The sequence below is a fragment of the Hordeum vulgare genome, chromosome 3H (genome assembly GCF_904849725.1).
Source record: "Hordeum vulgare subsp. vulgare chromosome 3H, MorexV3_pseudomolecules_assembly, whole genome shotgun sequence".
Lineage (NCBI taxonomy): Eukaryota > Viridiplantae > Streptophyta > Magnoliopsida > Poales > Poaceae > Hordeum > Hordeum vulgare.
The window spans coordinates 261,921,206-261,993,294 of NC_058520.1; the positions used below are offsets into that span (position 1 = coordinate 261,921,206).

The window sequence follows — 72,089 nt, forward strand, 5'->3', positions numbered from 1 at the left end:
CTTCTAGCCATTTGTTCGAATCCGGGCCCACCATTGCTTTCTCCATAACTCGTAGGTTCACTGTTGCTCAACAACATGACCTCCAAGACAGGGTTACCGTACCACTCTGCAGTAGTACGCGACCTTGTCAACCTACGAGGCTTGTAGTAACTTGATCCGATGCTCGATGATCACCATCATCACCTTTCACTTCAATTGGTGTAGGCGCCATAGGAACAACTTCCTGCGCCCTGCTACACACTGGTTGAAGTGATGGTTCAATAACCTCATCAAGTTCTACCATCCTCCCACTCAATTCTTTCGAGAGAAATCTTTCCTCGAGAAAGGATCCGTTTCTAGAAACAAACACTTTGCTTTCGGATCTGAGATAGGAGATGTACCCAACTGTTTTGGATATCCTATGAAGATGCATTTATCCGCTTTGGGTTCGAGCTTATCAGACTGAAACTTTTTCACATAAGTGTCGAAGCCCCAAACTTTCAAGAAACGACAGTTTAGATTTCTCTAAACCTAAGTCTATACTGTGTCATCTCAACGGAAATACGCGATGCCCTATTTTAAAGTGAATGCGGTTGTCTCTAATGCATAACTCATAAACGATAGTGGTAATTCGATAAGAGATATCATAGCATGCACCATACCAAATAGTGCGTGGCTGTGACGTTCAGACACATCATCACACTATGATGTTCCAGGTGGCATGAACTGCGAAACAATTTCCACATTGTCTTAACTGCGTACCAAAACTCGTAACTCAGATATTCATTTCTATGATCATATCGTAGACAGTTTATCCTCTTGTTACGACGAACTTCACTCCGAAACGGAATTGAACTTTTCAATATTTTAGACTTGTGATTCATTAAGTAAATACTCTTGTATCTACTCAAATCGTCATTGAAGTAAGAACGTAATGATATCCACTGCGTGCCTCAGCACCCATTGGACTGCATACATGAAAATGTATCACTTCCAACAAGTTACTATCTTGTTTCATCTCAATGAAAACAAGGCCTTGCTCATGTGGTATGATTTGTATGTCACTAGTGATTCAAAATCAAGTGAGTATAAAGATCCATCAGCATGGAGCATCTTCATGCAATTTATACCAACATGACTCAAGCGGCAGTGCCACAAGTAAGTGGTACTATCATCACTACCTCGTATCTTTTGGCACCAATATCATGAACATGTGTAACACTACGATCGAGATTCAATAAACCATTGAAGGTGATTATTCAAGCAAATAGAGTAACCATTATTCTCTTTAAATGAATAATCTTATTGCAATAAACACGATCCAATCATGTTCATGCTTAACGCAAGCACCAAATAACAATTATTTAGGTTTAACACCAATCCCGATGGTAGAGGGAGTGTGCGATGTTTGATGATATCAACCTTGGAAACACTTCCAACACGTATCGTCACCTTCCCTTTAGCTAGTCTCCGTTTATGCCGTAGCTTTCATTTCGTGTCACTAATCACTCAGCAACCGAACCGGTATCCAATACCCTCGTGCTACTAGGAGTACTAGTAAAGTACACATCAACATCATGTATATCAAATATACTTCTTTCGAGTTTTGCCAGCCTTCTTATCTACCAACTATCTAGAGTTGCTCCGCCTCAGTGACTGTTCCCCTCATAACAGAAGCACTTAGTCCCGGGCTTGAGTTTAATCTAGGGTGTCTTCATTAGTGCAGCAACTGCTTTGCCGTTTCACGAAGTATTCCTTCTAGCCCTTGCTTTTCTCGAAACTTAGTGGTTTTACTAACAATCAACTATTGATGATCCTTCTTGATTTCTACTTTCGCACTGTCAAACATCTCGAATCGCTCAAGGATCATTGTATCTATCCTTGATATGTTATAGTTCATCACGAAGCTCTCACAGCTTGGTGGCAGTGACTTTGGAGAACCATCACTATCTTATCTGGAAGATCAACTCCCACTTGATTCAAGCGATTGTCGTACTCAGATAATCTGAGCACACGCTCAACGATTGAGCTTTTCTCCTTTACTTCGTGGAGAAAGAATCTTGTCAGAGGTCTCATACCTCTTAACAAGGGCACAAGCATGAAATCACAATTTCATCTCTTTAGAACATCTCTTATGTTCCGTGACGTTTCAAAACGTCTTCGGCGCCTTGCTTCTAAGACATTAAGTATTTTGTACTGAACTATTGTGTAGTCATCAAAAACGTGTATGTCGGATGTTCACAACATCTACAAACAACGCTCGAGGTGCAGCACACCGAGTGGTGCATTCAGGACATAAGCCTTCTGCGCAGCAATGAGGACAATCCTCGGTTTTACAAACTCAGTTTGCAAAGTTTGCTACTATCAACTTTCAACTAAATTTTCTCTAGGAACATATAAAAATAGTAGAGCTATAGCGCAAGCTACATCGTAATTCGCAAAGACCATTAGACTATGTTCATGACAATTAGTTCAATTAATCATATTACTTAAGAACTCCCACTCAAAAAGTACATCTCTCTAGTCATTTGAGTGGTACATGATCCAAATCCACTACCTCAAGTCCGATCATCACGTGAGTCGAGAATAGTTTCAGTGGTAAGCATCTCTATGCTAATCATATCAACTACACGATTCATGCTCGACCTTTTGGTCTCATGTGTTCCGAGGCCATGTCTGCACATGCTAGGCTCGTCAAGCTTAACCCGAGTGTTCCGCGTGTGCAACTGTTTTGCACCCGTTGTATGTGAACGTTGAGTCTATCACACCCGATCATCACGTGGTGTCTCGAAACGAAGAACTGTCGCAACGGTGCACAGTCGGGGAGAACACAATTTCGTCTTGAAATTTTAGTGAGAGATCACCTCATAATGCTACCGTCGTTCTAAGCAAGATAAGGTACATAAAGGGTTAACATCACATGCAATTCATAAGTGACATGATATGGCCATCAGCATGTGCTGCTTGATCTCCATCACCAAAGCACCGGCACGATCTCCTTGTCACCGGCGTCACACCATGATCTCCATCATCATGGTCCCCATCAACGTGTCGCCATCGGGGTTGTCGTGCTACTCATGCTATTACTAGTAAAGCTACGTCCTAGCAATATAGTAAACGCATCTGCACGCAAAAACGTTAGTTTAAAGACAACCCAATGGCTCCTGCCGGTTGCCGTACCATCGACGTGCAAGTCGATATTAACTATTACAACATGATCATCTCATACATCCAATATATCACATCACATCGTTGGCCATATCACATCACAAGCATACCCTGCAAAAAGAAGTTAGACGTCCTCTAATTGTTGTTGCATGTTTTACGTGGTGACCATGGGTATCTAGTAGGATCGCATCTTACTTACGCAAGCACCACAACAGAGATATATGAATTGCTATTTAACCTCATCCAAGGACCTCCTCGGTCAAGTCCGATTCAACTAAAGTTGGAGAAACCGACACCCGCCAGTCATCTTTGAGCAACGGAGTTACGCGTAGCGATGAAACCAGTCTCTCGTAAGCGTACGAGTAATGTCGGTCCGAGCCGCTTCGATCCAACAATACCGCGGAATCAAGAAAAGACTAAGGAGGGCAGCAAAACGCACATCACCGCCCACAAATACTTTTGTGTTCTACTTGAGAAGACATCTACGCATGAACCTAGCTCTGATACCACTGTTGGCGAACGTTGCATGGAAAACAAAAAATTTCCTACGCGCACGAAGACCTATCATGGTGATGTCCATCTACGAGAGGGGATTTCCGATCTACGTACCCTTGTAGATCGCACAGCAGAAGCGTTAGTGAACGCGGTTTATGTAGTGGAATGTCCTCACGTCCCTCGATCTGCTCCGCGAACCGTCGCACGAACCGTCCCGCGATCCGTCCCATGATCCGCTCCGATCTAGTGCCGAATGGACGGCACCTCCACGTTCAACACACGTACAACTCGACGATGATCTCGGCCTTCTTGATCCAGCAAGAGAGACGGAGAGGTAGATGAGTTCTCCGGCAGCGTGACGGCGCTCCGGAGGTTGGTGGTGATCTAATCTCAACAGGGCTCCGCCCGAGCTCCGCAGAAACGCGATCTAGAGGAAAAACCATGGAGGTATGTGGTCGGGCTGCCGTGGCAAAAGTTGTCTCAAATCAGCCCTAAAACTCTAGTATATATAGGAGGGAGGGAGGGGAGGAGGCAGCCTCAAAACCTAAAGGTTTGGCCGAAATTGGAGGTGGAGGAGTCCTACTCCAATCATACTTGGAGTAGGATTCCACCTTCCCACTTGGAAACTCTTTCCACCTTGTGTTTTTTCCTTCTCAAACCATATGGGCCTTAGTGGGAACTTATTCCAGCCCACTAGGGGCTGGTTTATCTCTTCCCATAGCCCATGAGACCCATTGGGGCGTGACACCCCTCCCGATGGTCCCCGGCACCCCTCCCGGCACTCCCGGTACACTACCGATGAGCCCGAAACTTTTCCGGTGACCAAATTAGGACTTCATATATATCAATCTTTACCTTCGGACCATTCTGGAGCTCCTCGTGACATCCTGGATCTCATCTGGGACTCCGAACAACTTTCGGTTACCAACACCTATAACTCAACTATACTGAAACGTCACCGAACCTTCAGTGTGAAGACCCTGCGGGTTCGAGAACTATGAAGACATGACCCGAGACATTCCTCGGTCAATATCCAATAGCGGGACCTAGATGCCCATATTGGATCCTACATATTCCGAAGATCTTTATCAGTTGAACCTCGGTGCCAAGTATTCATATAATCCCGTATGTCATTCCCTTTGTCCTTCGGTATGTTACTTGCCCGAGATTCGATCGTCAGTATCCGCATACCTATTTCAGTCTCGTTTACCGGCAAGTCTCTTTACTCGTTCTGTAATACAAGATCCCGCAACTTACACTAAGTCACATTGCTTGCAAGGCTTGTGTGTGATGTTGTTTTACCGAGTGGGCCCCGAGATACCTCTCCGTCACACGGAGTGACAAATCCCAGTCTCGATCCATACTAACTCAACGAACACCTTCGGAGATACCTGTAGAGCATCTTTATAGTCACCCAGTTACGTTGCGACGTTTGATACACACAAAGCATTCCTCCGGTGTCAATGAGTTATATGATCTCATGGTCATAGGAACAAATACCTCACACGGAGAAAACAGTAGCAACAAAATGACACGATCAACATGCTATGTCTATTAGTTTGGGTCTAGTCCATCACATGATTCTCCTAATGATGTGATCCCGTTATCAAGTGACAACACTTGCCTATGGTCAGGAAACCTTGACCATCTTTGATCAACGAGCTAGTCAACTAGAGGCTTACTAGGGACAGTGTTTTGTCTATGTATCCACACAAGTATTGTGTTTCCAATCAATACAATTATAGCATGGATAATAAACGATTATCACGAACAAAGAAATATAATAATAACTAATTTATTATTACCTCTAGGGCATATTTCCAACACATAATCCGAGTCAGAATAGCCAACAAGATCAAAAGAAGATCCCTTGGGATACCATATGCCCAAGTTTGGTGTATGTATAAGGTATCTCACTATCCTTTTCACAGTCAATAGATGACACTCTTTAGGTGCTGCATGATAGCAGGCACACATGCAAACACTTATCATAGTATAAGGATGAGAGTCATGTAGGTATAACAACGATCCAATCATTGATTGATAAACCTTTTTATCAACGGGTTCATCATCCTTAGTGAGGTCAAGATGTCTACTAGTAGGCATGGGGGTTCTCATACCTTTGCATTCTTGGATGTTGAACTTCCTCATCAAGTCCTTGGTGCACTTGGTTTGAGATATGAACATTCCTTCTCTGGATTGTTTGATTTTCAATCCAAGGAAGTACTTGAGTTCACTCATCGTGGACATCTCGTACGTTTGTGACATCATCTTTCCAAACTTTTCAGTAAAATGTGGGTTGGTAGAACGGAAGATATTATCATCGACATATATTTTACAAAGAAATAGTTTGCCATTTACTCTTTTAGTGAATAAGGTTGCTTCAATTTTGCCAATTTCAAAGCCCTTTTCAATGAGAAACTTCGTTAGGCATTTGTACCAAGCTCCAGGTGCTGGTTTAAGACCATACAAAGCTTTACAAAGTTTGTAAACATGATCCGGTTTCTTAGGGTACACAAAACCAAGAGGTTGTTTAACATAAACTCCCTCTTCAATTTCTCCATTGAGAAAGGCACTATTAATATCCATTTTGTAGAGAGTTATATCATGTTGATTGGCATGAGCTAGAAGAATACAAATGGCTTCAAGTCTAGCAACAGGAGCATAAGTCTAACCATAGTCCATACCTTTGACTTGCGTGTATCCTTGGGCTACGAGACGTGATTTGTTGCGTACAAATTGTCCGTCCTCATCTTACTTGTTCCGAAACACCCATCGTGTACCAATGATATTCTGCTCGCCTTCTTGTTTTTTAACAAGTGTCCATACTTCGTTCCTCTCGAAGTTGTGTAGCTCTTCATGCATGGCATTCACCCAATCTAGATCTTGGAGTGCTTCATCTACCTTCAAGGGTTCAATTATAGATATGAAAGAATAATGCTCACAAAAATTTGCTAAACGAGATTTAGAGCGAGTGATTCTCTGATTATTTATGTCATTGTAGATTTGTTTCAGCGGATGATCTCTGTCCACTCTTGCTCTAACTCTTGAAAACTTCTTCTTGTTGGATGGAGGAGTTTCTTATTCTTCATCTTCATCTTGATAATTGTCGTTGGCGTCATCTTATCCTTGAGGTGGTGGTGAGGAAGGTTGAGGTCGATCATCATGATGTTTCTCTTCCTCTTCTTCATCATGTCGTGTACCGCTTGTGGATGCTTCCATGTCATTTTGCGGTTCGCCATGACGCGAAGTGGGAGCTTCTACTTGAGTTGATGAAGAGCTTTCCTTCACCTCCATGGGACGAATCTTGCCAATGGACAAATATTTGATAGCTTCCGAAGGTTCCTTACCTCCTATATCAATTGTCAATTGTTCGACTTGCGAACCGTTAGTCTCATCAAACTTCACACCTACCGTCTCTTCAAATTTTCGAGAGTTTGATCTATAACCAAGAAGGAAACCTTCATAAGATTTACGTGTGAATTTAGACCGACAATGCTTATCAAGAATATAGCACTCAGAGCCGAATACTCGAAAGTATCCAACTCGGGGTTTGTTACTGGTGACTAGATCGTATGTCGTTTTACCGAGAAGCTTGTGCATATAGAGTCGGTTTATGGCATGGCAAGTTGTTTCCACGGCTTCTGCCCAAAAGTGTCTTGGAGTCTTTTATTCGTCAAGCATCGTTCTCACCATATCTACGCGCGTATGGTTCTTCCTCTCAACAACTCCATTTTGTTAAGGTGTGTACGTCACCGTGAACTCATGTAAGATACCTTCTTTTTGAAGAAAAGTATCCACATTAGTGTTCTTGAACTCCGTTCCATTGTCGCTCCGAAACTTCTTGATCTTCACTTCAAACTCGTTTTGAGCTTTTCGAGCAAACTTCTTGAAGATCATTTGTACCTGCGAATTATCATTGAGAAATAACACCCATGCAAATCTAGAAAAATGATCAACAATAACTAGACCATAAGATTTTCCACCTACGCTCTTATAAGCGTTGGGATGAAAGAGATCCATGTGAAGCAGCTCGAGGGGTCTTCCTGTGGTCATGATGTTCTTCACGGGATGACTTCCTCCAACTTGTTTTCCTACTTGACAAGCACTGCAAAGTCTATCTTTTTCAAAGGAAACATCTTTAACACCAACAATACTATCACCTTTGATAAGTTTGTCAAGATTACGCATACCAACATGTCCAAGCCTTCTATGCCATAACCATCCTTTAGAAGATTTTGCGATAAGACATGTACGTCGTTTGGATATTTTAGAGACATAAAAAATGTATAGATCACCTCTACGGAAACAAGTAAAGACGATGTTATGATTGTCGCTACGAAACTCCCGGCACTCAACTTTCTTAAATAGCACATCGTAACCAAAGTCTGCTAGTCTAGATACGGAAAGAAGATTGTAGCCAAGCGATTCAACAAGCATGATATTATAAATGGAACAGTCATGAGATACGACCACCTTACCAAGGCCAAGTACCTTGCCTTTGGAGTTGTCTCCAAAAGTCACATACTTCCGAGGTCCACAGTTTGGGGTAATCCCATGGAACATGTATTTATCTCCGGTTGCTACTTCTTGAGCTTGCGTTGGTTTTTCCCTTGAAGAGGAAAGGGTGATGCAGCAAAGTAGAGATAAGTATTTCCCTGAGTTTAAGAACCAAGGTATCAATCCAGTAGGAGTATCAAGATGAGGCACCAATGCACCTGCGCAAAAACAAACAAACTTGCAGCCAACGCGATAAAGGGGTTGTCAATCCCTTTACGATTACTTGCAAAGTGTGATCTGATAGTGATAATAGGTAAATATAAATAAATAAATAAATGTGCAGCAAGGTATTTTTGGTATTTTTGTATGTAGATCTGAATATATAATGTGTAAAATAGACCCGGGGGCCATAGTGTTCACTATAGGCTTCTCTCATGATAGCAAGTGTTACGGTGGGTGAACGAATTATTGTCAAGCAATTAATAGAATCACGCAAGGTCATGATGATATCTAAGGCAATGATTATACATATAGGAATAACGTTCGAGACAAGTAGACCGATACTTTCTGCATGTACTACTATTACTCCACACATCGACCGCTATCCAGCTTGCATCTAGTTAATTAAGTTCATGACAAACAGAGTAACGCCTTAAGCAAGATGACATGATGTAGAGGGATAAATTCATGCAATATGATATAAACCCCATATTTTTACCCTTGATGGAAACAACATGATGCGTGCCTCGCTACCCCTTCTGTCACTAGGTGAGGACACCGCACGACATGAACCCAAAACCAAGCACTTCTCCCATTGCAAGAATTATAGATCAAGTTGGCCAAACGAAACCCATAACTCGAAGAGAATTACAAGGATACGAAATCATGCATGTAAGAAATCAGAGGAGACTCAAGTAATATTCATAGATAATCTGATCATAAATCTACAATTCATCGGATCTCGACAAACACACCGGAAAATAAAGTTACATCGGATATATCTCCATGAAGATCATGGAGAACTTTGTATTGAAGATCCAAGAGAGAGAAGAAGCCATCTAGCTACTAGCTATGGACCCGAAGGTCTGTGGTGAACTACTCACACATTATCGGAGAGGCAATGGTGTTGATGAAGAAGCCCTCCGTGTCCGAATCCCCCTCCGGCAGGGCACGAGAACGGTCCCAGATGGGATCTCACGGAGACAGAAGCTTGCGGCGGTGGAAAAGTATTTTTGTGGTCTCTCTTCTGGTTTCAGGATTTTTGGGAATTTATATTCGAAAGAGGTAGGGCAGAGGAGCCACGGGTGCCCACGAGCCTGCTAGGCGCCCCCTAGGGCGCGCATAGGGGGCTCGTGACCTCCCACGAGGCCTCCTGCCTTGGTTCTCAAGTCCTCTGCGTATCTTCTGTTATGGAAAAAATCATCCCGCGGGTTTTATTCTGTTTGGACTCCGTTTAATATTCTTTTTTGAAAAAGGTCAAAACACACAAAAAACATAAACTAGTACTAGGCACTGAGTTAATAGGTTAGTCCCAAAAATGATATAAAATGGCATATAAATTCATGTAAAACATCCCAAGTTGATAATATAATAGCATGGGACAATTAAAAATTATAGATACGTTGGAGACGTATCACCGGTCATGTGATCAGTGAAACCACTGTCGAGAACCCACTCCTTACGACCGGTCATGTAGTCTTTATGGTTAGCCATAAGACTAAGGTTCTTCATGGTCTTCTCATACTCGGTGTCGAAGATCTCATCATCACCTAGTAGCCACGTTCTGCATAGTCATCATCGGACAAAGTTTCCTTGTAAGAGACAAAAGTTTCATCAGAAATTTGACTATTACAATCTTCAAGTTTATGCATTCAAATGGCTTCAACAATGATATTGTTGATGGTAATGACATTTCCTTTAACACGCATGAGGTCACAAAGCTCAAATAGGTACTTATCCAAGTTAGGATCGGTTGGCTTCATCTTATGGAAAGCAATGTACTTGTGAACAATGATATCAAGATTTTTCAATGAATAATTTGGATATCTTTTCTCTAAGTCTTTCCACAAGGTATGAGCACACTCAAAGTTTTGCAACTGATTAAGCACACTTCTTGGTAAACCTCTAATGATAAGATTGACAGTGTTAAGGTTACCAAGCATATTAACTTCATCATCATGAGAAGGATGTATGGGATTACTAGGAGCTGCATAGGGATATTCAATATACTTACGCAAATGGAACTCATTAAATATATCAATAATTTTGTTTTCCACTATCTAAAGTACTCCCCATCAATAATAGGCACTCTATGACTAAAAATGTGGGAACTAGTCACATTCACCTTCCTCCAATGGCAGTCAAACCAAGGTTTTGGAGACCTTGCTCTCATACCAATTGAGGGATCGATAGAAGTTGTGTCTAGAGTGGGGTTCATAGACTACTTGTCAAGATTAAAAATCTAGCCTAACATAATTTCTAGGAGGGCAGAAATCTAGCAGTTCTAACAAGTCTAAGTCACCCTACACATGCAATTCTAAGAGTATAGCAGCGGAAAGTAAAACATGCAAGTGTAATGTAGAGGAATAAGGTAGGGAGATCAAACGCATGAGGTTGACACAACGATTTTTCACATGGTTCCGATAGGTGGCGCTATCGTGAGTCCATGTTAGTGGAGAATTCAACCCACGGAGGGTAACGACTGCGAGAGTCGACGGAGGGCTCCACCCATGGAGGGTCCACAAAGAAGTGGCCTTGTCTATCCAACCATGGCTTACGTCCATGGAGGACTAACGTTACTCACGGTAGATCTTTACGAAGTAGGCGATCTTCTTTCCCTTACAAACATCTTGGTTCAACTCCACAACACGAAGTAGGAGGCTCCCAAGCGACACCTAACCAATGTAGGAGGTACCACCCTCCAAAAGGTGATAGATGGGGTAGATAAATGAACTCCTTGCTCTTGTGCTTCTAAAGATAGTCTCCTCAACACAAGTCGCCCTCTCACAGAATATGAATGGGTAGGAGAGGTTGATTTGGTGGAAAGCAGTTTGGGGAGGCTAGAAATCAAGTTTCGAATGATTGGATTGGAATATCTTGGTCTCAACACATGAGCAGGTGGTTCTCTCTCAGAAAATGAATATGGAAATGAAGAGTGTGTTCTGAGTGCTTCTCCCACGAATTAAAGGTGGGTGAAGGGGTATATATAGGCAACAGATAAAATCCAACCGTTACACACAAAAGTGGACAACTCGGTGGTATCGACTAGTACTAAAGGTGTGAACTTTTGAATCTTGGTGAGACTGATACATAGAACTCGGTGGCACGGAAAATATGACTAACAGTCAGATGACCAAACTCGACGGCACCGATACTCAAACTCGGAAATTCTGATTTTCTAAATCTTGGCAACAGAATGTTGGCCACACTGAACTCGATAGCACCGATGCAGTTTCGGTTGCACCGATTTGGTGGAAATGGCTAGGGTTCTGTGTGAGGCTCAAACTCGGTGGGTCCGACGCGGAAATGTTGATGACACCGAATTTGTGAATGTGGAACTGGATAGAGTGGATATGTGGGAAAAATGACTGAGTATTTTGGTGGCTAACTTCGAGCATTTGAGCAATCAGTTCATTTTGCTACCTCACCCCCTTTTAATAGTATTGGCTCTCCTATGGACTCAAAAGTGATTTCGCACAAATATAATATGAAGAGTCTTCTAGCTTGAAGCTTGAGCCAATATTATTCCTTTCTTGCATCGTGGGGTGTCTCCACATAAACCTTTAGACAATGCTATCTTTGGACTTTTCGTGAAATATATAGGTAGAAGTGTTAGTCCAAGAGACAATGTATGTTTTCATTAATTACCGAAATCACCAAGGGAGCATATGTGCTTTCTGGACCATTCCTCAGCCCCTCGTGACGTCCGAGATCTCATCCGGGACTCCAAACAACTTTCGTTCACCAGCATACATAACGCAATAATACTAAAACATCACCGAACCTTAAGTGTGCAGACCCTGCGGGTTCGAGAACTATGTAGCCATGACCCGAGACACTCTTCGGTCAATAACCAATAGCGGGACCTGCATGCCCATATTGGCTCCTACATATTCTATGAAGATATTTATTAGTTGAACCTCTATGTCAAGGATTCAGTTAATCCCGTATAACATTCCCTTTGTCCTTCGGTATGTTACTTGACCAAGATTCAATCGTCGGTATCTCTATACCTATTCCAATATCGTTACCGGCAAGTCTATTTACTCATTCTGTAATACAAAATCATGTGGCTAACTCTTTAGTCACATTGCTTGCAGAGCTTGTTTGTGATGTTGTATTACTGAGTGGACCCCGATATACCTCTCCGTCATACACAATGACAAAACCCAGTCTTGATCCATCCTAACTCAACGTACACCTTTGGAGATACCTGTAGAGCACATTTATAGTCACCCAGTTACGTTGCGATATTTGATACACAGAAGGCATTCCTCCGGTGTCAGTGAGTTACATGATCTCATGGTCATAGAAATGTATACTTGACATGCAGAAAACAGTAGCTATAAAATAATATGATCACATGCTATGTTCATAGTTTGGGTCTTGTCCATCACATGCTACGTCCATTCTCCTAACACCAACCCTGGTGGTGGGGGACTTAGAAGGTCTGGAGACCCTCCTCGAGATTCCCCCTTTATCGGAAACGCCACCTGCACGTCCTTACTTAGCTCCAACAGAAAGGGAGCAAGCCCCCTCTGTTGGCCTAAACCTCGATCCATCCCAGAGTAGCCGCCGGCTTGACGACAACGAAGGGGGGAAACTCTTCAAAATGAAGTTCTACTTTGTCTTTGGAAGAATTGAAAGAACCAGACTCTATGTTTAAAGTAGGAGTAGTGTCTTTAGAGGCTCGCTTAGAAGGAATAAAGACAAAAAAGCAACTGCAAGTATTTGGGGCTTCTCCTTTTGAGACCGCGAAAGCAGAGTTGGTTACGTCCATTGGGGAAAATTCCCAGTTTCGTGTGGGACTGCTTTTGTCTCTGGATGTCAAATTCCCCTTGACAGGCAAACGGGAGGCTCCCGAAAATACGATATATGTCATCTTGAAATGCCAAGGGAAGAAGCCCGTAGTCTCCCTAGCGTCTCTACTCGACCTAAAATGCGATCTCGAGGACCCCGAAAAACTCAAGACCGCTCTCCGCCCATATTTAGGATGATTAGGGTGATTTTCTAGGAAATAGAAACCTTTAGTCGATTTATCCACACTTCCGTGACTTCTAGAGGAAAGCTAACTGCTTCCTGACTGGGAGTTGTATGAGAGGTAACGTCCACGTACAGCTCCGTGTGAAGGTGGACGGAAATGGCCTTGTTGTACCTCACTCCCGTCTTCAATGGGGTGTGCTATTGTTTTAGGAGAGTATGACAATATGATATTGATGACGTGCGGGACTTTGTATCTGACATTTGTTGGGCTTTCCTCTGCGGGAGGCCGTGTCCCGGCCTTTTTGTGCAATAAATCCCTCTGGTCGAAGACTACTCATATTCCGTCCTGTGGATCTTTCGAAGAAGGGTAGCCTAGTGTCTAAGCAAATCAATGAAATGCGTCGAACCCTCAAACGACCTTTCTAAGATAAGCTGGGAGATCCTCAGTAGTGGTGAGCCTTTGACTCTTCGGCTAACTTATATATGTACCGAGTGATCATATGGGAAAGTGAACTCCAGGGTATAGAACCTGGGGGGTTGCTCCGAGAAAATCCTTTCTTTCTCGTCCACTCTAGGGTGTGCGGACACACCTGCGCGGATTACAGGTGACGGTTACAATAATGGCGGGGAATTGAAGAGTACCCGACGACATTCATGGATGAATGTAGACCCATCGAGCGGGGATAATCATTTTGGTCATGGGAGAGGTGGCGATACCAGTCTGAGCTGAGGGAAGCCACCCAATTGAGTCACTGAAACGACTGCAGGAGGCGCACCCTAATCCCAGCTTCTCGGAGCTGCTATTGCAAAATACAACTTCCTTAATATCCAAATTTCAACAAGGCGGCTGGGATGCTCGCCTTCATAGAAAGGGGACCAGGCCTAGATTAGATGTTCACCTTTTTATATAGTAGAAAGAGAAGGTAAGGGGGGTTTGGAGATTCTTGAAAGAATGCATGGCTTCCTCCTGTTCCGCTTCAACAGAAGCCCTTAAAATCCTGCTGCTGTGGGAGCAAGGGCTATCCATTTCATAGGCGAGGGTGGGGAAGAAGCAAGCCGAACCTGTAATGGGCCCGGAGATGTGAAAAATTCTCGATGCCGAGAGAAAGACGAGATTCAGTAAGTAACTCAGTGAGTGCTTAGTTTTATAAGAATAGAGTCGGCTTGGATGAAGAAAATGAAATACAAACAACCACGTTGGTTGTAATAGATCGACTTGAACGCGTCTTCTTGCTCGAGAATTCAAGTTCCATTTCAAGGGAGGACAACATACCATGATACTTTCTGTTTTGTCGAGCCCTGCTTTGGTCTCTGGTTTGATGGTGGTACGTGCTAAAAAATTGGTACATTCGATTTTGTTTCCCATCCTAGTGACACTTCTAGTTTACTTATTTTGTTAGGTCTCAACTTCTCCGCTATGATCTCCCAAGTAGTTCATATAGGATCTATTGCCGTTTCATTCCTATTTCTGGTTATGATGTTCAATATTCAAATAGCGGAGATCCACGAAGAAGTATTATGCTATTTACGAGTGAGTGGTATTATTGGACTGATATTTTGGTAGGACATGTTCTTCTTTTTAGATAATGAAACCATTACATTACTACCAACCTAGAGAAATACGACCTCTCTGAGATATACGGTTTATGTCGCACAAGTATGGAGTTGGACTAATTTGGAAACATTGGGCAATTTGCTTTATACCTACTATTCCATCAGGTTTTTGGTTTCTAGTCTGATTTTTTATTAGCTATTATTGGGGCTATAGTACTTACTATGCATACGGCTACCAAGCTGAAAAGACACGATGTATTCCTATGAATGCCTTGGATTCTAGGAGGACTATAATGAGGAGCATGACAATTCCAAACGGAAGCAGAAGGTGCTTTTCGTCCGGAGCAGGGGGACCACATGACAATTACAAAGATACCTTTAAAAGGTGGATTTTGTGCTCAGAATATAGGGATTTCCCTAGCTTAAACTATCGTATAGACAAACTTCTAGCATTCCTTGAACACGGGGAGGTCCTATTCATGGTCCGCACCTTTCCCGGAGACTTTTCTCTTCTCGAGATGTTGGAACCCCAGGATATCCGCGAAATAATCGCTCACTCGCACAACCAGTGGAAGCCACCCAAAAAGTGAGGCTAGTAATTAGTTTCTTGGTAGGTTTGTATTGTTTCTCGAATTGGTGGGTTTCTCGTAGTAGTTTTAGTAGGTTTCTCAGGAAATAGAGATACCGAGGCCCCTACTTACCTTATGGGTAGGTAGGGGGAGTAATAGTGGGTGAGCCGGCTTCCTTCACAGTTCATACCTCTCTTACTCTTTTGCGTTTTTCTGGCGGACTGGTCACGCATGATCTTTGGTCTTCCCCCGGAACAGATAAAAAAGCGGGTCACTTCTTATGGACTCGCTCAAAATGATTCTTTCATATCGAAGGAAAGGGGATGACATTATCGCCACTGATTGAATTCGTACTTCTATCACTATCCCAAGCCAAGGAGAGGTGGTTTCGGAAGTCGTGCCCTTGTTGGTAAAGGAAGTAGGTTTTGCTTTTAAAGGTAGGTATTTCTGGAAGCAGGGAAAATAAAGAAGGAAGCACGTACCGGTCTAGGGGTTGCCGAGGATACCGGTAGTTGAAAAGACAGGATCGCAAAACTGGAAAGACCCGAAAGCAAGGACAAGAAAACAAGGAAGTTGGTTCTCGGTTGGCTGGCAAGCAAAGGGGGAAAGATGGTTTACCAAAACAAGGGATAGCTAGCTGGTATTTTCTAAAGGTTAAAAAAGAAGGTATTTCAAAAGGGCTTTGGCAAAGGAGGTTCACCTTGTGTGCTTTCATAGTCCACCGTTCATCGATATACTATAGTGGATACCTTTGCCTTTTCCGAGTGGAGGCAGTAGGCTATTCTCGTTGTTATCTTTATACGCCGAAACATGCCATTGCATAGGCTCGTAGTCATAATTCGTATTCGTATTTTTTATTGGTGTACGTAATTTCCTTACTACGTCTATCACTCTTAGGAATATCTCTAAATAGGAATCGTAGTCCTCGTATGTACATCTTTCGTATTGTGATAAAGCACCTATGCCGCTAGAAATAGTAGCGCCTTAAAGAAGGTGTTGTTTAAAAGATGGAATAGTGCTACATCATAAGAAGAAAGACCACAAGCCATAAATGGGTAACCTAGCCACATAATTATATTCAAGGACCCAACTCTTAGGCCAGTTTGAAGAGCATTGATGGAACAAACAAAGGTAGAAGATCTTGATTCTCTACAATTCGGCTTCAAACAATGGAGCTCTCTCCAAAACATATCTTTCGGCGTCAGTATTTCCCGCCTTACTCTAACCCCGCTTTCACCTGGTTATTCAGTATGAGGTTTCTCTAATCTGTTGATGCTATTCTTGAAGCTTTCTATCCTAGTTACCGGATATAGTGATAAATGCTTAACTTGCTTTCTTTCCATGCCTAGCAGACAACTTAGTAGATAGTAGGCACACAACTCTGCTAAGAGCTCATCGAACTTGAGTTGTAGAGTAAGACAACACCTGGATATGGTTCATTTCACTATTCATTCACTCTCGTATGGTTCACCACATGCGTGTGATCTCTCTCAAGCTAGGTTTGGTATGGGTATCGGAGAAGTCCTTCATTGAAGTGGTAAGTGGGCGTAAGGCCTATGTATTTTTTATCCGTGGGATTTATTACCTTGAATTCGATTGATGCGGTTCGTGCTCGTTTTAGAGATCTTATAGAGATAGTTTTTCTTGACCGCTCTTGACGTTGCTGGTCATCCCAACTCGTATTAGCTATCGAAAGCCATACTTACTTGACATTCCCGCATACCATAAGTCATCCCTATAGAAAGCACCACAAGCACAGTAACCGGAAGATGGTCTTTTCTCACTCTCCCTGTAGTCAAGACATAGGGAGTATTATGACCTGTTTCATTGACATCAGCAATTTACTCTCGTCCTTCGCACCCTATCCATCATAACTGCTCTTACTTCTTCTTCTACTTATTCACTAGCTTCTTCTTATCTACTTTCTTCTTCTTTGTCTGATGAGATTCTCTCTTCTTATAATCTTTGATCTTCTTATCATCATGAGATTTATGATCTTTTAGATTGCATTTTTCGTTAGATTATTCATATTTCCTAATATGCCGGTTATGACTGTATGGATAGTAGCATGGATACTATCAATAGAATCCTCTCCTATATGAGGAGGTTTAGTTCCCATCCACGTTCCATCCTCATCGTAAACTAATTATCGCTTCGTACTATTTCCTATCCCAACTACGTACGTATTACTTTTTTTCTCTACACATAAATTTTTAAAATCATGATGGAAGTCAGCTGAACATGAAAATTGATGTTTTAATGTTGGGTTGGCTAGCTGGTTTATCTAACAATCTTTAGTGACTACCTTAATAACTGGTCCTTTATGCTTCATGATTATTTCTTCCTTATCTTCATGTAATGCATGTATGCAGAATGACTTGGGAGCCAAAAATATTCCCTCTTTTGCATAGTACTCCTTCTTAAACTTTCCTATTTCGCTAGTTGATATCATTTCTTCTAGAAGTTCCTTCTGAACAACAATAGAGTCTGTGTGCGTATAATAGCAATCATCCCATTAAAAAAAGGTTATAACACTATCCTCGCATAGGCAGCAATAGCAGCTCAGAGATGAAGTGTTGTATTAGCTGGCTGCTTTGTTGTCTACTCCATTTCCTTAAACAAATCATCACTGACTTTGTTTTTTAGGTTACTAGGTACACATCATCATCTAGATGAGTGTCACACCCTGTTTTTACCTCACATAAACTATAGCCTTTTCAAAAATCTAAGTTTATCCAAACTTTTTAAAGCAAGTGCTATGAGTGCCATGATTGCCATTGTTTGTATGTATGCTTGAATGAGTGGATCCAAAAACCATATTTTTATAGGATGTTATTTTCAAAAAGATCCTTCTTCTCACTTTGGCTATTTCAAAACCTTGCTTTGGGCTTGCAGTGCAAGTCCCTGATTTCAAGCGAATGCCTTCACCCAAATATTGTATTCTGGTTTTGGCACAATTATAACTCTCCAATATCATAAAATAGTTATTTTACAAAATATTTTTCTATTTTATTTGCATTTCCTTTTTTGAGGCCAGAAATGATATTTCTGTATGAAAAATTTCTATTCTGCCTTACAAAAAATTCAGAAAATTTGGAGACACTCATAGGAAATATATTTTCCATACATAAGATTTTCGACCCCTAATTGTGTTCAAAATATTTGAGCCAATCCTTGAAAACCTATTCTCTCTGTTTTGACCTATTGAAATATTTCCAAAGGAATTTTTCCAATAAATATCCAGAAAATTCTAGCATGCTTCTCAAGCTATATTTGGTGGCCATGCCAAATTTCACCTCATTCCAAGGTGGTTTGGTTCACCAAATAATCGTAAACCATCTCTGTCTAGAATCAAATTGGAGCAACTCTACATAGCAAAGTTTATCCAAATGGCTTGAAACTTTGCAAGAGAGTTCAACACCCCAAATGAGGAGACCTTGCCAAAAATTGGATTTGTGGGAATTAATTTACCCACATTACCTTTTGAAAGGACATAACTGCCCATTTGGGGGTGATTTCAAGCTTGGGCTGCCAAACTTATCCAATGGAGCTCAAATTTGGTGGAGCCTCCTATTAACTCTCATCGTCAGTGGTGAAGTGTAGCTACCCCAAACATATGTCGAACACCTTCTGCCAGCTTGGTAAATCATCTCTTAACTCACTCTACACCCACACCCTTTCCACCAAACTCCTAGTCCAAGCAGCCAGCACCACTCCTCAACTGCTCACGATTGGCCCCTCTCTAGTTCCAAGCAGAAGAACCCAAAATCTCCATTTTAGTGTCTGGCTCAAGTCTGGCACCTGCTCTTTAGTCACTTCCTTTGACCAACAGGGATACACTTGGCTGTCAAACAACTAGGGATCATGTAACCCAACCCCAGGACACGCCAGACGCAGCCAAAGCACCCCAGAGCGCGCCAGCATGCCATGCCATGAAAAAACTGCGCTCTGGCACGCTATAGGGCGCACCCGAGGCAAAGGTGGCCAGCCCCGGCCGGTTCACGCCTCCCCTCGGTGCCTCTCCACGTTCCCGACAATCCACTTGAATCAGGGCTGCCTCAGGGCCCCTCCTCCACAACCCAGATTCTGCCAGAAGAACGCCGCCACGCAGAACGCACGCTCCTCATCCTCTCTCTCTCTCTCTCTCTCTCTCTCTCGTTGAGTCTCTGGGGTCCTAAACCACGTCCGCAATACCCTGGTTTCGACCCCAAGCTCTCTCTGTCTCTCCTGCAAGCCACGGTGAAACCACCGGCGCTCCCCGCTCAGTGCACCGTCGCTGGCCTATAAATAGGCCTCCCCCTCGCTCCAGTACCCTCACACAACTCCTCCACAGCCTCAATCGAGCCCCTAGCCACCCCATTCGAGCATAGCGAGCTCTGGTGCTCGAGATCGACCAAGGCCTCGCTGCTTCGGAGCTCCGACGATCTCGGGCTACATGCCACCTCTCGTGCTGCTCTCACCTCCTCCGTGACTGTAGTGAGCTCAGGGAGCTTCTCCACCTCTCCCCCGAGCGAATCCCTGCCCGTAGCACCCATTTCCTCCACCTCCTGAATCGGCTCCACCGCTGCCACCTCATCCCCGGTGACACAGGGCCTCCCCGTCATCCCTTCGACCACCAGTAGGTAGGCGGTGACGTGCTGGTTCCATTCCTGCCGTTGTTGGGGCATGAGGGCGTCCGTGTCACTGCCGGCGTGCCTCCCCTCCCCTCTGTCCAGAGGAGGAAGACGACCCCGACAGGCGTGCCACACATGTCGGTGGCTTGTATCTCCCCTCTCTCAGCGGCTGACCGGACGGGCCCGCGCATAAGGTTTGAACCTGACGGCGCGCGCTTGGGATGGTCAGTTGGCTGGCTGGCCAGTTTGCTAGTTGGGCCGGCCCAACCATTGGCCGAGCCAGGCCAGGCGTGAGCCCCTTTTTCTTTTTTCTTTTTAATCTGTTTAAAAATATTTTTGTAGAGTTTGTTATTTAATTAAATTTAATTATTTTTCCACCACAATTCTTCTAAAATGAGTATAATTTAATAGAGTTGTTATACAAATTTTATGAGAACTTTTCTATATACTTCTAATTAAAAGGCTTATTTTGAGTACTTTAGCTCATGTTAAATTGATTTCAAAATAATCTTTTCACCAAAACCATAGACAAATATTTTTTAAACTATAATATAGATTTATCAGAATGGGATAATATTTTTAAAGTGAGTTTGTGTTTTGTTTATGTGTGAGCTGCTTATTTTATTACTATTATTACGACGATACACTTCATGTTTGACGAAGGAGTTGGACTCGAAGACCCTGAAGACCCTGAATACCTAGCTGACCAAGGCAACCAGCCCTTTGACTATGTTTGAGCAAAATATTATTTGCATGCTAAGTAGAGAAATTATTCCCGTTGTATATGACCATGAGTATTCAGTAAATCATCGATACGATGTTACCGATGGCTCCTCTAGAGCCCTGGCATTTGAGCATGATCCTACCACCTATGAGGGTCACGCTAATATTATGTTGACAAGTAGACAATAGAGCTAAGCATAGTACAAGCATATGCATGATGTTGGTCAATTTGATATCAAAGGTTTTAGGAAAACCCCGTCGGGTGCCACTAATGCCCGAGGGTGATGATGAGTTAGGTGGCCACTTGTGAAGTGGTGCACCGGGTATATTTTGTGTGAATGGTCTCAGAAACATGATTAGATTTATGTAGTGTCGACCGTCCCAACCTTACATGTGCGACCACGTTACCCCATTATGGAATGGGGCTTTGTTGATTACTTTGGTCGGTGCTAGCAAAGAGCCACATTACTAGTGGCAGAAGTGATATGTGGTCACTCTCGTGACGGAGTTGTACCAGGTAGGTAGACTATGTCGTTCGTACGTGTTCCGGGCACACTGTCGGTCCCCGTGTGGATGATACGGTCCAGAGTTGGTGCTCGTAAAACATAGCTCATGTGGGCTGGGTACCAATCGAGTGGAACTCTTTGTCTAGTATCGTCAGGGGAAAGGCATTGATCGGGTACTTACCTTGGGTATGTTATATACCGTGAGTCGTGGATGAAGGCATTGATCGGGTACTTACCTTGGGTATGTTATATACCGCGAGTCGTGGATGACACAAAAGTTTCCCGGATCTCGTGGGTACAATGTACAACCCCTGCAGAGTGTAAAACTATTCGAATATTCGTGTCCACGGTCAAGGACAGTTGGGTAATCCTGCTTAAACTACATCCAGTCGTTTCCGCATAAGCGAACTGTTTGTGTGTTCAAGGAGTTATGTGAAAGAGTTGATATGACCAAGTTTGATTACTTGGCATATCGGGTAAACCCGAAGTGTTCAGCCCTCAACAAATAGATTGATATCTATAACATGTTCTTCTAAATACCGTCTGGTTTACAATGCGTATCGATCTATGACCATGTTTACTTACATTCAAGCTTGCCTTCCACCAATGCTGCATATTACTTGTTATCATACCAACTGCATTATCCATATCATGGGTTGTGTGCGAGTACATTCAAAGTACTCACTGGCTTGCCACTGGTTATGTTATTTACCAGACATGGAAGGATCGGAGTTTGGAGAAAAATCGTCATTAGAGACGGACACGCAAACTAGGGCGCTTCCCAGTGAGAATGCCTGTTGGTGAAGGCTGATGGTGTGGGATCCCATTTATTCCCAATAATTCCTCTAGTAGTTGTATCGGTTTGATTGTCCTTATAGGCCCTACCTATGTGAGACTTGACCAGGATGGTCATTTGTTGTATTAAACGGTATGTTGGATGTAATACTCTTAATATTCAGTATCAGTGTCTTCGGTGAGCATTGATCTCTGGGATCACTCAGTACGTTCACTCGGTGATCTCGACTCATAAGTCGGGGTCCGCACAGAGCTGGTATTAGAGCAATCTTGACTGTAGGAAGCCTTAGGTAACATGGACGATAGCCTAGACGAGTAGTACACTCAGCCGCTACACTTGAGATTTTCTACACCCTACTACCATTTCATACCACCCACAAATCTCTAACCCTCTCCTACAAACCTTGTAGATGACCGTCGTACCTGAGATGCTTCTGGAGACTGGCTTTCCCCTACTCTTGGGAGACAGCCTGGAGAAGTGTCAAGTACACTGCCCACGCATTTTTCTCTACCACGAGCACTGGGTCAACGCTGACACGAAGGAATATCACGTGGACGTGATAGTGAAGGCAAACGACTCCCCAACTAGTTGGTTCTTTGAAGGACCACAGATGGAGAATCTGATGTTGGCAGTGGAGACAGCCGCACGAGAGGCACTCGTGCATCTCTGTGATATTCTTCCCGAGATGGCCAACGAGCCAGCTACTCGTCACCTACCTGTTGTTAAGGACAAGATTGACGGGAGCTGGACACTTAACCCATCCCCGGAGGATGGGGCACCACTCAGGTTTATGACCTACTTCAGCCTCTCCGTCGACACCTTGACTCATCTTCTTATCAAGGAGTCCGTGACACTTCGCCAAGAACTACACCAAGTCAAGGAACTGCTTCACTTGGAAAAGATGATGACCCGCAAGGTCAAGAAGGAAGGAGCACCCGGAGGGCAGTCAGCCATTGCCTTCCGAGGAAGGATACCACCGCTACACGCCACTCCTATACAAAGTCGTCGTGTGACCAGGGAAGAGTACACTAAGCTCCTCACCGCTTCGCCAACAAAGCGACGCCGTGATGCACCACTCCCATCTCCCATACCTCTGAAGGAAGAAGGTACCGACAAGGATGAAGACGAAGACCCTATAGAACCTGCATACGAGACAGAGCAGTACGCCGCTTAGAGTAACGTCTTAGGCAAGTTAGGAGTCTCCCCTATGAAGTCGAGTCCGTGAATCAGTTCATGAGAACCATGAGTGTTGTGTGCTTCCTATTCATGTTTGATGCAAGCCATATTTCTGCCTTAGGCAGCTTGTAATCGACTACATCACTTGTTTTAATTTATTGCATTAGTCTTCCCAAAACCTTTTGTTTGTCTCACACACTTGCACAGTACCAAACCCCCTTATCTAGGAGCGTCATCCCTTATGATTCCCTGACCACTTTGGTATATTGACATGTCTGCTCCCAAATAGGATGGTGATTTCAACTCACAGCAGCACCTTCGGCAACCCCAAGACTGCCACTTCTGGCCAGCTGCATGGAACCGGCGTGTCTGCCCAAGCTAGTGATCACCTCGAGCAGCAGCAAGGCGACATTCCCCAGCCGCCTCCTCCTCCAGAGAGCATGACCGTGGATCATTTCCTCCGAGCTCTCCGAGAGGAACGTCAAGCGAACAATGCCGCCATCCATTAGCTGGCTCAAGTCTTAGTGAACAATCCACACAGAACGGAAATAGCAACAGTCGCTCCACCCTGTCTGGGTTTATGAGGACTACGCCTCCCATATTCACAGAGACAACTGAACCATTGGATGCCAATGACTGGATCCACACCATCGAAGGCCTACTCGTGCTGGTCAAATGCACCGATGACCGCGAGAAAGTCCTTTATGCTTCTCACTGTCTCGGAGGCACGGCCAGAGCCTGGTGGGACGGGTTCCAGATCATGCGAGAAGGGTAGGCTATCACTTGGGCTGTATTCAAGGACGGATTCCCCGCCGCTCACATTCCCCGTGGAATGATGACCATTAAGAAGCGGGAATTCCGAGGCTTGAGGCAAGGCATTGAAACCGTCAAGGAGTACCTGCAAAAGTTTAACCTTTTATCAAGGTATGCACCAGAAGACGTTAACACAGAAGCTGCGAAGGTGGAACGCTTCATGGAAGGACTGCAGGAGTCGCTTCACTATCAGCTGGTTGTTTGTGAATGCCGGACCTTCTGCGATCTGGTGAACAAGGCCCTCATACTAGAGGATAAGAGGTGTGCGATTGATGACACCCGTAAGCGCAAGTTGATGGGTAGTGGAGATCCTAGTAACAAGAAGTCACGGTCGTGGCAATTAGCCCCGGCAAGATCCAGCTACTAGAAACAGCAGTATAAGGCACCAGCGTTCCGCCGGAACTACCAGTCCAGGAGCAAGTCAACCCCAAGCCAGCGAACAACCCGCCCAACAGCACTGGGGTCAAGCCCAACATCCCACGTCATCTTACCTGCTTTGGATGTGGACAGACTGGACACTACTCCAGGGAGTGCGCCAACAAGAAGCCCGATGCACCGTGCCCTAATGAGCCTAATCAAGGACAAGGTCATGGAGCACCAGGCAGGAACCAAGATCCCAGTAACCAGCAGTAGCACAGCAGGGGACGCGTGAATCACATCTCTGCAGAAGAAACACCAGAAGACCTGGACTGCATTTTGGGTATGTTCCTCGTCAACTCCACCCCAACAATAGTATTGTTTGATTGTGGTGCTTCACGTTCTTTTTTCACTCGAAAGTTTGCGAAAAATGTGGTTTGAAGCCTACCCTCCTTAATGGACAAATGGCAGTACATACCCCAGGAGCAGTGCTAAGGACAAACCTAGGATGTAGATGAGTCCGGATCAACATCAATTGGATAAGCTTCGTAGCAGATCTCGTCGTAATTAAGTCGCAAGGCTTGGACGTGATCCTTGGAATGGATTGGTTGGCCATGCACCAAAGCATATTGGACTGCACCAAAAGGGCTATTACCATGAAAAGTGACCAAGGGGTCAAAGTCAAGTATATCCCTGAACCTACATCCACTCAAGTTCCTCAGGTTAATTGCTTTTCGGGAGAAGAGTTGGACCGAGTGCCAATAGTCTGTGAGTACCCGGATGTCTTTCATGATGAGCTACCAAGGATACCTCCTGACCGAGACATCGATTTCATCATTAAACTCATGCCCGGATCAAGGCCCGTCTATAAGAAGCCTTATAGGATGGGATCCGAAGAGCTACCAGAGTTGAAGAAGTAGTTGGATGAGCAACTGAGGAAGGGGTTCATCTGTCCGAGTGCATCACCTTGGGGATCACCTGTTTTGTTCGTGTCTAAGAAGGATGGGACTATCAGGCTGTGCGTCGATTACCATTCCCTCAATGAAGTCAAGATCAAGAACAAGTACCCACTCCCCAAGATTGAAGACCTATTTAACCAGTTAAATGGTGCCAAGGTATTTTCCAAAATCGACCTCAGATCTGGATATAACCAACTGAATATCTGACCCAAAGACATACCTAAGACGACATTCGTGACCCAGTACGGTCTATACGAGTGCACAGTAATGTCATTTGGGTTGACCAATGCCCCAACATACTTCATGTACCTCATGAACAAAGTCTTCATGGAATACCTGGATAAGTTTGTCGTCGTCTTCATCGATGATAGTGTTGGAAAAGCTTGGAGAGCACCAACTTTTGCCAAGTTTAGCAAATGCAAATTCTGGCTACATGAAAATGGATTCTTGGGTCATACCATGACGGCAAACGGATTGGCAGTCGAACCTTCCAAGATTACCATGGTAACCAACTAGGAGTCGCCAATCGATGTGAAGGAAGTCAGAAGCTTCCTCGGACTCGCGGGATACTACCGCAAGTTCGTGGAAGGGTTCTCCCACATCGCCAGCCAATGACTCAGCTCTTGAAGAAGGGCAAGAAGTTCGAATGGACGCCGGAGTGCGAAGAAAGCTTCCAGGAACTGAAGAAGAGGGTGACTACCACCCCAGTACTGGCTACTCCGGATATCAGCAAGGAGTTTTTGATATACTATGATGCCTCAAGGGCCGGACTCGGTGGTGCCCTAATGCAAGACGGCAGGGTTGTGGCTTTTGTGTTGCAACTACGCCCGCATGAGGATAACTACGCCACGCATGACCTCAAGTTGGCAGCCGTAGTGCATCCCCTGAAGACATGGTGACATTACCTTCTCGGGAAGCGATGTGAAATATACACCAACCACAAGACTCTAAAGTATATTTTTACTAAAAGGGAATTTAATATGAGGCAGCGACGATGGTTGGAGCTAATCAAAGATTATGACCTCAGCATTCAAATCCACCCCGGTAAGGCCAATGTGGTGGCCGATGCCTTAGGCCGGAAGGCCTGCACCTTGAATGCTATGCTCAAGGAAAGGCTACCCTCCTTATATGATGAGATGGAGAGCTTCGGGTTGGAGCTAGTCAAACCAGGATTCCTAGCTAACATCAAAGAGGCCCAGATTGGAGACAAGAGCATTGAAGGCATCAAGAAGAAGATCCAGGAAGGCAAGGCCCCAAAATTCTCAATAGATGAGGAAATAGTTGTGTGGTTTGGGAAAAGTTTATGCGTACCCAACAAGGCCGAACTCAAGAGTTTAATCTTACAAGAAGCCCATGACACAACCTACTCAATTTGCCCCGATGGCACCAAGATAATTCAAGACCTCCGGGAAAGGTTCTGGTGGCATGGAATGAAGCGGGAAACAGCGTCCTATATCGCCAAGTGCGACGTGTGCCAGCGAGTCAAGGTTGAGCACCAACGACCTGCTGGATTGCTACAACCTCTCCAAGTACCCGAATGGAAGTGGGACCGAGTCGGCATGGACTTCGTCACCCGGTCTACCTAGGTCGAGCAGAGGCCATGACTACATATGGGTCATTGTCGACCATCTGACCAAGGTCTCGCACTTCATTCCAGTCAGTACCACTTATGGTGGTGAAAAGCTCGCTAGTCTCTACATTGAGCGTATTTTGAGCCTCCATGGAGTTCCCAAGGAGATTATCTCCGACAAAGGCACGCAATTCATCTCAAGATTATGGAAGAAGTTCCAAGAAGCTCTCGAAACCAAGCTCTCTTTCAGCACCGCCTTCTAACCGCAGTTGGGTGGACAAATAGAGCGAGTGAATCAAATACTTGAGGATATGCTCTGCGCTTGTGTCTTAGCACGTGGGACCAAATGGGGAGACTATCTGCCAATCTCTGATTTCTCATACAACAGCAACTACTAGTCTAGTCTCCAGATGGCCCCATTTGAAATGCTATATAGATGGAAATGACACACCTCGCTCAACTGGTCCGAATCTAGCGAAGGATTGATTTTCGGGCCAGAAGTTCTTCGTGAAGCCAAAGACAAAGTGCAACTTGTCTAGGAAAACTTGAAGGCAGCCAAGTCGCGACAGAAGAGCTATGCGGGTTCTCACCGCAGAGAAGTCGAGTTCAATCCCAGAGACCAGGTGTACCTCCGCATCACACCTCTCAGGGGAACAAAGCGTTTACACGTGAAGGGGATACTTGCTCCAAGGTTCATTGGACCTTTTAAGATCACGTCAAGGCATGGAGAAGTTGCTTACCAGTTGGAGCTACATCCAACTTACGGGTGTGCACAGTGTCTTCCACGTGTCACAACTTCGGAAGTGCCTACAAGCGCTGAACCGTCCCAATCTTTATAAGGACATTACCATCAAGCCATCGACCTTCAACCAGACCTCACTTATCGCAAGAGGCCGATCCACATCCTGGACGAAGCCGAGTGTTGTACCCGAAGCCGCACCATCAAGTACTTCAAGGTTCAGTGGAGCAACCACTCCGAAGTAGAAGCAACATGGGAGCGTGAAGACTATCTCCAAACCGCATTTCTGCACCTTTTTAGCACCTAGCTTAGAAATCTCAGGGTCGATATTCTTGTAAGGGGGAAAGTTCTGTCACACCCGGTTTTTACCTCACATCAACTATAGCCTTTTCAAAAATCTGAGTTTATCAAAACTTTTTGAGCAAGTGCTATGAGTGTCATGATTGCCATTGTTTGTATATATGCTTGAATGAGTGGATCCAAATACCATATTTTTATAGAATGTTATTTTCAAAAAGATCCTTATTCTCATTTTGGTTGTTTGAAAACCTTGCTTTGGGTTTGCACTTCAAGTCCCTGATTTCAAGGGAATGCCTTCACCCAAAGATTGTATTCTAGTTTTGGCACTATTATAACTCTCCAATATCATAAAATAATTATTTTATAAAATATTTTTCTATTTTATTCGCATGTCCTTTTCTGAGGCCGGTAATGATATTTCTGTATTGAAAAATACTTTTCTACATTAGAAAAATCTGAGAAAAATTGGAGACTCTCAAAGGACATATATTTTCCATACTTAAGATTTTCAACCCTTATTTATGTGCAAAATATTTGAGCCGATCCTTGAAAACCTATTGTATCTATTTTGACCTTCTGAAATATTTCCAAAGGAAATATTTTCAATAAATTCCCAGAAAATTCTAGCATGCTTACCAAGTTATATTTGGTGGCCATGCCAAATTTCACCTCATTCCAAGTTGGTTTGTTTCACCAAATAATCCTAAAACCCTTTGTGTCCAGAGTCAAGTTGGAGCAACTCTACATAGTAAAGTTTATCCAAATGGCCTGAAAATTTGCAAGAGAGCTCAACACCCCAAATGAGGAGACCCTGCCAAAAATTGGATTTGTGGGGATTAATTTACCCACATTCCCTTTTGAAAGGACAGAACTGCCCATTTGGGGGAGATTTCAAGTTTGCAGTGCCAAACTTCTCGAATGGAGCTCAAATTTGGTGCAGCATCTTATTTTTGCATCAAGCCCAATCATGTTAACTCTCATCATCAGTGGTGAAGTGTAGCTACCCCAAACACCTGTCGAACACCTTGTGCCAGCTTGGTAAATCAGCTCTTAACTCACTCTACACCCACACCCTTTCCACTAAATTCTTAGTCCAAGCAGCCAGCACCACTCCTCAACTACAGGCGAGTGGCCCCTTTTTGGTTCGAAGCAGAAGAGCCCAAAATCTCCATTTTAGTTGCTCACTCAAGTCTCGCATGTCCTCTTTAATCACTTCCTTTGACCAATGGGGAAACCCTTGGCTCTCAAACGGCCAGGGATCATCCAACCCAACTCCAAGGCACGCTAGATGCAGCCAAAGCACCCATAGCACGCTAGCATGCTGTGGCATGCCAAAACTGCGCTCTGGGTGCGATACAGGGCGCACCCAAGGAAATGGTGGCCAACCCCGGCCGATTCACGCCTCCCCTCGATGCCTCTCCACGCCCCCGACAACCCACCTAAATTACGGCAGCCTTAGGGCCCCTCCTCCCCTTCTCTGTTGACCAGGGTGACGTGTGTGCGCGTGCCAGAATCGGCCAGAAGAACGCGACCACGCAGCACGCGCGCTCCGCGTCCTCTGTTTCTATTGTTGAGTCCCTGGGGTTCTAAAGCTCGTCCGTAATACCGTGGTTTCGACGCCGAGCTCTCTCTGCCTCTCTTGTAAGCCATGATGAAACCACCAGCGCTCCCCCCTCGGTGCACCGTTGTTGGCCTATAAATAGGCCTCCCCTCGCTCCAGCACCCTCACACCACTCCTCCAGAGCCTCAATCGAGCCCCTATCCATCCCATTCGAGCACAACGAGCTCCGATGCTCGAGTTTAACCGAGGCCCCGCCGCTTCGGAGCTGTGTTGATCTCGGGCTACATGTCAGCTCTCGCGCTCCTCTCACCTCCTCCGTGAGCGTAGTGAGATCGGGGAGCCTCTCCACCTCTCCCCCGAGCAAATCCCTGCACGTAGCACCCATTTCCTCCACCTCCCAAATCGGCTCCATCGCTGCCACCTCGTCGCCGGTGACCGAGGGCCTCCACGTCGTCCCTTCGACCACCAGCAGGTAGGCGGCATCGTGTTGGTTCCGTTCCTGCCCACTACAAGAAATATGCTAATACACGACACTATATTTTCGTCGCTACGTCGTCACGGTTTTTAATTTACGACGATCTTATGACGAAAAACGAAGCGTCGAAAACAAAGCGTCAAAAACTGGCAGCAACGACGTTTTGATCGAAATCGTCGTAACTTTTACGATGATTCCTGGATCGTCGTAACCTTTACGACGATCTTAAATCGTCGTTGGCAATCTAACCCAGTCCTACGTGGCAGTCCTACGTGGCAAAATTACGATGAAATCAAAACGTCATGGTTGAAATCAGCCCAACCCATTTCAATTGATCACATGGGCTGGTTATATTTTTTTGGGATTTTTCTTATTGGGCTTCTTTTTGGGCCTTAGCCTATTTACAACCACTTCTAATATTTTTTTTTATTTTTTTTTGTATCATTATAATTCGGGCCCTAGCCTTTTAGTATCGAAATACATTTGGTCCAGTTTCAGTTTTGGCCTTTTTTCATTTTTGAATTCAGCAACTTTTTGTTTCATTTCTATTTTTTGGGCCTTTTCAACCCAATTATTCGTCCAATATTAAATCCAACACTATTTCATATTCAAATCAAGAAAACTCCAAGTCGAATTAAAATCATCCATCATATAACATCACATAATACATCTCCCAGGTTTACATAACACAATAACTCATCTCATGAATACATTTCCTTACACAGGAATATAGCAAGAACAGACAGAATTGTACAATTGAACAATGGCACATCTGCTAACAATGGAGTTCATTTCACTCTCCTATGAGACGTAAGTTCAAAAAAATTATGTTGTGTTGATTTAAATGTTCCAAGTAGACATCATCGACAACTCCTCACCACTATCCTAGCAATAGAAAAAGAGACAAAACAAAAAACATTAGACCGTAATATTACACCAGAGATGTCAGAGTTGTATAAAAGCTGCTAGTTATAAAAAACCAATTATATGTATGATTATGAACTTGAATTTAATTTTATAGATCCACCTACAATATATAGAAAAATATCAGCCAGTTGAGCAAATATGCTAACTTGTATGAATAAGCATCACAGATAAACAAAGAGTTGATTCCTTTATAGCTATTCAATAGCACACCTGAAGAGGACATTCAAATATCAGTCAGTTAAGCAAATATGCTAACTTGATGATTGCTACTATCACCAATTCGGCAGAGCAGCTTGTGAATGAATGAATAAAAGGAATACTAGGAGCAAACACACATGCTTTGTCCCTAGTTGGAAACAGAGGTAGTGTACTATACTAGTATGCCTAAGTAATTTAGCCTGCTTCTACTTCTTCCCCCACCTTTAGGTCCTGTTTGGTTTCCTGGGTTTTCAGAACACGGGAATAGGGAAAATGTAGGATTTAATAATAGATTTTCAGTGCAAGAACTTATTATGATAACAAAAAAGGTTGGTTACCGATATCTTAAACTTGTATGCATATGGCCGGTTTCAGTGGAAACAAAGTCTGAATGTGATCCAGTATAGTAGTTTTAGTGAGATGTGCCTACTTTCCAACATAGATAGCTTTGTGCTGCAATACTGTAGGTAGATGCTGTAATTGCATAACCCATCATATGTTGAACAATTAGTCATTTCAACTATCTAAGAGATTCCTGAAGGAAATTGAATTTATGCTCAAGGACCATTTCAAGTCGGTGACAGTGCCGCAAGAATTTGAGTGCTTACTGACTGGTTGTATCATGATGAACAGAGGAACCCAAGAATATATGTGTGTGTGCTAACCTCATGGTGGTATCTGATTCCACCCTTCATAGGGCCCCTGGCATTGTCATGCTGCACCCTAAACCCAACATAGGATGCTACTGTCCCGTCATCTTTCGGGATTGTGCATTCAACCTGCAACCACACAATTAAGCAGCAATTTTATTGAATAATGGAACAAATAGTTCACCTCACATGGACAGAACACATGCTCATAAATTAGAAGGATCCTGCACACGGTTTAACCTGATAGAGAAAGTGACTAAGAGGCCAGTTCAACAAAATTGTTTATGAAACCACAATTGATGAACAAAATTGAGTGCTACATGACGGTGTTTTTGTTTATGAAACGGAGACAGTCAGTGATGGTACGCTTATCCCAGAAACAATATGATACCCTTCTCGGTGCACACAGTATTGTTTTCTTCGATATCCCTATCCACAAACCCCAATTTCTTCCTGTACCAACTAACCCCAATTTCTCTCGACCCATTCAATATTGATGGCTTGCTCACCCTTTGTTAATAAACTTTTGTTGCCTATCACTAGATTGAAATTAGTGCGTACTCTACCAGTAGATTGTCCTACTCATCTACTATAATCAACAGGTTAATCGATCTCTCCTGACATGCGATGTGAGTAGTAACAAAGCGAGCTGGCATTGCAAAGAGCCGAAAACAACCGTTTTGTTTTGAGAATATGGTGCCGGTCAGGGTCCATTCCCTTAATTCCCGGTTAATCACGGACCTTGTTGGTAGCGCTGCCGCCTGGACGCTGTGGCCTCTTGCACCTGCGCCTGCGAATCCACTGATGCCATGGCTTCACCCAAAGGTCATCCGCTGATGCCATGGTTTCCTTTCCTATGATGATAGTCATTGCAGAATTGTCATCAGGAAAATAGTGAAAGCAAAAGAAAACATGCAATGCACACATCGGTTGTCCGGGTACGGGCAAGGCAATTAATCCGTACTCGTACCAATTCCAGAGGCAACCATCTGATCTTATTTGGGGCATGTAAATGGCATGTGATAGTACAGTCATATATGTACAATCAAGCATGAATGCCAAATAACCAAGAGCAACTATAAAAAAATCCACCCGGGCACACATGTACATTATAATGGGGCGCATCAAGTCCAAGTTTGTTGTTCAGAAAAGATCTGTACTAGTAATAATACTTCCTTCGGCAACAAAATGAGAAACAACTGCTATAATTTATAAACACCTTGGGAAATTGTTGACGCACTCAAGTGATCAAACCAAAAACGTTCCCCAATGCAATGCATAACCTTGTAAATTCAGCCTGAAAGGCTGATCTCAAATCTCAACTCCCAGTTTCAGTTTCGGATTTACTAGCTAAACTAATAACAAAAAACAGCAACATAAATGTAACATCACCTGCTCCGGAGTGGATGCGGTCGGGCGGGTGGCAGCCATGTCAAAAAGTGAAACTCATTTTTGCATGAGAAATAAACCAATGTGTGTGAGTGTGTGTATGTTGTGCACATAACGCCCGGGAGCTCTGGAAGGCGTTGTTCATGAGCGCTGCCAGCCCATTGCACTCAAAGCAGTAGTCGGCACCGCCGTTGGTCATGTCGATGATCACCTGTTTACGTACAGGAAAATGACACAAATGTTTAGCATATCATGGGTGTCATCGGTGAAAGACACACAGATAGCTAATCACCAGGCTCATAGGTTTTTCTCCGAGTTTTTTTGGGTTGATGAAATGCGCCACACCGAACTTCTTTGCTGAAACACGAAGCAGTGGTTGAAACGCGTCAGACAGTGCAAAAAAATCTCAAGTGTAAAACGAATTTTCAGAGCAGCTTCATCAAGGTGTAAAACGGAAGAAAGCCTTGTCGTGCTCTTGCTTGTCGGGGTTCAAGTCAACGCCGTTGATCTTGGACGCCCCACAAATCCTGGCGCCTTCAGCCACCTGACCGCGAAACGTCGGACAGTTAACGATAATCTCTGCAATGCAATGGCTAAACATGTACAGTACAATAGTAGGATTAGATTACCGCCAATCCCACAGCGTCGAGGCCAAAAATAGAAACCGAAGATCCCGGCTCGACCTTAGCCAGCTTCCATGCCGCTCTGACGCCTGATCACAAGCATTTCAGTACTAACTACTCAGTGACTACCAGCAGTCCCAACTACAAGTGTAGAGCGCGGCTGGTGAACTGACCGGTGGTGGCACTGCAGCTGACGAGGGAGGCCGTGGACGGAGGCACGGCGAGGTCAACCTTGACGACCTGGGTCACGTCCATGACGGTGAACTCGCTGAAGCTGGACATGCCGAACAGGTGGTGGATGGGGTTCACATCGCCATCACGGAACCGGGTGGTGGTGTCATCGCGGTGCGCGCGCGAAACTGCTTAGAAATCGGGGTCGGCGTGCAGGGGCTCAGGGATGAGAGCAAACAGCGAGCGGAGACCGCGACGGAGAAGACCCTCACCTGATCCAGAGTGGATGCGGCCGGGCGGGTGGGGAGGCGAGGCTGGCTCGATTCACAAGCACAGGCGCAGGCGACAGCGTCCAGGAGGCAATTAAATGCTAATGTCCCGTCATGCTGGTAGCGCTGCGGCCACTTGGCGCGGGCCTCGTCGGTGGGGACGGGCTCGCCGAGGAACTCGGATCTGGGAAGGAGGGAGGGATGGCTGTTTGGGGTGGTTGCGGACTAGGAAGATTGGAATGGGGTGTGGTAGGGAGGAGGTGTGGATCGAGAGGGGGGCGGGGACGGGGAGGAGGTGGCGGCGGAGGCGAGGAGATGGAGATGAGGGAGGAAGGGTGGGATGGGGGGATCTGAGCTAGGGTTTGGGCTGCTTTTTTAGTTTTTTTCTGTTGATAGATGGATGTGGGATGGAGATATGGATGGATGGATGGATGGGTGCCATGTCATCGATCCGTGGAAAGGGTTCTGATTGGTTTAGAAAATCAGTGATTTAAAATAGTTTGCAAATACTAAAAATAGAGGAATTTTGTGAAACATCTATCAAAAATGTTTTTCAAAAGGGAACCACACAAGTTTTCACTAAAGTAAGACCACATTTATTGGATGAGGACCAATTTGTATGCATTTCTGATCTTTCTAGCTATTTTTAATTATTTTCCGAGTGGCAAAATTTGATTTTTTTGTGAAGAACCTACCAAATATTTGTTGCAAAATTGAACTCCATCAATTTTCTAAATTACTAGTAGATATTTAATATACAATTGACCAAATGGTTGGGTGTCAAAATATTTTATCCACCTCTCGTGAAAAAGAAAAAATTTATGCTGATTCAGTTGGAAGCAAGTCAAATTTGAAGTGCAGCTGACTCATAGTTTGTTATTTATTTTTTTCCAAAATAATTTCTAGGTACAAAAGTATCTATTTCTTCATAGATACTCCAAAGTATTTTCAAAAATCAAGCCTTAGCTATGAACGATCATACCCGTCGTTTTGACCGTATTTCGGAATGGGCATGAAAAATTCAAATTTTTTTTAAAAAAATTGGAAAACCTTCACATTGTGTCATTATATGTGATAAAGTTATCAGGTAAAATAATAAACTTGTGACACAACAATTATTTTTAAAAATTGTTCTTAGAAATGAGCTATCATGTGTAACGATATATGGCTGTCAAGCCAAATGATCAATCTTATGGCCACATTCATGGCATAGTTTGTTCAAATGATCTAATATTGTGCACAAGAGCTATCATGTGCTCTTTATTTTTCGAAAAAAATATTTCTAGGTACAAAATTATCTATTTAACCAGAGAAACACCAAAATATTTCCAAGATTCAACCACTAGGTAGGAACGGTCATACCCGTTGTTTTGACCGCATTTTAAAATGGGAATGAAAAATTCAAAAACAAATCAAAAAATTGGAAAACCATTGCATTGTTTCATTATATGTGACAAAGTTACGAGGAAAAATAATAAACTTGTAATACGACAACTATTTTTAAAAAGTGTTCTCAGAAATGGACTATTATGTGTGAAGATTCATTGCTTTCAAGCCAAATGATCTATCTTATGGCCACATTCATGACATAGTTTGTTCAAATGATCTAATATTATGCACATGGGTGCATATTGGAATGTCAAACAATGTTGATTAAGGAAGTTTTCATTTTCCTTGTATGTAAAAAACATTTTCTATTTTTCAAGTGCCCAAAATGAATTATTTTGTGATGGACATACCATATGTTTGTTTCAAAATTGTACCAAATGATTTTTATGAAATACTAGGCCATATCTCATATACAATTGGCAAAATGGTTGGGTGTTAAAAGCTTTTATCCACCTTTCGTGAAAAAGACAAATTTATGTCGATTCAGCCGGAAGCGGGTTAAATTTAAACTGCAGCTGCATTATAGTTTGCTCTTTATTTTTCCCAAAAATCAATTATAGGTACATAATTTAATCTGAAATACATGGTGTGGTGTCTTGACGTCGAGGTTTGGATGGTGGCCGAGGGCCCCCACTCCAGAGCGCGTGAAGTTGCATGCCAGCCGCATGGTCACCGCCTGACCGTTGTGTTGCCCCGCTTTCTGGGTGTAATAGGCATGTATGGTGGGTTGGACAATCCCTCGGCAGGTGTTAGGAAGAAGAATACAATAGAAGAATCTCATGAGGAGACTGAACTAAGCTCAAACATTAATTAGCAGCCAAGTGTTTGGTTAGCGGTGCGGGTAATGCACATAGACAATTGGCCTAAATTTTGGTTGAGGATGACCATGTACTAAGGAGACTCTCTTGGCAAATTTTTAGCTCAAATGGATGAACCTAGGTGGCACTTTCTTTGCGAAGTAACACACTGTGCAAAAATATGGATGTTGAAGGTGGGATCAAATGAATGAATAGAATGAGCTGAAATTTGTGTATGATGTTCATTTGGGCACATGAAGGCACCGTAAATTTTTTTATACCATTTGGACATGAAAAAGTTACACTTCCTTCACAATGTGCCAATCTCGACAGAAAATGGTAATTGAAACTGGGCTCACATAGATCATTGGATTGAGCTGAAATTTGTAGGAGGATGACAATTTGGGAACATTAAGACACTGTAAAAATTTCATAAAATTTGGATAAAAAAATTGTACTTCCTTCACAATGCTCTCTACTGATCTGAATATTGGGAAAATATTGAGGGGAACTGGCTGAATAAAATGAGTTAAAACTTGGTGGAGTGAGGTTATATTGTCAGTTTCATCGAGTGGTAAATTTTCATCGACTATAAAGCAATATAAAATGTAGTTGCTTCATAAAATGAAAATATTACCAGAAGCAAAGATTGGATGATAAGCTCACATGGATTATTAGATGGGGCTCAAATTTTGTGGAGAGCTATGTTTTTGGCACATAGAAGATACGAAAAAAAAATCAACTCATCAGCATATTCCTATCTAGTATTTCCTTCACAAAGTTATGAGCTGAACACAAACTTTGGAAATTTGCTGAGAAAGATTTACTAGGAAAATGGTTAAAAAAGTTTTCGTAAGGCAATGATTTCGATAGGAAAGAGTGCCCAAAAAATATGAGGGTAATCAAAGAAACAGAAATAGCACTTCCTTCACAAAGTGCTATTCTGAACAGAATAGGAAAATGAATATTGCTGAATTATTTTTGAACTATGGAGGGAAAGGTTTTCACATATTTGAGGAATATATGATTAAAAGTATTTATGAGAATTTATCGAGAATTTTTGGAATGATAGAATAGTAGGCTCCTTCACAAACTAGGCGGGTTTGGCACGTGACATAGAATGGACCCACGAGTGACATGTCAACATAGTTTGAACACGTTACGACATTTTTATAATCGTCGTAGAAGTTATGAGGATCTCATCTTATGCGGTTACGACGTTTTTGACTCACATCTTCGTAATTTATATGTAGATTTGATCCCCTCAAACGGTTTACGACAATCTCGGATGAAATCGTCATAGATTTATGACGTATTCATCAACGACGTCTTAAAAATATAATTTATAACTATATTTCTTGTAGTGGTCGTCGTTGGGGCATGAGGGCATCAGTGTCGCCGCCGGCGTGCCTCCCCTCCCCTCTGTCCATAGGAGGAAGACGACCCCGACAAGCGTGCCCCACCTGTTGGTGGCTCCTATCTCCCCCTCTCCCCTCTGTGCACCATTGTCTGCAGGGGCCCGTGCGTCAGGTTTGAACGTGACAGTGCGCGCGCCTGGGCTGGCTGGCCAGTTGGCTAGTTAAGCCGGCCCAGCCACTGGTCGAGCTAGGCAAGGGCTGAGCCCCTTTTTCTTTTTTGTTTTTAATCTGTTTTAAAAGATTTTTGTAAAGTTTGTTATTTAATTTAATTTAGTTATTTTTCGACCACAATTCTTCTATATATGAGTAGGATTTAATAGAGCTGTTATACAAATTTTATGACAACTTTTATGTATAGTTATAATTAAAAGGTTTATTTTGAATACTTTAGCTCCTGTTAAATTGATTTTAAAAATAACCTTTTCACCAAAACGAAAGATATTTTTTTTGAAAACTATAATATAGATTTATCATAATATATAACATTTTTAAAGTGAGTTTGTGTTCAGTTTTTGAGTGAGCTACTTATTTTATTACTATTATTAGACGACAGATTCCACGTTTGACGAAGGAGTTGGACTCGAAGACCCCGGATACCTAGCTGACCAAGGCAAGCAACCCTTTGACCATGTTTGAGCAAATTACTATTTGCATGCTAAGTAGAGCAATCATTCTCGTTGCATATGACCATGAGTATTCGGTAAATTGTCGGTACGATGTTACCGATGGCTCCTCTGGAGCCCTTGCATTTGAGCATGATCCTACCACCTATGAGGGTCACGCTAATATTTTGTTGACAAGTAGACAATATAGCTAAGCATAGTAGAGGCATATGCATGATGATGGTAAAGTTGATATCAAAGGTTTTACGAAAACCCCGTCGGGTGCCACTAATGCCACAGGGTGATGTTGAGTTAGGTGGCCACTTGTGAAGAAGTGGTGCACCGGGTATATTTGGTGTCACTGGTTTCAGAAACAGGATTAGATTTGTGATGTATGGACCATCCCAATGTGCGACAACGTTACCCCTTTATGGGATGGGGCTTTGTCGATTACTTTGGTCGGTGCAAGCAAAGAGCCACATTACTAGTGGTGGGAGTGATATGTGCTCACTCTCGTGACGGGGTCATACCAGGTAGGTCGACTATGCCGTTTTTACATGTTCCGGGCACATCGTTGGTCCCCGCGTGGATGATACTGTCAAGAGTTGGTGCTCGTAAAATGTATATCATGTGGGTTGGGTACCAATAGAGTGGAGCTCTTTGTCTAGTATCATCAAGGGAAGGCATTGATCGTGTACTTACCTCAGGTATGTTATATACCACGAGTCGTGGATGATACGGAAGTTTCCTGGATCTCGTGGGTACAGCGTATAACCTCTCCATAGTGTAAACCTACTCGAATAGATGTGTCCACGGTCAAGGACAGTTGGGTAATCCTGCTTAAACTACGTCCAGTCGTTACCGCATAAACCAAGTGTGAGTGTGTTCAAGGAGTTATGTGAAAGAGTTGATATGACCAAGTTTGGTGACTTGGCATATCAGGTGAACTTGAAGTTTTCAGCCCTCAATAGATATGTTGATATCTCTAACTTGTTCTTCTAAATACCATCTAGTTTACAATGCATATCCATCTATGACCATGTTTACTTACATTCAAGATCGCCTTCCACCAATGTTGCATATTACTTGTTACCATACCAACTGCATTATCCATAACATGGGTTATTTGCGAGTACATGCAAAGTAATCACTCGCTTGCCACTTGTTATGTTATTGAGCACACATGGAAGGACCGAAGTCTGGAGAAGAATTTATCATCGGAGACGGACACGCGAACTAGGACGCTTCCTAGTTAGAATGGCTGTTGGTGAAGGCTGATGGCATGGGCTCCCGTTTATCCCATTCCGCTAGTAGTTGTATCTGTGTGATTGGCCTCATAGGCCCTACCTATGTGAGACTTGTCCTCGATGGTCATTTGTTGTATTACACGGTATGTTGGATGTAAGACTCTTAATATTCGGTATATGTGTGTTCGGTGAGAATTGATCTCTAGGATCATTGAGCACATTCATTCGGCAATCTCGACTCATAAGTCAAGGTCCCCACAATGAGTTGAATCAATAAATCCATCATGAGAAATGGTCATATCCCTCCGTCTTCCTTATCACTACAAGCTCCAATACCACGAGGTAGTGACAGAAATGTGAATTAGTACCTGTATTTGCTGATGCCCGAGTGTGCCCTTAATGAATTGATCTGTTGGCGGCAATAGCGATATCTGGTCCAGAGTCTATCTCCCCATCCCTCCGGCGAGGTAGCAATGAGCTATCAAACGCCAATAGAGAACAAATATCATTGTCCATTTGTTTCAGCACCACAATCTTTGTTCATCCGTACAACATCGAAATCAGGACTAGGAGTGGTTCCAAATGCACTTTAAGTGAAGTCACATCAGACGTTTTTGACGATATTCATGCACATTGCTAGGGTATAAAAACCCATGAAACCGGGGCTACTATCATTACAATCGGATCGAAGGGATCGCATTAGGTAGATAACAACCTCTCTTGAGCACCACCTTGATGGCTTTGTGAATGAAATTCGAGTAGATGTTGTTTCCTCCCTCATATGTGTAGAATATTGTTAGGATCCGTCTATTCCACGCCAGGAAAGAGCTTATATAAACTATCATGATAAGCATAGCCTTCGCCCCGTAGAGTGCTATATCAATGGTTCACCAGGCTCAATTCATTAATGGCTTAGGGCCAGTCTTCAGTAAGCTAATCACTATCGGGTGGAGCGGAAAGCCCTACGTCAAGGTCAATGGATTCACCTACCCGAGTCTCAGAACTTTCTAGACTTTCTTACATGTGTTCTTCTCAACTAAGAGTAGGGTGTGCATCTACAACAGTTGTATTATCCTCCTTTTACTTTTTTTCATCTTTGAATCCCGGTGTGTTGGTTAGTACCGAAGCCCCTTGGCTAGTACAGAGTTGTGGTTTGATATAGCTACTAGAGAACCTGGAGGCACTCTCTAAAAATAAGTATTCTTCATATGACATGTGAATAGACAACTCTTGGTATGCTCATTTCGTTCCTCTTGGACTTAGATCTTCACTTTCAAAAGTGCAGAATTGATGTATCAAAGGCATTTCAAAGGAACAGAGTGTCCATCGTTGAAGTGAGAGACAATTGGTTTCAACTGTGTCGTAGGGGTTGAATCCTTACACCTTCTAGGTGGGAAGAACCACCGTCCTGGGTATTGAGCATGTGAATCTTGTTATTTTGTAGGAATAGAGATCAAAGTAGTGAGGCTCCTGTGGATGACTTGGTTTCGGGAGATCATTAGGTTACTGAGATCAAAGTAGTGAGGCTCCTTGAGTGCCATCAAAACCCATTTTAAATTGCAATGACATATTGAAGTAATAGTTCGTTCAGTACACGATTAGATATCTTGAAATATCTCCTTAGCTCTTTTCTAGTTCGTTAATGACCTCAGCGATTGAAATGGAATTGGATCCCGGCTTGTTAGCTTATAGAATCTAAATGAGACTGAATGGAAATTTTGGTAAACCGAGGGGTGCATCATACTTTTCAATAGATGTTGGGGTTCCTAAACCATAAGGATACTCTTTTCATAGAACAAGGCCCACCAACCGATCTCCTAGGCTATAATCCAAGGGATAACTTAATATGCATCTCCTAGATGGAAGTGTACGACAATAACTTTGAGCTCCTGTAGTCTTTGGTCCTTGATATGAAGAGGTAGGCAGCTATTATAAAGAGGCCAAGGGATAAAGTGATTGTATTTGGCGTGCCACATGGAAACTAGATAGGTGGAAGCTATTTTAGACGACCTTGCGAGTCATCCTAACATTGAAATGAAGCTACTTGAGCAAACAGTGAATAAAGCTATGAGTGTGGGTAGCTTTACAAGGCATAATGCCGTTGTGCACTTTTCTTTTCTCAAACTTTGGTTGATCCTCTCTAAATTAGAGGTCAACATTTCTTTGCAATTAACTTTTATTAGGACTGGAAAACCTTGTTAGGTGCACTCGTAGGTGAGCTCAAAGCGAGGATTCATGCATTCTTTCTTCTCAAGAAGATGGAATGATTGCTTTGTATGATATAGATTTTTGGGTTAATTTGATAAATGACACTCGAATTTTGGTGATTCCGAGAAATGCCACTGCAATTTCCAAACTTTGAGAAATGCCATTTCCAGTTGTATTTTTCAAAGTCTGCAATGGCGTTTTTCAAAGTTTGCAAAATTTGCAGTGGCATTTTTCAAAGTTTGCAAATTACAGTGGCGTTTCTCGGAATTGCTAGAATTCGTGTGGCATTTATCCAATTAACCCTAGATTTTTAACGAGGGGTTTGGTAGCTTATGCCCCCTAGTTTGCAACTGGACCAAAAATGGTTCAATCGGCTCCCATTGTGTGTGGGAATTCTTTCAAATGTGCATGGCCTCTCATATCTTGAATCGCTCATTGGATTGTTTGGGAGCTATTGGCTTGGTCATCATTTGATTCCACTTCCCCGCCTTTAGTTGGAAGGTTCCATTTGTCATAATTTACTTGTCAAAGATAGGATATCTTGGGTGTAGTGAATGATACTGAGTTATCGGATCTTGGGACCATGGCGAATTATCTACCATGCATTGGGGTCTGCTTTGTAAAACAAGTAAAGTGCATGAAGACGCGTCGAACGGAAGGAATAGAACTTGTTTGGCTGTTCGACCCGCGTCGGTTGTTGATATTGGATGAGATAGCTCAAGAAGGGAATAAAGAATTCCAACTGGCTTTGGCGAGTGCTCTCCAACTATCAGTAGCTTAGCTTCGGGGCTCCACTCCTCGATTGAATAAAGATAGAGCTATTAACCCATACGACCACTTGTTTAAGTTTTCATAGTTTAGGCAACTACAATTCTTGCTTGTACTAGAATGCATAGTTGTTTGAAAATAAAGGAAAGAAATGCTGCTTCGAATAGGGATAGGTGATATCTTTGATAGGTCCCCGGTCATTAGATTGAGGGAAAACCTAGTGTTAGATTAAGGACTCCCCTGATCAAAAACGGATGTCGATGAGAAGATGGCATGGTTGTCGGGGATCCAAAGTAGTTTCTCTTTATCACGAGTAAATCATAAATTATGGAACAAAGAAATGGTGTACAACTGGAAAAAAGTTATTTGCCATCTGCTGCTTCTTTGCCGTCTGCTGCCTGATGGCAAAGACCCTCTTTGCCATCAGCTACCAGAAACCAGACGGCAAAGAGCAGGCTGATGCCAAAGGTACTATTTGCCATCAGCCAGCTGTTTGCCGTCTGCCAGCTCACGGCAAAGAGCATGCAGGCAGACGGCAAAGAGCATGGGCGGCCCACCCTGCAGCCCCTCTCTCCCCCCTAACGGCCACTTTCTTTGTCGTCTGGCTGCATGCTCTTTGCCGTTGAGAGGCGGACGACAAAGAGGGTGCCCCCTAACGGCCGTTAGCCCCACCCCTGCACGCCTCTCTCTCCCCCTAACGACCACCCCGACACCCCTCTCTCTCACCCCCGACACTACCACCGCTGCTGCGCCCTCCTCCGGCCTCCCTGCGCCACCCTGCGCCCTCCTCCTCCCCGGCCTCCCTACGCCCGCCTCCTCCCCTGCCGCCCTGCACCCTCCTCCACCACCGCCCTGCGCCCCCTCCTCCACCCCGGCCGCCGCGCCCTCCTCCGGCCTCCCTGCCACACCGCCGCCGCCACCCCCACCTCAGCGCCCCACCGACGCCGCCCTCCTCGCGCCCCTCACCGTGCCCTTCGTACCCCTGCTGCCCTCCTCCCCCTGCCGCCTCTCCTCCCCCTGCGGCCCTCCTCCCCTGAGGCCCTCCTTCGGTTAGTTTGTTTTCTTCTTTTTTCAATAGTTTTTGTTTAATTAGTTATATATTTTAGTGAGGTTTTGGCTTAGTTTTAGTTTAGTTTAGGTTCAGTTTTACTTTAGGTTTAGTTTGATTTAGTTAGGTTAGTTTCCTGTTTAGTAAAGGAGAAAAGGAGAAGAAGAAGAAGGACAAAGGAGAAGAAGAAGAAGGAGAAAGGAGAAGAAGAAGAAGGAGAAAGGATAAGAAAAAAAATAAGAAGAAGAAGGAGAAAGGAGAAGAAAAAAATAAGAAGAAGAAGGAAAAGAAGAAGGAAAAGGAAGGGAAGGAGAAGAAGAAGAAAAATAGGATAGGAAGAGAAGAATAAGAGGAAAAAATAAAATAAGAAGAAGAAGAAGAAGAAGGAGAAGAAAACAAGAAGAAGGAGAAGAAGAATAAGAGGAAAAAAGAAAATAATAATAATAAGAAGAAGAAGATGAAGAGAAAAGAAGAAGAAGGAGAGGAAGAATAAGAGGAAAAAATAAAAAATAAAATAATAATAATAATAAGAAGAAGAAGAACAGAAAGGAGAAGAAGAAGAAGGAGAAAGGAGAAGAAGAAGAAGGAGAAAGGAGAAGAAGAAGAAGGAGAAAGGAGAAGAATAAGAAGGAGAAAGGAGAAGAAAAAATAAGAAGAAGAAGGAAAAGAAGAAGAAGGAAAAGGAAGGGAAGCAGAAGAAAGAAGAAGAAGAAGAAGAAGAAAAATAGGAGAGGAAGAGAAGAATAAGAGGAAAAAAGAAAATAATAATAAGAAGAAGAAGAAGAAGAAGAAGAAGAGAAGAATAAAACAAGAAGAAGGAGAAGAAGAATAAGAGGAAAAAAAAGAAAATAATAAGAAGAAGAAGAAGAAGAAGAAGAAGAATAGAAGAAGAAAAGAAGAAGAAGGAGAAGAAGAATAAGAGGAAAAAAGGAAATAGAAAATAAGAATAAGAATAAGAAGAAGAAGAAGAAGAAGAAGAAGAAGAAGAAGAAGAAGAATAAGAAGAAGAAGAAGAGAAGAAAAGAAGAAGAAGGAGAAGGAGAATAAGAGGAAAAAATAATAATAATAATAAGAAGAAGAAGAACAAGAATAAGAGGAAAAAAGAGAAAAGAAAATAAGAGTTAGGTCACATATTTTTTGATTATCTTATAAACACATCATATTTGTGTTGATCGGGTGAATTTCAATGTGCATTTGTTCGACGACCTCCACGTGCGTTGGATGAGCTCCGCCCCTACGTTTGTTGGTGAGCACAAATGACTTCTCCTCCTACCCTCTTAATTTTCTCTGTCCCGGTCTTCGTGCCGATGAAACTTGCTAGCTATATATAGGTTTCTTCAATCATTAAATATGCATGTCTTTGCATATTTATAACCGCCATCCTTTCGAATTGTCCAACATTATCCATGGAAAGCCCGAGTATGTGTAGGTTGGGTTCGTTTTCCCGTATGCCGTGGTCTGGATCCGATGCGGAATTTCGTCAGTGCCTCCCTGTTGTTCTCCGGATGCACATCCTCTCTGTTTATTGCGGAGACGTGTATCAGGAGAACAATGGGGAGGTGCTGCCGAAATTTTGCGTTGGATCCGGAGCAGAACATGGGAAAACGAACCCAATCTACACATACTCGGGTGGGATTAGGACCTATCTTTACCTATTAGCATGTAGGTTGCCTGGACGTAATAAAAATGGCGAACCTGATTAACCGATGAATATAAATGCTAAATTTTATATAAATATATTTCTTCTCTCTTTAGTAGCTATGCAAGATGAGTGATCGTGCGTGGATGTATACCTGTCACCCTAGTCAAAAAGAGATGACGAAAGAATGGTTTGTAAAAACAAAGGAATTTGTGAAAGCTGCATTCGCAAATGGCCAGGAAAGAAGCTATTGCCCCTTTCCTAGATGCGACAACTATAAAAAGACGACAGAGGCTGTAATGATTAAACACCTGTAGAGGAGGTGTTTTAAGCCTAATTATACGATGTGGACATTTCATGGTGAGTCTATACAATGCACAAGAGCTGAGGTGGTCCGTCGTCGCACGGACGAGCATGGTACCGGGATCGAAGACATGGTGGAAGACTTTGATGATGCTCGGGGTTCGGAATATGAGATGGAGGAATCTGCAAAGGACTTTTATGAAATGTTGGAGTCTTCAAAACGTCCTCTCCATGAGCACACTGAGCTCTGTCAGCTGGATGCAATTGCACAAGTAATGGCTCTGAAGGCTCAGTTCAACTTGCGAAGAGAATGCTACGACACGATGATGACACTATTTGAACGGTTCCTACCCAAAGGCCATGTCATGCCTGCAAACCTGTACCAGTCGGACAAAATACTTCGTGTACTTAAGATGCCCTATGAGAAGATAGATGCATGTGAGAAAGGATGTGTCTTATTTAGGAAGGAGTATGCACACTTGGACTATTGTCCGAATTGCGAGTCTTGCAGGTATCTTGTGGTAGACAACAGTATGGGTGAGAAGAGGCGTACCAAAATCGTAGTTAGTGTTCTTCGGTATATGCCAATTGTACCAAGACTTCAATGAATTTTCATGGTCGAAGAGACAGCCAGACACATGAAATGGCACAAATTGGGCAAAAGAACCGAACTAGATGCGGATGGGAATAAGATGATGGTACACACATCGGATGGGGAAGCGTGGAAACATTTCGATGGATTGCATCAGGATAAAGCGGTAGATCCAAGGAATCCTCGAGTCTGCGCCGCCACAGATGGTTTTAATCCCTTCGGGTTGATGGCAACCCAATACAGTTGTTGGCCTGTATTTGTCATTCCACTCAATCTCCCACCCGGGCAGATAATGCAAAGAAAGAACATATTTCTGACGTTGATAATTCCAGGGCCCAATTATCCGGGGAAGAATATGAATGTGTACCTGCAACCACTTAAGGATGAATTGGAAGACGCTTGGGATAATGGGGTCAAGACATACGATGCCGCTAGAAAAGAAAACTTCAAAATGCATGTGTGGTACATGTACTCTATGCATGACTTGCCAGCGTATGCGCTATTCTCTGGATGGTGTGTGCATGGAAGGTTCCCATGCCCCCAATGCAAGACAGCTCTTCAGTTTATTGGTTGCATGAGGGTCAGAAGTATTCTTGCTTTGACTTGCATAGACAGTTCCTGGATCCTGACCATCAGTTCAGAAAAGACAAGAAGAACTTTACCAAAGGTAAAGTTGTCAAAAACTTGGCACCACCTGCGCTCACAGGCCAACAGATCCTGGATCAGTTAAACGCCCTCAAGCCTGATCCAGAGCATCCAGAGTATTTCAAGGGGTATAATTCAAAACACGCATGGACTCACAAGCCATGCTTCTGGGATCTGCCTTACTTCAAAGACCTCCTTCTTCCACACAATATCGACATGATGCACACTGAAAAGAATATCGGAGAGGCTATTTTTGGTACATTGTTCGACATAGATGGGAAGACAAAGGATAATATTAAGGCTAGAGTCGATCAAGAGACACTATGTCATAGACCATTACAAAACATGCGAGAAGGCAAAGGAAAGCAGAAGTGGTCGAAGCCAAAGGCCTGATTCAATCTTGGAAGGCTAGCTATGAGGGAAATTATCTTGTGGGTCAAAATGCACTTGATTTTCCCCGATGGATATGCAACGAATCTAAAGAGGGGAGTGAGTCTTGAAAAATAAAAAATCTTTGCTCTCAAGAGTCATGATTGGCACATATGGCTAGAGCGGGTAATGCCGGTGATGTCACGTGGCTTTATTCCTGAGGATGAATGGCTAGTACTGGCGGAGCTGAGCTATTTCTTCCATGTTCTTTGTACGAAAGAATTGTCGCCTGGAGTGGTAGAATACATGGAGGAGTTTGCGCCGGAGTTGTTGTGCAAGTTAGAGAAGATCTTTCCACCGGGCTTCTTTAATCCAATGCAACATTTGATTTTACATCTACCGACCGAGGCAAGATTGGGTGGGCCCGTGCAAGATCGTTGGTGCTATGCAACTGAGAGGATGCAAAATACCCTTCGAGCTAAATGTAAAAATAAGCGTAGAATTGAAGCATCGATGGCTAAGGAATTCATTACTGAGGAGGTGGGAAACTTTGTGATAGCACACTACGAAGCCAAAAATCATCATTTGCATAATCCGAAGCCTCGGCACAATGATGCAGACCCTAAAAAAGGTGGGTCCAACCTCAGCCTATTCAAAGGGAAGCTCGCACCAGCCGGTGCTTCGAAACCAATAACGTTGGATGTCGAACAATGGCAAAACATTTCGTTGTATATCTTCAACAACCTAACAAAAGTGCGGCCGTACATCCAGTGAGTTCTCGGCACATTTTCCCGTAACTTCTAATTCATTTGAACTGCTCTTATTTCCGGATATTTCAAACAGCCGTTACGTCGCCAAATTCTCGGATGGAGCGGTGATCGAAAATGATTCCGTCGAAGAGTATGAGCTTCTATCGAAGACAGGAGGCGGCTATCCCGGTTTAATCTCTTGGTTCAAACAAACGGTAATTATGAATAATGGACCATTTCATTCTTGGTCTAACTTGCGGCAAATGCAACAATCGTTTCGTATTAAACTTGTAGGCTAATTCAGAGTCTATGGACGCCGAATTGAGACAAGTCGCTAATGGTTTTTAATATAAGGTCCATTCATCTGAGAAATACAACATCAACAGGTATCTCTTTCGTACCTTTGGCAAAGAGCTATCTATGCCCGACCGGAAATCTACAAATTGTGGTGTCTCTACTATCGGCGAAGGTGTTATCGAGTATAATGGAAGAGTTGAAGCAATTTATGAACTTCAATTCTATGGTGAAAACCCACCGAACGTCGTAGTCTTCAAATGTTATTCGTTCCAGACGAAGAAGACTAGAAGGACTCATGAACATATAGGACTAGTCGAAATCAATCCAAGCACCCATTTATATGTTCCCGATGTCTATATTACGGCTCAACAGGCGACCCAAGTTTTCTATCTACCATGGGCATGCCAAACGGATAAGAATCTGGAAGGTTGGTATGTTGTTTAATTATGAAGTGCCGCCACATGTGAGACCACCTCTCCCAAATGAACAGGATTATGAACCTCACATTAACACAAACACATATGATGGAGAATTCTTACAAGAAACACGTCTTTCCAAGAAACGTTTCAGGAACCGCCGTGCTTCACCCAAGAACATGGAAGTAGACAGCGACAATGAATCCGACTCCAGCCCTGAGCCGGAACGAGAAGACCTGGAACTCGTAGGGGTTACTGATGCGGATGACCTCTCAATGCTTCAACGATTAAAGGAAGGCCTTTCACAACTTCACGGCGTTGAACCCGACGAGCACGTCATTCATGAAGACATGCGTGATAGTGATGATGATGATGCATTTATTGATGATGATTATTCGTTTATAAGATTCACAACTTAAATTATACATATTTTAATCTTTATTATTCATGCACATATTCTTATTCATGTCAGTTATTCAATTTTTTATGTTGTACTAATTTCCTTTAATCTTTATCCTGGCAGGTCACCTGGTGTGGAAAGATGGTGGGCGCTGGTCCAGATCGCTCGACGGGTTCTTCCCAGGCGCCCCGCACGAGGGGTGGTACTTCCCTTCCACCCCTATCTCTCCGTAGAGCCTTGGCAGACAGTCTGTCGACACCACCCGTGGGTTCTTCTTCGTCGGCGGCATTGCCCACTAGGAGAGGTGCTGGTCGGGTAGGGAAGAAGTGGAAGGGTACAGGGAGAGGTGGTGGCCGCGGAAGATCGAGGAGGACTGTTGAGCGGTCCTCGCCACCACCACTAGCTCATTCACCCGAGCATAGGACTACTATGGTCGACCCGTTTGCGGAGGAGGCTACGGGAACTCTGTTCCAGCAGCCTGTTGTTGACGGGCATTCGTCCCATGAGACTCCGGTCCAGGAGAAGCCTCGGTTCGAGGTGCATTCGGCCCAGGAGCAGTCGAAGGAGACTACGGTTCCGGAGGCTTCACCCGACATGGAGAGGCCCAGATGGGAGACCTGGCCGGATCGTACCGAGTTGCCGGATTGGACCGAGGGTCCGGGTGGCTCAGGGGGCGGGGATGGCGGGGATGAGCTTACGGATAGTGAGGGCGATGTGTAGGTGGACGGCGCCACCGTGTACAAGCGTGGTAGTACACGTCTCCCGGTCGCGCCGGCTACCCGTGAGCAGAGGCCGATCATTAAACCTGAAGGAGATAGGTAAGTACATTTACTCTTTGTTTAGCTTTTGCCTTCAAATTTGTTCAAATGTCTAATGCGTTGACCTTATCATACTGCAGGGTGTGGGTACACCCTCTTGGAGTCCGCAGGCCGAACTCCGTCGTTGGTGTGCTTTTCCAGACAAATTTCCCGGGGTTTGTCACGTTGCTTGGTGAGGGTCAGGTTCCTTCACTAGGATTTTCCTGGGAGCACTACCAGGCTGCGCAGGCCCCGCCGGAGGAGATTATAGATGGTGTCTTGTGCCACACGAGGGCCGAGATGGTGATCAAGAGCTTTTGGGTAAATTATCCTTTTACAGAATCTAAAGTTAACAATATAGCTAATTATTGTACTAATCGGTGTTTTCACGTTTGATTGCAGACCTTCTATAGGTGTGAGGATGGATATGAGGAGGAGGCGGCCAGGATTCTCGAGGCCGAGTGTAGGCGGTTACTACAGAACTTGCGCCACGAGGCTTGGCCGCATGTTATTCGAGATTACTACGCCACGCGTGGTATTAAGAAGAAGAAGAAGGATTGCCGCGGAAAGTTTCTGAAGAAGGAGCAATACATGAAGGTAATTACCTATTCTTACGTCTTTCTACGTAGTTTTCTTGATTTCATTCATAGGCGTAGCGCTGAAAATTCTTTCTAATAACTTATAGGTGCCCCCGAGATGGTGTGCGGATAAGATGGATTGTTGGGAGGCGTTGGTTGATGAGTGGTGCAAAGGCAGCTGGCGAGTCGTCCACGAGAATGCGAAGGATCCACGTAGCCAAATGGTTGGTGTGCCACACCATCAAGGCAGCGCCAACTTACTTCAGTTTGGATGAAACTGGGTATGTGATTTGCTTCATGATTCATGCAATTCATTCTTGATGCTAATATTTTGTTCCTCTCTTTTAGGCGCATCACAATAAGACGGAGATGCCACACTTGTACGACCTTTATGGCATGGCCCATACTGCCTCGTACAAGAAGGCGAAGGCATTCTCTGAGTCTGACCTCGATGATCCCAATAACTTCACCAACATATCATCCCACCAGAAGCTCATGCCATACAGGGACGCGGGGAAGGCTACGAAAGGGGATGACTTTAACCCTAGCGAGGAACCTTTGGATCCAGAGCTGGTGATGATATCTCGTGGTGGGAGGCCCCATGGCTCGATAGCCATTGGAGATGGGATAATACGTTGTCCACTCACTCTCCCGGATATCAAGGCGCGTCAGTCGAGCAGCTGTCCTGAGATAATGCGTCGTCTACGGCCACTTGAACTTGCCATCAAGGTTAGTTGTACAGACTAAGAACACTTTCATCCATTTCATTATGTGTGTCACCATAGATCATTACTGTGGTAACGAGGAATGGTGTTTCAGGCTGCTCTTCAGAAAGAGAGATTGGCAAACCAGGCTGCTCTTGAGAAAGAGAGTTTGGCAAGCCAGGCTGCTCTTTAAGCTGCTCTTGAGAAAGCGAGATTGGCAAGTCAGGCTACTCTTGATGAGAGGGACCAGACCACGGCATGATTGATTGAGGAGGAAAGGTCCCGGAATGAGGCGGGTCAACGGGCCCTGTACGAGCTTTTTGTGGTAAGTTTTTTTCACATTAGCCAAATCATGTGTGTAATGTCTGTTTCATTACTAACTAATATGACCCACTCTTCAGGGTCTATGCGAGAAGAGCGGTCAAGTCCCTCCGCCGATGCCCGTATTCTCTTCAGTTGGCACGGTGAGTTTCATTATAAACTAGTATTAATAATTGAGTGTCATCATGCTAACTGAGACATTGCAAAATATCTATTCTACAGAATAACTCCCGAGCGGCATCGCACGACCCTTCTCCAGGTGTTTCTTCTCCTTGATGACCACTACGGTAAGTTTCTCCTCTCCTCTTTCATATTGTCCTCAATGCCATAATAACCTCAAAATGCCATAATAACCTCAAAATGGCATAAGAACCTTGGTTAGCTCATTAATATTATATACTTAGCTTGTTTTCCTCTAAAATGAGATAATTAGCCCATTTAGCTCCAAAAACACATAGTTAGCTAATTTAGCTCCAAGAAGAGGAGAAGAAATAGGAAAAATGAAAATATTAAGAAGAAGAAGAAGAGAAGAAGGAGAAGGAGGAGGAGGAGGAGGAGGAGGAGAAGAAGGAGGAGAAGGCCAAGGACCTTCTAGTCCTTCTCCTCCTCCTCCTTCTCCTCCTTCTCCACCTTCTTCTTGATTTCTTCTTCTCCTCCTCCTCCTCTTTCTTCTCCTCTTTTCATATTATCCTTGCTTTAATTTACCCAACAATGACATAATTAGCCCATTAAGCCCCAAAATACCATAATAACCTCAAAATGGCATAAGAACCTCGGTTAGCTCATGAATATTATATACTTAGCTTGTTTTCCTCTAAAATGGGATAATTAGCCCAATTAGCTCCAAAAATACATAATTAGGTAATTTAGCTCCAACAAGAGGAGAAGAGGAGAATAAATAGGAAAAATGAAAACAAAGAAGAAGAAGAAGAAGAAGAGAAGAAGGAGAAGGAGGAGGAGCAGGAGGAGAAGGTCAAGGACCTTCTAGTCCTTCTCCTCCTCCTCCTTCTCCTCCTTCTTCTTGATTTCTTATTCTTCTCCTCCTCCTCCTCTTTCTTCTCCTCTTTCATATTATCCTTGCTTTAATTTCCCCAACAATGACATAATTAGCCCATTTAGCTCCAAAATACCATAATAAGCTCAAAATGGCATAAGAACCTTGGTTAGCTCATGAATATTATATACTTAGCTTGTTTTCCACTAAAATGGGATAATTAGCCCATTTAGCTCCAAAAAGACATAATTAGGTAATTTAGCTGCAACAAGAGGAGAAGAGGAGAAGAAATACGAAAAACGAAAAGAAAGAAGAAGAAGAAGAAGAAGAAGAAGAAGAAGAGAAGAAGGAGAAGGAGAAGGGAGGAGGAGGAGAAGGAGAAGGCCAAGGACATTCTAGTCCTTATCCTCCTCCTCCTTCTCCTCCTTCTTCTTGATTTATTCTTCTCTTCCGCCTCCTCCTCTTTCTTCTCCTCTTTCAAATTATCCTTGGTTGAATTTCCCCAACAATGACATAATTAGCCCATTTAGCCCCAAAATACCATAATAACCTCAAAATGGCATAAGAACCTCGGTTAGCTCATGAATATTATATACTTAGCTTGTTTTCCTCTAAAATGGGATAATTAGCCCATTCAGCTCCAAAAAGACATAATTAGGTAATTTAGATCCATCAAGAGGAGAAGAGGATAATAAATAGGAAAAATGAAAACAAAGAAGAAGAAGAAGAAGAAGAAGAAAAAGAGAAGAAGGAGAAGGAGGAGGACCAGGAGGAGAAGGCCAAGGACCTTCTAGTCCTTCTCCTCCTCCTCCTTCTCCTCCTTCTCCTCCTTCTTCTTGATTTCTTCTTCTTCTACGCCTCCTCCTCTTTCTTCTCCTCTTTCATATTATCCTTTCTTTAATTTCCCCAACAATGACATAATTAGCCCATTTAGCTCCAAAATACCATATAAGCTCAAAATGGCATAAGAAACTTGGTTAGCTCATGAATACTATATACTTAGCTTGTTTTCCACTAAAATGGGATAATTAGCCCATTTAGCTCCAAAAAGACATAATTAGGTAATTTAGCTCCAAGAAGAGGAAAAGAGGATAAGAAATACGAAAATTGAAAAGAAAGAAGAAGAAGAAGAAGAAGAAAAGAAGAAGGAGAAGGTGGAGGAGGAGGAGGAGAAGGAGAAGGCCAAGGACCTTCTAGTCCTTCTCCTCCTCCTCCTCCTTCTCCTCCTTATCCTCCTTCTTCTTGATTTCTTCTTCTCCTCCTCCTCCTCTTTCTTCTCCTCTTTCAAATTATCCTTGGTTTAATTTCCCCAATAATGACATAATTAGCCCATTTAGCCCCAAAATACCATAATAACCTCAAAATGGCATAAGAACCTCGGTTAGCTCATGAATATTATATACTTAGCTTGTTTTCCTCTAAAATGGGATAATTAGCCCATTTAGCTCCAAAAAGACATAATTAGGTAATTTAGCTCCAACAAGAGGAGAAGAGGAGAAGAAATAGGAAAAATGAAAAGAAAGAAGAAGAAGAAGAAGAAGAGAAGAAGAAGAAGAAGGAGAAGGAGGAGGAGGAGGAGAAGGAGAAGGCCAAGGACCTTCTAGTCCTTCTCCTCCCCCTCCTTCTCCTCCTTCTCCTCCTTCTTCTTGATTTCTTATTCTCCTCCTCCTCCTCTTTCTTCTCCTCTTTCATATTATGCTTGCTTTAATTTCCCCAACAATGACATAATTAGCCCATTTAGCTCCAAAATACCATAATAAGCTCAAAATGGCATAAGAACCTTGGTTAGCTCATGAATATTATATAATAAGCTCAAAATAGGTACTATATGGGCTCTTTGCCGTCTGCCAGCTGATGGCAAAGACCTGTGCCATCAGCTGGCAGATGGCAAAGGTGCCACATGGCACCCAACTGTGCATCCTGGGGTGTCTATACAGGCTCTTTGCCGTCTGCCTCCAGGGTGGGCAGACGACAAAGAAGAGGGCACAGAGGAGGGGGGGGAGGAGGAGGCAGACATCAAAGAGTGGAGGGGGGAGGATGAGTAGGCAGACGGCAAAGAATAAGGGGGAGGCAGACGGCAAAGAATAAAGGGGAGGCAAAAAACAAAGAATAAGGGGGAGGCAGACGACAAAGCCTCTGTTAACCCCTAACGAAGGCAACGCCTGTCGGCTGCCGTCTCGAGCACTTTGCCAACTGCTCCTATGGAAGGCTGACGTCAAAGAGCTTTGCCGTCCGCTTTGGGCGAACAGACGGCAAAGAAGGTACAATGCCGTCGTAGGCTGACGCAGAAATTTTGCTGGCCATGAGATTCTTTGCCGTCTGTGGTATTCTCTTTGCCGTCCGGGATTTAGTCTTTGTTGTCTTTGTTGTAGGCTGACCCAGAGGCAAAGAAGCTGATTATATAATACCCGTATTCCAATAATCAATCACGTAATTTGCAGCCAATGTTGAAAACATATTACTTGTACGAGCTATCGTACTGGCGTAGCTCTCAAGTTGTGCCCTAAGGCCAGTTCATCATCTTGATCTTTTGGTTAGTACAAACTATGAAGAAGCAGATACCACGGTTCTTGCTTGACTTGCCTCTGGGTATACAGCTTAGGCGCCACTCTCTTGTTTCACTCACAATTCCGTAGTTGACTGAGCAATTTCGTCATTTCCAAAAGTGCACTTCGTTTTTCGCTAGATCAGGCATACCCCGATCGAAGGGAGTGAAATAAATGCCTTTTCTTTCCCATGCAAATTCATATAGCACTTCCCACAAGCAAGGGATGAGGAGGAGAAGGAAAGATTTATGAATATCTATTGCTTCGAGACTCCACTCATGATGTCAGTAAACCTTATGACAGTTATGGCAGGTAGTAGGTGATAAGAAAGTAATTCCAAGAAGACATCCAATTGATAATATTTCCTACGGAAAGATTTGGGCTTGCATACATTTTTGAGTAACCCAGAATGAATGCATTCTTATTTACTACCATTATAACCATCAGTAAGCCGATCTATCATCAAGGGTCCCTATCGCCAATTCTCGCAATTAGAAATAGGCCTTAAAATTGCATCCTTTTTTCTCTTTGTAGAAGTCCCATATTTGTCTCACCTATCTGGTTATAATGCATTGCTTGAGCAAAACATCTTCCTTTTGCAGAAGGATCTGCAGGTATGAGGGACACATATTTGAAGCCCTCAGACACAGGCTCACTAGGAAAGAATTGACACTTTTGGCCTTCATCGTCAGGCCTAGGCCTTAGGTTTACCTTGCTCTACCACAGTGATATCCAAATTCAAGACCAATCGGAGAAGCTGGCCCTTCACCTCGAGGAAATCCCTCTGGAGATTCAACATACCCGAAAGTGGCACATACCAAAGACTAAAGTCAATGGCATTCAGTTGGATAATCTACTTCGACTTCACTATGGGGATTTTATTCTGACTATAGAAATGACATCGACATAGGAAATCATCCATCAACACCTCCAATGGAGGTTATAGAAGAGCTATCCACTAGCATACTCCCTTTTCTCCAAGGAGTTCAGCTTGCACAGAGCTAGAGGAGAGATACGTCCAACACTGGCAAGTCATCACTTTCGTCTTCTTTTGTGCACTATAGCCCAAAGACTTCTGTTTATCCATATTCATGGAATTGTTCTTCACGGAGTATAGAAATATCAGGATACCGAGGGCTTCCTTCTCTATGATCCATTTACCCATCTCCACCAAAATGAGGTATAAAAAAGGTATCCACGGTATCCCGCCAAAATGAGGTAAGAAAAAGGTATCCAAGGTATTCGCGGAGTATAGAAGTTACTGGCCCTGATCCAAAGGAAAAAGTGAAAATGGAGGGTGAATCACCAGAAGTCGTATAGAAGATCCCCAACTGAGGGACATTGACCACAACGTCTCCTGTTCGAGATAGGCAGCTCACTGTGGTTGATCATCAACAACTTCAAAAGTACGAAATCTTTAGAATGTCGAGCTTCTTCACGATAGATATATGGAGATTTGAAACCTCATTCCTTTCAACGGCTAAAATCATCTTCCGTTTATTAATGACCAAGGGTATCCATCTGTAGATAGAAGAGGGGAGATAGTCGTTCAAAGCTTAGGTGAGTCTGTTCCACCTAATTCCTCATATTCTAGTTTCCTGTCTGTCCATGTAAAAAGAAGTCCATCCCACAAGGAGATGGAATCCACAAAAATATCTGTTTTAGATGCTTTCTACTATGTTTCAAGTGATCAAAGAATAGTATAGTATCTTTAGTCAGAACTGAAATAGCAGATGCAGATTTGAATATTAAGGTTATTAAAGCTTAAAATAAAAAGCAGGCATAGGTTACGTGACTAAGAAAAGAATGTGGAAAGGGTCACAGATAAGATTGGTATTTTAGTGTCAGCTATAATAGAGATTTCTCGGCATGTTTCGATCTGGTTGGTATCCGCTGGTACCATTCATTGTGAGTGCTTTTAGGAGTTGCTCAACTCTTGTCTATTTTCACCATCTAGATGATTGCATTTTCCCGTTATCCCAATTTCTCAAAGGTTATTGTTTTGATAGTATGGAATTTATAGTTAAAAATAATAGGGTTCAATTTGATTCATTTTGGAAACTCTATAGGGGCCATCCCCAATTCCTCTCAGTTGTCATAATTGAATGAAAGTGATCATATAGATTTCCAATCCAGCAACATACATCTATCACCTAGGCATAACTGCCAACATCAGTATGCAGAAAGAATCTATTTAGAAAGGTGTAGAGTCAAAAGCAAGGCAAGTCACAGGTCAGCTTTCCTGCTTAAAGCAAACTGTCTGGAAAAGGAAACATTTTTGGCACCTAAATTGGTGAAAGCAAATAGATTGGGGAAACATAGCAAGCTAATAGGAAGGAAACCGATCAATCGAGTACGAACCTACACCATGGCCATTGTTTGAAAGTCAACCGTATTGTTGTTGGAAAGAATCGAAGTCGAGGACTCTACTACCCGGAACTCAATATGATTCAACCAATCAAAATTGCTTTGTTAAAGATACCCGTTCTGTTGTTCCTTTACCGGCAACAACTATTGAATAACAACCTTCACGTTGCTTTCGTATAGGATCTCGGCATTAAGAAATCTCAAAATAGAGTAGATCCCGGGGCGTACCTAATGGTTTTATTGATACGAATCCCGTGGAGGAAGTGGGGAAACAAATCCAATTATTTGATTTTGATAGGAGCATTGCCGGTATTGAGGGTTTTTATATCTCTTCACTCATGAATTATTATAAGTAAGGATTGAGTTCAGTTATTCATACAAGAAATAAAAGGAATAAATAATCTTGGGGAAGACATGCTTTCCCGCTCTCGGCACATCTGCGCTACGGATTATTCTCTACCTTCTTGCGTGGATATGCCATGAACTCTTTCCTTGGGAATCAGGTCAATACGTTGGCTATGGAAAAGTAAGCTATAGCAGATCGTTGAGTATATAGAAAAAGGAATGGACTTTCATTAGCTCTTTGCACACATCTCGTATAATAACTTTGCCAGCCCCTACGGAAAGGGGTGCCATGTTCTTTTTACAATGGGGGTGATCCAGGGCTCCAGAAGACAAGGTTGGTTGTATCTTTTTCTATTGGAAATCCCCAATCCATTACTTATTCATTACGAACAAAAGCCAATACCAGAAGAGGTGTTTATCCAGCGGAGGTTCGCATCTCTTCCATGTGACACCAGCAATCTCAGATCATCCCGGACTTATGTGCTACAATAGCTTCGTTATGAGTTGAAGCAGCCTCAACTACTGTTCCTACTAGGGATGCATCACCTTTTTCAATTCCCTCCCTTTTCCAATCCCATGTTGATGTATTAAATGTAGAGTATTGGGAAGGCTATAACATCACATGCATGTCCTAGCCTACGTTCGTTGGTGGTTGACTACCGGTAAAGGGAAGAATAGCAACAGCGAGGAAGCATACCACCCAAAGCAAGACGTCAAAACCTTCTTCGTATCCAAAAGCCCCTTTTAGTCTGTGTGGCCTTAGGCGAAATGATACATAATCACATCTTCTCCGTTGGATCAATTAAAAGTAAATGGTAGTTGGATCCCACTAAGGAATTGGCAGACCCGTGGAGTTTAGAAACAAGCAAGCTAGTAAAAATTTGGTACCATAGCTTCTCAAAAAGAATAGCAGATTTGGTACCATAGCTGAGGTGAATGCTCGTTGACATGATCGAAAATTGAATGAACGTTGCAAGATAGATTTATTTAGAACAGTCGGCTTAGGTTGGTGCTCTCTGGATGTAACGCCCAAGATGCGACCCTATCCTTATTTTGGCGTGAGGGCCTCGACAGGGATAGAAGCGGATCTCGTCATTTCGCAAGAATGGATATCATTACAAGTACATGTACTGAAGATAAGAGTATATGGAATTGGCTTACACTCGCCACAAGCTACATCAGAGTCACATCAGTACAATACATAAATATCACGAGGAAGAGCAGGGTCCGACTACGGACGAAAACAAACGAGAAAAGAATGACGTCCATCCTTGTTATCCCAGGATGCCCGCCTGGAACCCATCCTAGATCGATGAAGAAGAAACTCCAAATGAACAATCATAGCGCTCACGTCTTAAAATCACTTTACATGTACCTGCAACTGGTGTTGTAGTAATCTGTGAGCCACATTGGACTCAACAATCTCATTTCCAATGGTATCAAGACTAACTAAGCTTATTGGGTGAGGTATGGTTAAGTGGTGAGGCTGCAGCAAGCGACTAAGCAATATATTAGGTGGCTAACTTACGAGTACAAGAATAAGTGGGGGATGATCTACGCCTAAGGGACTTGAACTATTAATGATCAAATGAATGATCCTGAACACCGACTTACGTCAAGAAAAACCCCACTGTGTCCTCGATCGGAGAAGGAACTCACAAAAGAGACAGTCACGGTTACGCACCCAGTTGGCATATTTGAATTAAATTAACTTGAAGTTTTCTAGAACCGGATGTTAAACAAAGTTTCCACGTTCCCACATAACCGCGGGCATGGCTTTCCGAAAGGTTTAACCCTGTAGGGGTGCTCCAACTAGTCCATCACAAACTACCACACGCTGCGAGCGAATGACCTCGATCAGGGAAACCCGTGATCTCCTTGGATCCCTATTGGAAAACCTCAATCTCGAGTTAGCTCAAAGCATCCTCGGAATCCCTCGCACAAGACGCTCGATAAAGGTAAAACAAGTCCAGCAAGGCCGCGCGGCATGTCGAAGATCCCGATAGGAGCCACGTATCTTGTTCTCAGGACACGGCGGATGAGCACTACGTACGGTGGCCGGATAGAAATCCCCGAGTAGCCCCGGTTGGCCCCACAAGTGGCTCTGTTCTGGACCAGCACCATCAACAATCGCCCTCCCTGTATTTTGTTGAATTACTCCTCGGGTAGCGCTAACTCCCTATGTTTTCAGTATTAACAGAATTATTATGTTGGGAAAATATAGTACCAATGTTGGGCCTTGCCAGACGATCTTTATCCCAAAACGAGAATCTAGGGGGTCCCCATAACAACCCCAAGCATGTTAGGAGCGCTCATTTATGGAACATAACACCGGTACCCGAAACTAAGGGGGCAAAGGTGGAATAAAACACCAGGCTAGAAGGTCGAGCCTTCCACCTTTTACCAAGTATATAGGTGCATTAAATGAAATAGCAATTAATAGGGTGATATAACAAGGAACCAATGTTATCACATGGAAACAAGTGCACCTGGAACTAGCAATGCTAACACATGGTTAAGCAAGCGGTAACATAGCCAATTAGTGGTTTGCTAGGTTGTCAACAGGTTGAAGATTTTCATGACAATGTTGAGAGGCTAATATTTAACAGGTGGTAGGCAGTGAGACATACCGATAGTTATGGTATGTAAGGAAATGGTCATCTTGCCTGAGATCCCGCTTGGAAGAAGAATGACTCCGTGAAGTAGACAAACCGATGTAGTCGAACGGATCCTCACTTTCCGACACGCTTGCGGAACTCTACCGAGACGAACGAAACCAGAAACAAGAATCAAGACACGATATTCACCATACGATGCACAACACATAAGATGCATGAGCGGTTACATTTATGCACGGTATGACATGGCAATTCACACAATCAAACACTACGCTTTAAGTGAAGTTCAATATGCATAGAGTTGCATAGCGACGAAACTCCACCTTTAATTATTTAGTTCACTTCTGATTATTGGCACGACAATATTAAATGCTGGTTAAACATGGCAGGAAGTGAAGCGTAATTAAACTACCTATCTAGGCATTTAAAATGAGGTCGGAAACGACATATAGTATCTCCGAGATGACCTCATATGTTAATTTATAATTCTGTCCAGATCTGAACTAACATGTTTTAATACTTGTTAAACAGAAAAATAAATAGGTTCACCTAAATCTACACGTCGTTTCAGTCCAATTTCATATATGGAACATCTCCAACGGAGATATGTTTCAAAAGATACGAACACCACAAGATATGATGGCATGAATGCGATATGTATGTATCTAATGACAGTCACAAGAATCCCAAAACATCTAAACAACAAGATAATGTGAACCTACACGAGATTCTAAACAAGGTTCATATAGGACACGATCAAAACGGATCAACGGTTCAACAAATACAAGCTACACAAGAAATAGTCATAATCTACCAAAAATAGCAACATGGCATTTTCTACACCCCAAAACAACAAGCTACATAAATCTAAAATGCTCAAACAAGGCATGAGACAGTAGTAGTCAAGATGCACAACAACACCCTACTAAATAGAACTAGCATGGAAGCACGGGTCACTAGGAAAAGAACTCACAAAATGGCATCTCACACACAGTTTCAGACTTAGTGAAAATATCAGTTTTTGACAATGCAGTTTTCAATCTTAAGGCATATTGACAGCAGAAAAAGTATATGCTACAGGGGATCGAATGGCATGAAAATTTACAGTGTGCTAGATAATATTGAGGACTACAACTAACTCCATTACACCAACCCCAAAGGAGCTGTAGATCACTAGCAAAACGAATTGTAAGATAGCAACAAAATATAAAAGATTTCAGACTTGGAAATATTTCAGCATCTCCAAATCAGCATTATTTTTCTAGCATGTTGACAACAAGAAAATAACACCTAGACATGGATTTATAAAGAAACCAAAATTACCAGGGGTAGCATACATATCCAAGGACACATCTCTAGTTCAAAACTAATTCGTATCATGCACGAAATAAATCCCACAAAATAGACAAGAGGGCAACATGGCAGAAATATCATGCATACTAACTTACTCGAAAGACAAAACTAAATGCACAGTTAAATTCTATGGGTTTTTCTACCCCGAAAATATATATAATATGTGGGTTTCGGAAAAATAAACTAGCGTCACACGTATATGCGAGAATATATCCTAAACACGACATAACAAACAAGCGACATGCAAAAATGCAAACAACTACTCTAAAATACATGGCAAAGGGTCCCGAACAGCATGAACATTTTATATATGGGATTGGAACAATCCGAACGCGCTAAAAAATAGCTATGACAATATTACCCTAATAGGACAACACGTAAATCTAGGCGAACGACATGTCAAACCACTCCAAACATGCATGCAAGTTGCAAAATATGAATCTACGCAAAAAACTACACAAGTTACATATTTAAATCATCGCGATCCGACACACGAGTAAAAAGATACGGACATTTGAACAATACTCTATTTTCTTGAAATTACTAAATTCCCAGGGATAATAAAAATGGCACTATGAGCCGAATTGGTGGGTGCATGATAACTAAAAGGCGCACTGGCACAAAATAGACGGCTATGGGGGGATCAGCTCACCTCGTGGGCTTGAGGACCAACTTGGAGAAGAGGCTAGCTGGGCCGAGGGAGGCGGCTGGGCGCTGGGCCGCTTGCTAGCCTTGTCCATGCGGGGCGACGGGAGCCGGTCCTCGTTGCCTCGTCGTATTCCAGCTCGAGGACGGTCATGGCGGCGGCAAGCCAGCACGGAACCAACTTGGGGGGATCGGCCACAACCGGATCTGACCACCGGCGGCCAAATCTGAGCCCACTCGCGGTGAGCGGCGGTGCTCAAGGGCGACAATGGAAGGGGGCACGTGGAGGACGCAGATCGGGCCGGCGACAGCTCCTGGCGACGGGCTGCAACGACGAGCAAGCGAACTCCAGTGAGGGAACTGCGGCGGCACGCTGCCAAGGCATCAACGGCGAGGTCGGCCGTAGTTGGGGCGTGGGAGCACAGGAGGAACGGAAGCTCGGGAGGAGAGGCTTGCGCAGGCGGTGGCGGATCCGGGCCCGGGAAGGGCCGGATCTGGGCATGGGCGGGCCCTGTCGACGGCTGGAGGAGAGAGGAGTGCTGGGAGTGGCGGCTAAGGTTAGGTGGGGTGGCGCGGATCCCAAGGAACTAGGGTTGGCTGTCAAAAATTTATGGGAGGGCCTATTTATAACAATGGGTGGGGGCTAGGTTCAACAGTTTTTTGCCCCGGTTTCAACCGTGCGATCTAAATCGGATGGTCTCAAACGAGGGGATGAGATAAGTGGTTGTGTATAGTAGGGTAGCCAAATATGAGAGGGAAACGGGCACCCGACAACGTAATTTTAAAACACCAAAAAAATGTTTGCGACAAATCGAGGACGGTGCCGCTACGAATGACCGTTCGGGTACCAGACGGACTCTGATTGCGACAAAAATTGGCAGGCGACCTACCTATGTGAAGATAAGACCACACGCGAAGTTTCAACCCAACTCAGGAATATTTTATTCACACTTTTACAAACAAGATTTTGACGATGCCGCGGGCGTGTGCGAGTGCGATTGTTCTCAAAACGGGCAACGACGAGAACACAGAGAACTGACAACTAATAACGGATGCAGTTTTGAAAACTGGCGGCAACGGGATGCCGATGCAACGTGGATGATGTGAATGATTCGATGATGAACGCAGCAAACAAAATAATAACACGGCGGCAACGTAATAAAAGGGGAATCTTCTGGGTCGTCGGTCTCGGGTTGTCACACTGGATCACCCCTATGATGAAACAAAGCACCTAATATGTCCCCAAATTTGCACATTCTTCATCCAGTTTTTCCATTGTGCATTAAGTAATCCAACATTTGTGGAGGAAGCTGCAATGCACCACATCTTAGCTTATAGGCCAGATTTGGGTCCTACATTTCTCACTACCTTAACTACTAAATTTATTGAGATGAAGGTCTTACTTAGTAGGCAAATTTGAGTTGTTGTTTTAATTTAGAGAATAGATGACTTTGATAATACCGCTTCTATGGCCTTGATGCGGACATAAGCGCATTTATATTATGAGTTATTAGGCGAGGCTGCACCTAGAACCATCTTATTATTTTTAGCGTAACAGTTGCTTAAAATTGAAGAAAAATAGCCAATTTTGCCTATATTTGAGACAATCCCATGCTTGCCCCAGATCCAGAACTGTGACTAGCAAGCGCTACTGTCAGGTTCTTGACAGTTTCCTCTCGACTTTCAAAACACCCATACTCATAATCTCAATCAGTGCAGAGTTCTCTCAGGGTATCCAATATATGGGATACTGGTGCTGGGGAGCAGAACTAAACTTACAGGAATGCTTCTCTGGAATGAATTCATTGGTTCGAATTCTTTTCTATCTACAAAGAAAATTGAATATGGAAGTTTTCTGGGTGAAATGGCAAACTAGATCAACAAACATGAGTGGAGCCATAGCCTTGTATGAGTAATGGTGTGACTGCTTATCTTATCCATCTTGAGACCTAAGCAATGTGATTTTCCTTTACTTTAGCACTACCTATATCATTATCTAAATGTTGAATAACTATTGTGATTTCATTTCAATCGTAGGTTAGACATGGAGGCTCTGGGTCAAGAGGGGAAAGCATGGCTGAACATAGCAGCACATCCCACTCACTAGCACCTATGTCGCAAGCACCATCCTCAGTCTGTCTGACGTCTCTTCTGGGCACACTATAAATGGATTAACCTTTGAATAATAATGGGTTCCAGTGGCTTACAATAGCAAGCTACTGACCCTCTATAATATGGGTGCATGCAGCATAGGATTGACAAGCTCTACTGATAGCGGATCCTGAGACGCAACAAGTGCGGGGACAACGCCTATAGTGGGAAGGGGACCCAAGCATCACGATATCATGATGTTTTCTATTCATTGATCAAGCCGCTTTGCTTTAATGGATCTAGAAAGAATAACAAGAGCTGAACTACCGGTACGAGGAGTGTCTTCGACATGTCTAAGCAAGGGGATGAGTGGGCATCTTGTATAAGATCTATCAAGAGTGGCAGAAAGAGATACATTATTCGTGGCAAGTAGGAGGTTCCTTTTCCCTATTACCTTATTGACTTCCCATCTGGAGCTTGCAAGCCATTATTCTAGGGAGGACGAGCACATCTGAAGGGGAGGAGATGACTCGTGAGGGTGGATTTCAGTCGGAAGAGCTTCTGCAGTCACCATTGTGTATCTGTATCGTGTTCCTATATTCACAGGTTCTCATGTCTTTACTAAAAATCTCTATAACCTGGTCCCTCATAATTAATGTCATTGCTTTTCGCCTATATAAAAATCCTACAGAATCACATTCTCTCTTGGGAAATAGTCATTATCGTGCTTGATTTTCAGACAAGTTCATCTCCGTACTGGCCCAATCCAACCAAATAACATATTGCGGGTGATCCACCGAGCAAATCTTGAGGCTTTGATGCTCATAGTACCCGAACCCTTGGATCTCGCTTTGCAATGGAACCTCTTCGGTGGACTCAGGTTAATTAAAACATGGATGTTTCAGCGATGTTTGGTTGGACGGACCCCCTATCCAGAATACGCGTGCATCCCCACGTACACGCGTGCTACACCATAAACACAAAAGAGTGATATGACCCTCTGAGAAGAGGAGGAATCCACTTGTTAAAAGAATAAAGAAGCAGCTAAACCACTAGAATAGAGAGATATGCCTCATGGAACATAAGGAAAAGATGCACAAGAAATCTCAAGAATGCACTAAAAAAGAAACTAAACAAATCCAAAATATAAGGAATGATCGGGTTCGCCTTCTATTCAGATGCACAATCCATTGAAATTACTCCACTTTATCAATGCGTTCCTCTGGTTTTTGATGCATTCATCATGTTTTCAGTGTCCATTTCCTATGGTGCCCAAAGGGATTGCCTTATGAAACAAAAATTCAGATCAATCAAAAAAAGAATCTAGCAGGACACACTCTTGAAGATAAAATGAGTGTGCATCTATGATGCACACCGGGGTAATTCCAAAAAGACTGGCTTCCCCTTCTAGAAAGAGAATACACATGTATTCTCACGTATGCACATAAACAATTAAGAGAAGAAAAGTATGAATTTCTACGAGAAAAAAACTTGCACGAAAGAGCTCGAAATTGAGTAAGTTAAGTTGACCCAATTAACCGATTTAATAGTCTTGAAAAAGTAATCGAATTAAGTTGTAGATAGTCTAACTCAAATACTTGATTCATGATTAGAAATCTCGATCTTAAATTAGCTTATATAGTGTTCTTTACTTTTGATGCAATGATAGATTCTCTTTCGATAATATAGCAGAGCCATTGGGCGAGACCACGTGAACATGACTACTTAGTAACATCGTTGAAACCGGCCAACCTGCCGTCATAAGAGAGAGATTTTAGCATTGTTGCAACCATTTATCAATCCAATCCTTCGCAAACCAACTAATCTATATAGCTTTTTTTGTTGAAGTGGCAGACACAAGATCAATAATGCGAAACCGGATCTCTCTTACTACAGTGGGTGTGTAGGCCTTATTTGCAGCATCAGGTGCAACATAATCCCCCCTAGAGAGCCAGCGGGTCCCCACGCTCGTGCATTCGGGAAGCTGTATGCATTCGGTGCCCTCAAGCCGGGATTAAGATTACCCAAATGAGCATAGCGAAATGGGAGCTCAAAGACAAATTCCAAAATAGTTGAGTTGACATCAATACAGACCATGTGTTTCATAAATTGCCTTAGCTGAGTGCTCCTAACTTGAGTTTAAGAATTAGACAATTTTTGCAACTCATGTCATCCATGAATGTAACTTGAGTAGTAATTTTAGTGAACTACAACAACAACCATGAACTCACAAAAGATGTACTCCATCACGGTAGCAGTCCATGAATCCCATTCAGCACGAGAGCTCAACATACACAAGACTAAACTGTCAATACTTTAAGAACCGGCTACAAGTGGCTCATGAATGAATAGTTCCCGACGAGTAGCTTCAGGTGGTGGTCCTATCTCATCTCCATCCATGAACCAAGGTACTAGCCAGTGCCAGACTGTACATGTAAAGGAAGAGATGTTGAAGACTGTCTTCTATTCATGAAAGATAGATAAACAAGATTCATTCCATCATAAGACAGAACAAAATACTACTAGCCAAAGCCTACTTCGGCACATGAAGGAAGTGAGCAACAACCCTTGGGCATGAGGGGGGTAAGATATGCCTAATCTATTGGGCTGATAAATACTTCTTTCCCATGGGTACGATATTATAAATCTTTGTTGCAAACATAAAAGAGAGAGACATAATAGATTTGGTAGGCGGGGGAATGGAAGGGCTGGGCTCCCATCTTATGAATGAAGGAAGCGAAATGCTGCAGTCAAGCGAAATCCTGAACACTTATTCACATCTCAAAGACATAACCATAGGGGCCTAGTCTATGAGCGATTGATCCGAAAATCAACTCCGGGATGTGAGGCGTTTAAGCAATAGTTGAAATAGAAAGTACGGGTAAATGACTTGTTGGGGATCCTCTTAAATACGAGAAGATCCCGATTTTTTACGGTGCATGCACTTGGTCATTGGCATAAGGAGTGCGACATAGGAGAGCATGATGCTGCCAAACTAGGATGAGGCCCGTTCCTGACAGCAGGTTCCATCGAAATAGTTACCATTGTATCGGTTGGTGCCATTTCTTCTCTTGGAGGCAGGGTAATAGATTAAGATTAGGCAGTAAGGGAAGGAACTGTAGGGCTTAGGGCCTCGGGTGAGCGCAACTTCAATAGGTCGAGGGGAGGAAGGGAAGAAAAAGCATCTATTTCGCCTGGTGTCATAATAAGCACAGTTTTCGGGTTTTAAGGCATAAGCGCAGCACAGATCTTCTTTCATTTAAAAAGAAGCCACCGTAAAGAATAGGAAACAAGGCGTTTGTGGGACACTGGCTTCCATTATTTTCTCCAGACCTGCTTTGGCTAAATCGACAAAGGCTTAGCTTATTATATTTCGGGTGTTTATCTATCTTAGAGAATAAATAAATTTATCTCTAAAGGGTGAGCGGTACGACTATTTTAGGTTAGAGGAAGGTTGAAGAGAGAATAGCTAAAATAGCCAGTCGGGTAGGCTAGTGCGGGTGGCTATGGTCAAAGTGAATATGTCTTGTTTTTCTTAGCGGTTTCGGCTCTCCAGCACCGAAGTAAACTCTTTCTATTGTGGGGCCTATGGAGTTTGGGGATGAGTGCTCCACTTTACTGTGCAACATTCCTATTTCTTTCATTCCCCTAACTAGATCAAAGAGGGCATATGTGGGGTTTGAAGATGCCTAGACCTTACCACCTTATTCTAATAGCCTGCATCAATGCCTCTGCCTAGAACATAGGAGCCCCATGGGTTCAAGATCTCATATCAATTTTCAACTGTTGTGAAAGAATTGGGGTGTAGTAGGATGAAATAAAATTCTCGAGAAAAGTATAAACAGGTCTTCCCCACTACTGTGTAGAATCCGATTTGCATGGAATTAAAGTTCGGTTTCGATCAAGACATCCTGCCTACTTACCTTGAAAATGACTAATGATCAACCGATCATAGAAGTCCTTTTCCAGCAACTTCAAATAAGAAAGCCCCGACTCCCATAAAGAATGCTTGCAGATCTTTCTTTTTATTACGATGCCGATATGGACCTCATTACTGTCTCAATTTATTATATTTATATAAATTCTCTTTTTTGGTAGATATTTTAAGAATCCTACTCCATTAGCCCTAATCTTTGTAGTAGGATAAGCGACATCACTATAACGTCTTGATATTTTTTTATGATGCATCCTAGGAGAGAATGAAGTTTGCGCGCCGGTTTCCATCATTCTCTTAACGTACAGCTTAATTCACGACTTGTTCTCAAGTGTTTTGATCTCGTAATGCTTCAAATTTCCTTCTTTAAAGCAACTTCCATTGCTCTCCCCTTCTTCATCAATCCCACTCATCTCGTTTTATTTATATATGCACGAGTGATTATCGTATAAGCTCTGATACATGAGATTCTTTCTTTGCTTCCAAGAACATGTATATACCGACTTTTGACGAGAGGAGGCATCACTCCTCAGGATCAGTTCTAGTTTGGAGCCACAAGGTTGTCCATAGAATGAACTTATTCAATTGGAGTACACGATGTTTTGCAATGCCCCTAAAGAGATAGTTGCCTTCTATCCTTATGTGCATGTTAAGGATTTCCTTTTTTCAATCTTAATAGGTATCTAGACATATAGGTGCGCATATGTGTTCCTTTCTTAAGGGCGGTTCTTAGGTCAAGCTTGTTTTAGAACAGAGTCAATCCTAGCCCGATACTAGGATCACGATACGCATTTCGAAAACTGACACCTGTGAATAAAAAAAGCCCAAGCACCCTCCCGAGATCGGACTCGAGGGAGTGTAAGACATCCCGCCGAGATGCCCGTCAGCAAGCAAGCACTTTCGAAAGCAGGAAGTAGGTATGGTTTCTCGAGTTGGATCTTTCATCAACCGGAACAATAGTGGAGGCGAGCCCGGATGCAGAGATAGATGGATGAATGGTGTCGGTTTCCACTCTGAGATTGCTTGGTCTGCCTTACTCTACTATGCCTTTTTTCATGAACTACTAAATAACTCCTCTTCCTGCAAGTTCCGTTTTGTTGCCTTCTCGTTCACATGCTCATAAAATTGAAACAAGCTTTCAATAAATATCTGCACGCACATTATATAATTCCTGTATGGAAATTCATTTGCGGAAGACCTCCATTTAGACATGGGAAAAGCTTCTAGGCCCGTCCAAGATGGGATGGGAGAAAAAAGCTACCAAAATCTGGATTGTGCATTGGTCGGTATCTCCGTAACAAGTACGGGAACGGTGATGATCAAAACCAGGAGAAAGATCTGAAAAAAGGGGACTTGGATAGGATTTTTACCATGATCAAAAGATAGGAGGGGTTCTCTTTCTTTCATCGCCGTCAAAAGCAAAGGGTACCAAAAACACCTTTACTATCACGGAGAACGTTAAAGAAAACATGGATCCAAATGCCAAAGGGTAAAAATGGTGGAAAAGCTGGTGGAAAAGCTTCTCAAGGCCTCGTCCTCCTCATCGTACAAGCATGGGAAAAATTTTATGTGCTATCATTGTGGGGAGAAGGGTCATCTTGCTGAGATCTGCAGAAAAGAGGCGACCCACTTCGTTTGTGGCGCCTTCAGCCACAAATCATTCTACTGTCCTAGGCGAGGGAAGCAAGGTAACAAAGTAATCCTATTTCTTGAGCTTCAGCCCTATGAGGATATGGTGAGAAACTTGGAACATTTGAGAAAATGTGATATGTCGTTGAGGGGAAGAGAGTTTCTTTCAAGGGCATCATTCTGAAGGAAGAGTGTCCCCTCCATTTGGACAAAATTTCTGATTGTTAGCTAGAATATATGCGTGTATTGTCATTCAAGTTCTATAGATGGTGTCTGTCTCACTATCTGTTTGAGTGCCTGAAGGCCCCGGGAGGAGTTGTTCTATGAGTTGTATTCAAGCTCGCCCTTAGACCGAGTCAAGTTAGCGATAAGAGTGAGCTACTTTGGCCTTTTCATTTGCTTTGTTGCCATATAGATAGGTTGGAGTGCGGGTGGCCACTATCCCAACGAATGAACTTATGTGTAGGTGTGATCCTATGTGCTCTTCCACTATAGGACTAGAAATACAATACAACAGTGTCCCTTAGGGGAAAAGCACTCTTTGAAGGAGAATCCACTTCTGAGCGCCAAAGGTGGGAATCCGATCTCACCAAAAAGGAGGAAGGCGTTCAGGCACCGCAAATCCAAGAAACTCCGAATACAGGCCGACACGAAAGAGATATTATGTTCGTGGAAAAAGTTAAGTGGTTGTGTCACAACCAAGAAAGTTTCTATGATTTGGCGACCCTTGATAAATGCCAGTTGATACGTGTCAATGTCAATAAGTGGATGACTGTTGTTAAAGACAATGTTTGTTCCTCTTATTTAAAATAATTTTCATCAATCTCGAGATGATATTGGTTTGCCTGAAATCCTCGACGATGTTGGCATATTTTTTTTTGGGAGGAGAGTGATGGATGTGTGGGTTAGCCTCCAAACATAAATGCTATTGCTATGAAAGACCTCCAAGAGATAAAGTAGTTTTGGCTGGATGATGTCCGAGAAGGCTTGGATTGCACAAATTCTACTAGACGACATTGAGATGCTCCCATTGGAACTCAATGATGGATAAGAACTAGAGAGCTCAACTAGAGCTGGAGGAGGTGGTAGTACATGTTCCCTACTGGTACCAGTGGTGGCTTGATCACTTCAAATTGGAGGGACTGTTGAATCAAATTCCCGTACTATAAAAAGGTTTTCTTTTCTTATATATCAGAAGTTTTGTGTGCATAGGCCGCCAGGTTGATGTTGCATGTTGCTTTTGTGGTTCCCACTGAAGGATCATGTTGGGTCTATGATGCATTATACTTGGATTTCGGCTGATAGTTTTCGATGAAGCCATAGATACTACTCTTGTTTGAGACCTGTTAGCTTCATCCAAAGGGTGATGTGTTCTAGGGTGCCAAAGTACTCCTTAGCTGAAGAACTCTCTTTGGGACAAGGGCATCATCAAAACAAAGAAATCGGAAGAAGAAGCAGTCAATAATGCAATGTGAGACAAGTGTCATGTAGCAAGGTGCCCGAAATCTATCGTATATCATATATAGGGATTTTGGATTGTGATTTCCTTCTGGGGATCAGCCCGATTTCATGACAGGAATTTCCTTGTTCGTTTTAGCCTAAGATTGGGATTGGCCTACTCTTCTTCTATAACCGGGATCTTACGACTCTCGTGCATAATAAGTTGGAGCCTTGCATCCTGCCAAAACCTAATCCTCTTGTTCTCTAGCTAGAGTTGGGATCATTAAGAAGATATGCTACTTCTACTTTTGACACCCTTTTTTCACTATTTTTAAACTCAAATTGTTAAAGCCATATGGCGAGTAGGAATAGTTTCGAGTTTCTGGTATGTTTTCTTTTGATAATCAAACCTCTAATGGGTTTTTGCTACCACGATAAGGGAATGGCCATGTTGATGGGGTCTATCTAAATAGAGAGGAAACTACAGGGCTGATTACTTGATTACTCCATTGTGATTACAATCACACCCATATTCTTTATTATTTCTAAATATAGATA

The 72,089-nt window shown here is 43.2% G+C and overlaps 2 pseudogenes; one reads left to right on the forward strand and one right to left on the reverse strand.

Moving 5' to 3' along the window:
• Positions 1-11,912: 11,912 nt before the first annotated feature.
• On the reverse strand, positions 11,913-13,996 carry LOC123439860 (annotated as a pseudogene).
• A 622-nt stretch (positions 13,997-14,618) lies between these two features.
• LOC123441664 lies at positions 14,619-24,727 on the forward strand (annotated as a pseudogene).
• The last annotated feature ends 47,362 nt before the right edge of the window (positions 24,728-72,089 follow it).